At 47.1% G+C, this 71,318-nt stretch overlaps 4 protein-coding genes and 1 pseudogene across 4 annotated transcripts; 2 read left to right on the top strand and 3 right to left on the bottom strand.

Annotated features, from left to right (window-relative positions):
• Positions 1–15,865: 15,865 nt before the first annotated feature.
• On the bottom strand, positions 15,866–16,453 carry LOC139784519 (uncharacterized). Its single transcript, XM_071723704.1, has one exon. The coding sequence runs from the start codon at positions 16,451–16,453 to the stop codon at positions 15,866–15,868; it is 588 nt and encodes a 195-aa protein (XP_071579805.1).
• A 13,012-nt stretch (positions 16,454–29,465) lies between these two features.
• On the top strand, positions 29,466–29,927 carry LOC139784517 (uncharacterized). Its single transcript, XM_071723703.1, has one exon. It carries the CDS (start codon positions 29,466–29,468, stop codon positions 29,925–29,927), a length of 462 nt encoding a protein of 153 aa, XP_071579804.1.
• A 4,064-nt stretch (positions 29,928–33,991) lies between these two features.
• LOC139784516 (uncharacterized) lies at positions 33,992–40,047 on the bottom strand. The gene is made up of 5 exons (XM_071723702.1): positions 39,827–40,047; positions 36,899–36,981; positions 36,646–36,767; positions 36,178–36,552; positions 33,992–34,630 (listed from the first exon to the last, which is right to left on the bottom strand). Exons 1-5 carry the CDS (start codon positions 40,045–40,047, stop codon positions 33,992–33,994), a joined length of 1,440 nt encoding a protein of 479 aa, XP_071579803.1.
• Positions 40,048–40,312: 265 nt separating this feature from the next.
• Positions 40,313–50,431, bottom strand: LOC139784515 (uncharacterized). The gene is made up of 5 exons (XM_071723701.1): positions 50,396–50,431; positions 48,600–48,883; positions 43,630–43,766; positions 41,603–43,567; positions 40,313–41,529 (listed from the first exon to the last, which is right to left on the bottom strand). The coding sequence occupies exons 1-5, from the start codon at positions 50,429–50,431 to the stop codon at positions 40,313–40,315; spliced, it is 3,639 nt and encodes a 1,212-aa protein (XP_071579802.1).
• A 17,813-nt stretch (positions 50,432–68,244) lies between these two features.
• On the top strand, positions 68,245–69,137 carry LOC139784513 (uncharacterized; annotated as a pseudogene).
• The last annotated feature ends 2,181 nt before the right edge of the window (positions 69,138–71,318 follow it).

Here is a 71,318-nt window from a genome sequence, read left to right as displayed (position 1 = left end):
GTAGCATACCCCGTGTATGAAATAATAAGAACGACACCATTACCTGCCTACAACCACGCGAATATCTTTACGTTTTTAAGAATTACTCACAATATTTTAGCGGTAGATAAAGAAAATCATAATTATATAACATTAGAGGAGCGCGATTTAGATAAGTGTAAAAGAAACGGAGTAAAATACGTATGTAACCAGAATTACCCGATATATTTTATAAAAGCCGACGCACCATGCGAGGTGCAAGTCTATGTAAAAACGCCAGGGTACGTAAACACCTGCGAAAAACGCCAGATACTATCTAATGTAACCCTCTGGATAACAGTAAGCGAACCACAAACGTGGCTGTTCTCGACGCCGAAGAAACAAAAGCTAACGATTCAATGTAACGACCAGGCGGAACAGAAAGTAGAAATCGAACGAACAGGAAAACTAAGTATAAACGAAAATTGTAAACTAACCACACCCGACGTTATTATAAAAACAAAAAGACAAACAACTATGAAACAAATAGAAATGCACTTAGCAGATTTTAACCTAACACTAACAAACGAAAATAAAAATACTAACGAACAAGCGAAAAAAGAAATTAGATTAGAACCTGTAATTAGAAATCCGAACGAACTAATGGAATTAAGCCTAGACATAAGCGACATAAATAAAGAGTTGGAAAAATCCCAAGACACCCTAATAAAAAATCCCTACGTCATATTCCCCCGTAGGATCGACCCTCACGATAATAATAATACTAAGCGTAATAGGAACAAGTATCTATGTAACAAAAAGAAACAAGAAACGAGCAAGAGCCCAACCGCACATACAGGGCGACCCAGCGATGTTATACTAGAAAATAGGAAAAATGTAACCCCAGAAAACAATAAAGAAAATAAACCACCCTAATAGAAATAGGAGTAGGATATAAGCAACAAAATATTGCCACGAAAACTACAGACCGTAGTTTCCTTCTCTCAAAGGGGGAGGGATGTTGCGGCCCCAATTAGTATTACGAAATAGATTAAGAAATACTGTTTAAAGAAAAGAATGTAATAATAAAGAAGAAAGACCGAGAATAACAATAAGGAACGCGACCGCGAAAGTCCGATAGAATTACGCAAGCCGAATCAGAACGAGATGAGTTGCGCGATCGGCCCACATACGACCGAGCAACTCAGCGATAACGAAGGACAGAACGAGGATACAAAAGGAAGCGACCAAAGGAGACGAGAGGGCAATGTGAGTCGGGGAGCAGACCAGTAACGGGCAATTTTTGTAATAACGGTCAACCAGAGTTAATTATACGATCAGTTTATTTAAAAGTGTCGTGTGTTGTAATAATTAATAATCCCGCCTCCTCCGTGGACCGAAAGAACCCAGTGCCCCTAGCCACAACGGGGCACAACAGCCTGTTTAAGTCTTATACCTAGCGGTATCTTCATCCAACATCCCACGCGCATGGGATTACACTTGTTCACGTTCACCGTTAGGTTGAGTATTCGCGACAACGCCCATCCGCTGTCGCGTTCCTGAAATTCGTCCAACGCCGCTAGAATCGCGTCGCGCACGTGCTTTTCGTACCACTCGCCCAGATCGGACCCTTGGAGGAGCTGTTCGTTCCGCGTAGCGATACTCTTCACATCGGTCTTAACGTCCGCTACGAATTCCCCATTGAATATGACATTGACCTTCAGACACACGTATCTGTTCAAATTATCCTGCACTTTTTCAAGCACGGTGCCCTTTGCATCCTCGAGAAATCGCGCTGGTTCGATGTACGTAGAGTTCGTCACAACGCCGGTGAGTACGCGACTTTGGAACGCTGTATCGATCTCGACCCACGAAAATCCTCCGCTAACGCCGCTGCTGCTACCGCCGTCCCCACCGTCCAAACCGGCACCTACGACGCGTTCGAATCGTCGGCGCAGATCCTCCCTCGAACCTTCCAATCGCGCTATTCGAGCCACTAGAGCGTTCACGGCTCCCGTGTTTCCTCGCCCCCCAGATTGTCTGACTCGACAACTCTCCCGCAAGAGCCGGAGACACTCGTCGCATCGTCGTCCCCACGCGCGGTACCCGTTCGCGTCGCGGACGTCCGCGGCGAGCAACTCGTCGCACTGTTCCTGCATCCTATCCAGAAGGGCCTTTCACCCTCGGGAACACTGAATTTCACTCGATCGAACAGACGACGAGACCTGTAGGTGTGAATCCTACGTATCTTCTCTCCTTCGTCCACCGTCTGATAATACAGATAATACTCGAGCGGTACGCATATAATCGTTCGCCCTAACGGAGTATGCCATTGTCGTCTCTATCCACGCTCGCTCGCGCGCAGTTCGCGCTCCGATCTCCCTTCGCAGATGATGAGTCGCTAGATTCCATCGCGAGTCCTCCTTCGCCACCGACGCGCATACGTTTGACGATAACGACGTTTCGAGTCTCGCCGATTCGTCGTCCGAATCGGACGAGAACATGGGCATGGGCTCGTAGCAGTGAGGTTCGCCGTCCGATTCCTCGGACGAGGGATAACGGCGATCGTTCATTCGCGAGTTCACAGATATGTTCTTTTCACCCCACTCCTCCAATAATGTTGCAGGAGAAAATAAATACCGCTAGCGCAAAACGCCAAATCTCGCATACCCTCCGTCTCGTAACAGACACTCATAGGTCCACTCTCCGGTGGAACTCTTATACGCGCTCCCTCAAATCGATCTACGGTATTCGCGCCCAATATTACGTTGTAACACCGTCCTCGCAGGTGATACGCCACGTTCGCCTCGAGAAACGTCCGGTGCGATCGGCGATCGGCGATTCCGATTTCGCGACCGATCACATATCCGGTTACGTCGACGCTACACGGATCCAAGTCTTTCGTCAATCTCCTCCCGAGCGGTTCGCTGATTTTTGCGCACACACTTTTTTCAAGTTTTTTCACTTCCTCGCGGCGCATACCGCGTCAAAAATAACGGTGACTTCACCCCATGTAGCATTTATGGTTTTCGCGGACGCCGATTTGTTTTACGATCTACATATGAAGTGGGCGAGGGGGTCGGAAGTGCACTGTAACCACCCAGGGCGCTCCGAGGGGGCTGGGATCGGAGATCGGTTTCGCGGACGCCGATTTGTTTCACGAAATATATAGCGATTGAGAAACTTCCGATGCGATCGGAGATCGGCGATTCCGATTTCGCGACGGATCAGATATCTCGCTACATCGACGCGCCGCGGATCCCACTCCCTCGCGAACGGATCTCCATTCCTTGCGAGCGGTTCGCTGATTTTCACGAGCGGTTTCGGAAATGTAGCATTTCTGATTTTCACCCACACCGGTTTGCAAAGTTCTACGTACTCGCCGCTCATACCACGTTAAAAGAAAAAAACCACATTAACTTATCCCATTCCGATGCGCTTTACGCTGTCGCGCCAATTCAATTTATACTCGTTCGTTATCTCAACGGAGGATGTACCTAGAGGATACACGTTTCCGGGAAGGGGACATCCGCTCGCAGCATCCTGCGAAAAAAACAAAAGGAGGAACTGACAAGAGCGACCTCGAACGAGTTCGAACGCGCGCGATGAAAAAATTATTCGCGATGACGCGCGAATCGGGGCGGATTTCCGCTCGCGGCCGATAACGCGGTCGATAACGCCGATCCGAGCGCCCTCTCGGAGCGCCCGGGAACGACGTTCCCCCCACCCCCCGGTGGCAACCCTGCGGCGCGAAATTCCCCATCACCCGCCTAGGGAATTTACGTCTTTCAGGTTACCGCAAGGTGGCAACACTGCGGCGCGAAATTCCCCATCACCCGCCTAGGGACAGGTGTTCCCACAAAATACTCGCATCTGATTGGACAGCCTCGAGTCTTCGTACCGCGATTTGATTGGACAGCGATACACCTTTGTCCAGTTACAGGGGAATGTTCGTCCGGTTACAGGGGAAATTTCCCCTTGCACCTGTCCCCCTCACCCCCCTTACCCATCCCCACCCCATGCCCCCCCTCGTCCCCCTCGCCCATCTCTTATGGCGTTCCCCCGCGTGCGCGCGGCCCCCCCCGCTTTCCCTCGGCTGCACCCGACCGCGGTGGGTTCTGTTATTGGTCTACTGCAAGGGCGTCGCCCTCAGCCCTTTCCCAAGTTAGGACCAAGATCGCCGCCTGTAGGCGATCCTGGTCCAACTTCTTGAGGGCCTATCTCCGCCGCGTTTTCTCCGCGGCGCGGCGGCGGGACAGCACTGCCGGAGGAGTGGCCCGGACCATCATCTCTATAAACCGATGGTCTGACAAGGACTCTAGGTCCGTGGCCACCCTCCAGCCGTGTATCTCGCGCGCGGCAGGGGGAGTCGCCCAGGTGAGGTCGATCACCGAGGCCCCCTGCCGGCGCACACATGTGCTTACTCGGCCAGTGTTTATAAGACACAGGCCGAGCCCCGCTGCCCACCCCTCCAGGACGCTGCCCCCCGCGTCAGTGCGCGGGGAACCCCAAAGCGTCGACTTCGCATTGAAGTCGTCCCCCGCCACTATGACCCGGCCAGTGCACAGTGGGCCAGAAGTCCACTATGGTTGGCCAAAATTCAATTTTTTGAACTTACATGAAATCAAACATATGTGATATTATGTATTTATATACACTTTCCTACACTAAATGCTAAAATAGTTTTTCTTTATGTTGATTGAAATTGTTTGTGGAAGGACTTGAATGTAAAAAAAAGTGTTTGCAAATCTAAACGTTCTATAACTTTCGTACACACTTTGCTATGAATCTTATCTAATCAGATGTCATAGCAGTATATTTTTATTTTTTTAATTAAACAAATAAAGTTATTTTTATATAATACATGAAGTTCCTTATGCTACATTGACTTTTTTCGTCTGATAAAACTAATTTTTTAGAATCTTATAGTGCACTTGTTCAATTTCAAATGAAACCTTCCCTGAGCTTCCACTCTGAAATCAATCGTATGATACATCAAATTACTCGTAAGGATGTATACTATAACTTGAATATGCGCCTTTTTGCGCCTTTTAATTACAATGACTGAGAAAAATTATATTTGATACTGTAAGTCGCACTGACTGAAATACATGGTAAGCTAAAAGATTCTAAGAACTGTCTTCGAGATTTTTTCAAATTTGTTTCTAAATTAATAAGAATAGTGTTTTAAAGTTGTCGATTTTGAATTCATTCGTGGTGCGATGTCACATCTCAAGATATCTTAAGCTCATATTCTCTTTTACGTGAGTCTTGCAGGGAGAGGATTTCAATAAAACACTTACAACTAACTAATTTATGTTTCATCATTTCCTTTGTGTATTGTGTTACATGTATATGCTAGAGAGCCTCGTAGGGAGAGAGTGGCGAACTCGTCACGTGACCCCCTTTCCTCTGATTGTTTAACGCCCGCGACCAATCAGAGGAAAGGGGGTCACGTGACGAGTTCGCCACTCTCTCCCTACGAGGCTCTCTAATCACAAGGAGCTTTAACGCCCGCGACCAATCAGAGGAAAGGGGGTCACGTGACGAGTTCGCCACTCTCTCCCTACGAGGCTCTCTAGTATATGCGGCAAGCGTAGTGCGAGGCGCCGCCGCTAGGCGGCGAATCTTTCTCGCATGTGAAAATCATCCACGGTCCCTATAACAAGGGGGACCCCCAGCCGAGTTCTTAGACTTTTATGCAGATCAGTGCTGCAGTGTTATAAGCCGTAACTACTGATTGTAAGAAAATGAATTTCAGTAAACGAGAAATTCTTGAGCAGCTTTCAAAATCATCAGACATAGATTTAGTCCTCACGTACATATTATCTAAACTTGGTAAAAATGTTAATAATTTAGATGGTCAAAATCTGGATCGCCTCAAGCTTGCATTATCTACACTCAAAGCAAAGCGCAATATCAGATTTAATGCCGCATGTAGAAAAACTGACAGATTTCTTTTAAAGAATAAAGACTGGCTTGATTCAGAATTCGTTGTACCTGACTTTATCCCTAAAAAAATAAGTACTGGTAGAAGACCTCTTGATTATACAGATAAATCTAATCGATCGAAAAGACGAGAAATTTCTGCGATTAGTTCTAGTAATGCTCATGATCCCCAAAGACTTATTTTAGCAGCACGTCATGCAGCTACTGTGTCTAAAAAGAATGACCTTAGGACAGTACTCGATGATCTTACGAAGAGTCCTTCTCGAGCTACTAAAATAAGAAAATTAATGCATACTAAAGAGACTCCAATCATTATGAAAACTCCGTTAGAGGCTTTAGCTTTCTTATTAGACCAGTCTTTATCAAAAGAAGTATATAACGCTATTCGTCGAGAGTGTCAAATGTCTGGAGCTAATATTTGGCCTGCTTATAATAAGATAACAGAAACTAAGAGCCTTTTAAGGCCATCAAAGGATACAATCGTTATCAATGAACACATAGCACAGGTTTCTCTTCAGTCATTATTAAATCATACAGGCAAGCGAATAGTTGAAATGCAAGAAGAAATCTTATTTCGAATCATGGATACGTGTAAATTAACGGAAGTAGAATTAGTTTTAACATGTTCCTGGGGGTTTGATGGTAGCAGTGGGCACTCAAGGTATAAACAGCGTTTTAAAAACAGTTCAGATGGCAATGATTTCAGAGATGAAAATATTTTTGCTACAGCACTTATACCCTTGCAATTAACAACGGAAAATGGAAAGATAATTTGGTACAATCATTCCTCACAATCTCCAAGATTTTGTCGTCCAGTTAAATTACATTTTATTAAAGAATCAGCGGAAGTTATTCTATCTCAGAAAGCTGAAATTCAAAAGCAAATCGATGAACTAAAAATTTTTGAGATGGTATTAAGTGCGGGTCAGAAGGTGGTAATTCATTTTTCTCTGCATTTAACTTTGATTGATGGGAAAGTACTTAATATTTTAACAAATACCAAGTCCTCACAAAGTTGCCCTATTTGTAAATCAACTCCAAAGAATTTCAATGATTTTCAGAACATCTCTGGACAAACAAACAAGTTTCTTCCTGATCCTAATTCACTTCAGTATGGAGTTAGCCCATTACATGCCTGGATTAGGTATTTTGAGTGCTGTTTGCATATAGCGTATCGAATTAATATAAAAAAATGGCAGGTAAGAACTCCTGAAGAAAAAAAACTGTTGGCAGAACAAAAAGTTCAAGTACAAAAATCTCTGCGTGATAAATTAGGCCTGATAGTTGATAAGCCAAAAACTGGTAGCAGTGGTAATACTAACGACGGCAATACAGCACGCAGAGCATTTAAAAATGCAGATATTTTCGCTGATTGCTTACAAATTGATCACCGCTTGGTACATAATTTCAAGATTATTTTAATTACTCTTTCATGCCAACTACCAATTGATGTAAAAAAATTCGAAGAATTCTGTACAAATACTGCACAGTTATATGTCTCACTTTATCCATGGTTTCCCATGCCATCGACAATTCATAAAATATTGATTCATTCTGGAGATATAATAAGGCACTCTGGCTTACCAGTAGGAATGTTTGGAGAAGAGGCGTCCGAATCTCGTAATAAGGATTACAGACATTTCAGACTTAGTCACAGTAGACATTTCAGCAGGAAAACAAACTTAGAAGATTTATTTTATCGAGTAATGGACACCTCCGATCCAATAGTATCTAGCATGAGTATGACATCTCGAATGAGTAAAAGAAAACGATTACCGTTGTCAACAGAAGTGACGCAATTACTTTTGATCGATGCAGATGAAGAAGAACAGGATAGTGATAATGATGGTAGTACAACAGAAGAGGTCGCTGAAGAAAATACTGGATTTGATACGTTTAATCAACTACTTGATAGCATAGAGTTATCTGATGAAGAAACCTTTTATAATTACTAGTTTGAATATTCACGATAAACTATTTTCATATTAATTTATTTTTAAGTCAACTTATGATTAAGATATAGTAAGAAAAAAACAAACAAAATACAAAAAACAAAAAAAAAACAAAAAACAAAAAACCCCAAAAAATTATTAATAATAATAGTAATAATAATATTAATAATACTAAAAATACTAAATGTTTCATGTTGAATTAAAAAATTTTTAATCCAGCAAAGTCGAAATAATCGTTCGCCATACTGGATTAGCCATTTTAGAATATTTAATACATATTCGTTTTTAGCATCCGCATCCTCGAAAACCCCTATATGCCACGTTTAGAATATATCCAATAATTTAAAAAAAAAATCCTCAGCCATATTAGGTTCGCCATTTTGAAATTTTGACTTCAGAATTGGAATCAGCAATCCAAAAAACTATATATACAGTTATAATTATAATTTTGTACATTTTAAGTGGGTTTGTTACTTTTGGCCACGCACGGAACTGAATCTCCTGGCCCACTGTGCATTGATTTCTGAAGGTGTTTTTAAATAACGTGAGAGGCGAGGGGACTCACTCAGAAAGCACCCCGAATACAGTGAGAGACGAGAGGACTCACTTTAACAAAGCACCTCGAATACAATGAGAGGCGAGGGGACTCATTTTAATAAAGCACCCCGAATTACCGATACGGTAATTAAGGGGTCTGAAATCGCACTGTAACCTCCTCGTGGTAGGCCCCGGAAACTACAGATTTTGTAGGCAAACTGCAGGCGTTTTAATTACATAATCATATCTTTTTATTGTGTAGGTACCATATTGGATCCGCCATTTTGAATTTCTGAATTTTGAGTACGGATTCGAATTCAGCAACCTCAAAAACCTTTTAGTATCAACTTGCTACACAATCGGAGCATTTTTAGCAATTTCGTCCGCCATATTGAATCCGCCATTTTGAATTTCTGAATTTTGAGTACGGATTCGAATTTAGCAACCTCGAAAACCTTTTAGTATCAACTTGCTACACAATCGGAGCATTTTTAGCAATTTCGTCCGCCATATTGGATCCGCCATTTTGAATTTCTGAATTTTGAGTACGGATTCGAATTCAGCAACCTCGAAAACCTTTTAGTATCAACTTGCTACACAATCAGAGCATTTTTAGCAATTTCGTCCGCCATATTGGATCCGCCATTTTGAATTTCTGAATTTTGAGTACGGATTCGAATTCAGCAACCTCGAAAACCTTTTAGTATCAACTTGCTACACAATCGGAGCATTTTTAGCAATTTCGTCCGCCATATTGGATCCGCCATTTTGAATTTCTGAATTTTGAGTACGGATTCGAATTCAGCAACCTCAAAAACCTTGAACTATCATATTTTATAATAATTGGAACATTTTTAGTATTTTGGCCACTTTTTCAGTTTCCTGGCCCACTGTGCAGTGGGGCATCGGCGGACGCATCCCTCCATATCATGGAGCGTCCGCTCGAACCTGGCCAGGTCCCAGCTCGGAGGGGTGTACACTCCCACGACGGAGGTGGACCCCCAATGCACCGCCACAAAACCCACCCCGGCCTTACCACGAGTGCACGGGGGGGGGGGGCCTGTGGCAGTGCCCGCCATGTGATAGCCGCGGAGCCACTGCGGTCTTTGGCCCAGCAGGGGTGGGCTGCTGGGAACCTGTAGGGCTCCGCGACTATCCCCAAGCCACACCCGCGCTCCGCCATTGTCTGGATAAATATATCCTGGGCCGCGCGGGCGTGGTTCAGGTTCGCCTGGAGGACCCTTACGGACATGGATCTTCTGTATAATCCATCGGGTCCTCCGGCGCCTTCCTCACCGTTGCCGCCGAAGCGGTCCCTCCTCCGATATAGCCGGGCAGGGCAGAGGGCTCCCCCTCGTCCCGCGGGTCCACCCAACCCTCGGAACCGTCCCCCGTCGCAACCCGGCAAGCCATCCGAGCGCGGCGTCCGCCACGGCACTCGTGGCCGCGGCCTCCGCTTTCAATTCGGCCGCCGCCGTCTCCGCCCCGCCCATGGCCCCCGCAATCTCCCTCTCCAACGATCTAATGGTTGTGAGGCTGAGGCTTACGGGCTCCACACTCGTTATTCGGGGGACCGTAGGACGGGCCCCCGAACCCGAAGCCCCCGGCCCGGAGTCGCCCGTCGCACCCGCCGACCCCGTCGAGGGGGCCCCGGGCTTCCTGCCCCTCCCCATCTTTTTTGGGGAGGCGGCCGCGCCCTTTCCTCTCCCCCCCTTCCCTCCAGTGCAGGATTTACCCCCGATCCGGTGGTCGGAGGGGCGACCCGCACGCTCGCAGACCGCGCATTTCGGTGCGGCCTGCCGATGCCTGCGGCATTCCACGCAGATGTGACGCTCCCTCGCCACCACCATTGCCGCCGCCAGCGGGCACCTAACGAAAAATGTGTTGACCCCATCGGGAGCCCGTCTCGGCGGCCCCACCGCGATGCTGGAGGGGGCCACCCCGCCCTTGGCGGCTAATGCCTCCTTCAACTCCCCCCCCCTAGCACCGAGTCGTCGAGTCCGCTGAGCCTTAGCTCAGCGGACATCGCCGGACGGCCGACGCGGACGCCCTCCTTGCTGGCAAGCAGCGCCGACATCTTTTCCGTCCGTTCGGTGCCGTTTATCAGTTTAATCATATGCCATTTCGGGAATCTCTTCTTATTGTTCTTCTATCAAAACTCGCTCATGCTGTACTTGACGAAAGCGCTGGGATTTCAATTAACGAAAGGCGGCGCCGCGGCCGGCGCGCCGTGGGGCGCCAGGATGTTATTCGGGTTCTTCTTCAGCTGGGCGGGTGATACCATCAAGAGGAAGCAGCTCATCACCGTTACCCTCTTGCGCAAACTTGCGACTATATTCTCGCATCTTATACCGGGCGTCTTCCTGATATTAGTCCGGCCCCGCCACCTCAATGTTGAGGGCATTTGTGGCCGTTCTCCTCAAATTAAAAGGGGGCTCGATCCCTAGTTCGGGGAGTTTGATGCTCTGCCTCACCAGCAACATCACCTCCCCGTAACTCCCCTCCGGGCAGGTCAGGGTGACCACCGCTGTTTTTGGCACCCTACGTTTCCCCGACCCGCCCGGCTGTGGGATCGTCGTGGCTCCCCCCACCACGGGCCCTCTTCCGGGACGCAACCCCGGCACCCGGCCCGCCGGTCGCTCTCGTCGTGGCGACGGCCCGTCCCGGGGGGGCGGCTTCTGTCTCACCCCCACTCTCATTCCCCCCCCCATACCCGCCGGCGACCGTCGAAGCGTATGATCCGGCGGTGGAGGGGGCATGGCCCGAGGATCTTGGGGGGTGCGGGCCCTTCTTGCCCTTTCCGGCACCCCCGCCTGTCATGCCCCTCGAGGGGGCCGCCCCGACTGGCTCCCCCGCCGGAGGCTTGGCGCCTTTCTTCCCCCTTTTTCTCGCCCTTCTTGAGGGGACGACCGTACAATCGGCCCCGGTCGCGGGGGGATGGGGTATCACCTCCCCTGCCGGCGCCGAGGCCGCAGGACCTGGTGCTGGGACAATCCTCCCCAGCCCCCGGTCATTCTCCTCCAGCATCCTGCCCCTACAGGACGCCATCATACCCTCAACCATCCGGAGCATCTGCCCCCTCAGGTCCTCAACGGCCCGGGGGGGATCCGCTCCGGGTGTTCTGTCACCGCGGTGGAGGTTTCACCGCCTGCAGCCGCGGCCTCCCTCCTGGGGGACACTGCCTCCTCTAACAGGGCCCGCTTCCCCTTAACGGGCGGCCCGTACAAGGGTGGAAGCCCCTCCCTTTCGATCTCCTCCCGGTGGCGCTCGCAGGAGTTTTCCTCCTCGGCGTCCACCTCCATCATTATTGGGGGAGGTTCCGTCGCTTCCCCCACGGAGGGCTGCGCGGACAACATCTTTGAGGGGGGCCGGTCCTCCTCCGACGAGGAGGTGGCCAGTACCCTAACCCTCTTGGCCGCTCTGTCCCGTTAGGCCGACTCCCCGACTTGGGGTCCCTCCTCCCGCATTTGTTGCAGCTGCCGCTGCAGCTCCGCCACTTGGGTTGGCAGCAGCGCATGTTGCGACTGCTGCTCCCTCAATCGCTTGATCTCCTTCTCTTGGGAGGAGATCTTACCGCGCAGCCCATCGAGTTCCGCGTCACTCGTGGTGTCGGAGCCCGAGCCAGCCTGCCTCCGGGCAAGGTGCTCGACCGCGGCTGTGATGTTCGCCGCGGCCTTATTCAGCACCCCCCGCAGGGGTCCCCGGAGATTGCTCGACTTGTTAACAACCAAGTCGATGTGCTTGACACTCTCCAGGATGATCCCCGGCAGGGTCTCCGTCGGTGTCCAGCTGAACTCCTCACTCGCCTCCTTCTCGAGGTTCTTCCGATTTCCCGAGAGGTTAACAGGCGTCGAAGCGTCCATCACACCCCTCAGGTCCTCGAGAATGCCGGCGATCTCCCGCCTTTGCTCCTCGAGCCTCTTGGCACAGACGGCCCCCTCCGAAATGGACTTACGGCCCCGCGTCTCTGTCTTTGCCGTCGGGGGGCCTCCTTGCCTCTCAGCTGGAGGATCATCCTATCCAAGGCCACGATGTCCTCTTCTTCGTCTTCTGATGAAATTCTTGATTGAACTTTCACTTGATTTTTTAATATTGATAAAATATTTTCTACATCCACTGTAAGTTTTAAAATTGATCCTTTAAGAAGAGTTAATTGTTTTTTTAATTCTTTTAATTGTTCTTCCGTTCTTTCGGCAAAAGTTTCTGAAAGTTCTGGAAAAAGCATTTCCCAAATATAAGTAAATTATTAAATTTTTTTTATTAATTATTAATTATTAATTATTTATATTATTTATTTATAATTTATTTATTTATTTTTATTTATAATTTATTTATTCATTTATTATTTATTTGTTAATTATTTTCTATTTATTTATTTATTTATTTAAATAAATAAATAAATAAAAAATAATTAACAAATAAATATATGTTGAGGATAAAGTACACAGGATTTCCGATACTTTTTTACAGAGCTTTTTCCGTTACTTCTCCTTTATCGCCATATTGCTTCACTACTACTACTACTAACTCCGCTCTGGCGGTACAATTGTCAACATTCCGTCCCCCTTGAAAGGCAATCTTTCAACGTTACTTGAAAATTAAATGATAAGAGAATCTGGTACTCTATAAACTTGAGAGGGAAGCGAGCCTGTTTTTTTTTTTGGTAACGGGGGGAAATCCTGCATCGGATACCCCCGCCCTCGGGGTGGGGCGGGCGGTTATGCCGGACTCCTACCGGCCAAAACCCCCCCGGGTGTCCCTCTTGGCACTTATGTGAGGAGGCCCCGGGAATCGCAGAATGCATAACGTCCATGGGCCCCCTCGTGCCTGACCTGTTGGTCAAATCCCTAACTTGTGGCGGATGGGGGGACACCACCCTCATCCGCCACCCCCCCCCCTCCGGAGTTGCTTTCGCACGGGCGTGCGGCTGTCCCCGGCCACACGCCCGCCCCCGGGCAAGAAAGGGGAGGAGTGACCATCCCCAAGGGGATGGGCTCCTCCCCTCCTCGCACCCTCCCGTGGAGGGCAGGCACGGTCGACGCCCGGGTTGCCCCGAGCGTCTCCCCCGACCCCCCGCGACCCGAGGAAGCGCTCGTGACAGAAACCCCGTGGGGAATCCGTCCGAGCCCCCCCCCGGGCCGCGTCGCGACGTCGACTAGGTCGACCCGACGAGCCGTGCCCCGGGGCCGAACCCCGCAGTCCCCGGCCCCGGCCATTTGCGGGAGGACAGGGCTCAGGAGGGACAGTAGCCCCTTCCACCATTCTCCTCCCGCGGGCCGAGAGGCCAGAGAATGCGAGGGCAGGCCCCGACGCACCCCGTCCCGTCCTTCGTGCGGACTATTCCGCACGAGTGGAGGGGGAGGAGGAACCGCCGCATTCGCAGTGGCCCTCGTCCCCCCCACGCGCTTTAACCTTACGTACTGACACCTCCGCAAGGGAGGCCGGAAGGGCGCAGGGAATGACTCACTCGTCGGTGTAAGCCACCCCCGCGCCCACTTCGCCGTTGTCTGCACCCGTACCTTGTGTGGCACTGGGACGCCATCGTTCTAATAGGACCACCGGCTGCATGTGCGGCCCCACTGCCGGCCGCGGTGGTCCTGGCGCCCCGTCTCCCTCTCGCCCTTACTAAGTCGTACATGTTGGCGTACGACTCGGCGATCAGGTTTACCGGGGGGATCCCCACGAGGGTGGTCGCCCCCACGTGGGAGACGGTCCTGTAAGCTCTGGCGGCCCTGTTTACAATATTATTCGTAACGTATTCGTTGGGCCGCCGTCATCCGCTTACTAAGGCGGGCAGATTTGCCCACCTTTTCCCACCAAACCGGTGCTGCGTACAGCAGCACCGAATGGACCGTCGCCACGTAGAGGCGGCGCACGCTGCCGCTGGCCCCTCCGATATTTGGCAAGAGCCTCGCCAAGTTGTTGGCGACCATCTCGGCTCTTGGGGCCACGCGCGCGACGTGCTCGCTGAAGCTCTTTTCCCCGTCCAGCCACATCCCCAGATATCTCTGGTGAGGAGTGGTCGGTATTCTGACTCCATTCGGAGGCTGAGTCCCTTCGGAGGCGGCCCTGACGCTTTGCGATCGTAAAACGCCGTCACTTGCGTCTTCTACGGGGCCACCTCTAGACCCAGCCTCTCGATGGAGCGCACCACACAGGCAGCTGCCGCGTTGGCCAGCCTGGTTAGCTCCTGCCAGCCCTCCCCGCTGACTCCCAGGTATACGTCGTCCGCGTATCCCGAGAGCCAGCAATTTTCGGGGAGAGCAACCCTGAGGACCAGGTCATAGGCTATTAACCACAGTAAGGGCCCCAATACCGATTTCTGTGGGACCCCACAGCCCATGAGCCTGACCCTCAGGACCCCGTCCCGTCCGTGTACGTGAGTCCTCGACTCACGAAGTAGTCTCGGACGACCTCAATCAAGTAGGGAGGGACGTCCAAGTCTTGGAGAGCCCTTCCAATAACAGGCCAGGGGAGGGAGTTAAAGGCGTTTCTAACGGCGAAAGAAACGCCCATCACCACCCTCCCCTCCTCAATGTCGGCCTCCGTGCGAACCAGGACGCGCTTGATCGCGTCGATCGTCGATCGCCGCGCACGAAAGCCGAATTGGTCGTCCGAGAGACCACCTCCCTCCCTCTGTTCGAGGTGCTGGACGAGGCGTTCGGCAATTATACGTTCGAAGATTTTGCCTGCCTCGTCCAGCAAGCACACGGGCCGATAACTGGACGGGAAATCCGCCGGCTTGCCCGGCTTGGGCAGGAGCACCAAGCTGGCATCTTTCCACCTCTGGGGGAACCGGCCGGCGCGCAGACACGCTGTGAACACTTTCGCATCTGCCGGCCAGCCCCCCTGCGGCCAAGGTCCAGACCTTTCCTGGAATACCGTCAGGGCCAGGAGCCTTGTTGCTCCTGACCCTGCCGAGAGCCCTCGCGAGTTCATCCTCTTTGACCCCCAGCTCGTCGTCCCACTCCCAGGGAAGCGTCTCCGGGAATGAGACTTCACTTTGGTCGCCGACGGGGAACAGTGCGTAGACGACCCTTTCTACGAACCGGGGGTCTAGTGACTCCGTTAAGGGGGGCGCCCATGGTCTCAGTTTATCCTGGACTAATTTATAGGGACGCCCCCGCGGATCCTCCTCCACGCTCGCGAGGAGCTCTTTCCAAGCCTTTTCCTTGGCCGCTCGAATCGCGCGGGAAAGGTTCTGACGGGCAGCACGCCAGGCCTCTCCCGTTTCCTCCACATCGAAAGTCCCGCGCCCTGCGCGGGCTCTCTGCCAACATCTTCTTGCGTGGACGGAGGAGCGCCGGAGATTGGCTATCTCTTCCGTCCACCAGTAGGCGGCGCGCTGGGGGGGGGGGAGGAGGCGGCGGAGCCGGGGCATGGCCACGTCACAAGCTTGTGACATGACTCTAATCAATTTCCCCGACTCCGCATCTACGTCCACCTCTATCTCCCCATCTTCCCCGGCGTCACCGCCATCTTCCCATGTCAGTCCTAAGACTGCCGGCCTTCAGGTAGTCCTTTTCTATCTTTTTGAAGGCCCATCTCCGTCTTTTTCTCTCCGTTGTCTGGCGGCGGGCTAGCAATTCCGGAGGGGTGGCGCGGACCACCATCTCGATATACATGTGATTGGATAGAGTCTCCTGGTCCGCAACCACCCTCCAGCCGCTAATTTCGTGGGCGGCAGGGGAATTGGCCCAAGTCAGGTCAATTATCGACGTCCCCTGCCGCCGCACGCACGTGCTGGCTCGGCCCGTATTGATAAGTTCCAGGCCGAGGCCCGCCGCCCATTCCTCTAGAGCACGGCCCCTCTGATCGGTGCGCAGGGAACCCCACAGCAAGGACTTCGCGTTAAAGTCCCCCGCCACCATGACCCGGCCAGGCAAGCATCTGCGAACGCATGCTTCCAAGTCATAGAGCGTGCGCTCGAATTCGGCCAGGTCCCAGCTCGGAGGGGCGTACACTCCTACGACGGAGATGAGCCCCCATTTTGCCGCCACAAACCCGTCCCCGGCCTCAAGCGGAGTGCACGGTGGAATCGTGGCAGTGCCCTCCATGTAAGAACGGCGGAGCCTTTACGATCTACCGCTCAGCAGGGGTGGTCTGCCGGGACTCGGTAGGGCTCCGCCACTATACCCAAACCACACCCGCGCTCGGCCAGGGTGTGGATGAATAAATCCTGTACGGCGCGGGCGTGGTTCAGATTCGCCTGGAGGATTTTTAAGGGCCCGGGGGGCATTTTACATTGCCCTTGCCGAGTCCTCCGTCCTCACCTTCCCTGGTTCGGCGGTCCCTTTAACCGCCGCCGTCTCTATCTCCATTGACTCTGGAGCCTTGGCCAGGGGCCAGGGGGCCACACCCCTCCCACCTTGTTTTCCTCTACTCTGTCAACCTCCATGGCCTCAGTCATCTTCTTCAAGGTCATTGGGTGTTTTAGTACATTGTCGGCTTTCTTATCGGTCGTGTCTCGGCTGCCGTTGTCGCTTTACCCTCTTTAGATACCTGGACGCCGGCCTTTGATCCGCTCGGCGCCCTGGTATCTTTCTTGCTTCCCTTCTGGGGAGCTGTCCCTCCTTTCCCCTTTTTTGTGCCAGCGCAGAGTTTGCTGCCAATTCGGTGATTGCTGGACAGTCCTTTGCTGGCACAAAGGGGGCATTTGATGGGGGCTCCGCACGCCTTTGCCGGATAACCCGCTTCGCCGTACCTGTAACAGGTGCCCGTTCGGTCCACCTCACTCTCGCAAGTGAGCCTCGTGTGGCCGAACTCTAGGCACCTAAAACATTGTAACGGGCGCTTGTCGAGCAACTCGACTTTCGCGCCCGTCCATCCCAATCTTATGCGGCTCTCCTTTGTCAGTGTGTTCGCTGTAGCCAGCGGGCACCTGACAAAGGACGTGCAGAGCCCATTCGGTGCTTTACGCACCGATCCCACTGTTATATTCGAGGGGTAGGTGTTCCCCTTGCTTGCGAGGGTCACCCTCACTTCCTCTTCGGTCACCGACTCGTCGAAGCCGCTAAGTCGCAGTTCTGCGGACATGACGGGCCGTCCCACCCGAACCCCCTCCTTGTCGTCGAGCAGGTCGGCCATCTTGGCCGCCAGGGCATCCGCCTTGGCGGCGTTGTCCTGCCCCGACATTTCTATGGAAATGGCCCCTGTCGCCGTCTTCCTGATGTTTGGGGTTTTGATTATCCCCAAGTCCTCCAGCTTGATGTTCTGCCTCACATACCCCATCCACTCTCCATACTCTTTCTCGGGGCACGTGAGGGTTACGGCAGACGTTCTCGGCACTCTCCTCTTAACCTTTGCCTTGCCCTGCTGCGGGGCGGTGTCCTTTTTCGCCGCTTTCCCGCTGGGTCCTGCCACCTTTCCGGCAGTTTGGCTCGGCGCAGGTTTGGCCTTCTCGGCCCCTCTTTTTTCCTTCCTCCCTATCACCTTCGACCACTGTGTGTCCATGGTCGTGGCGGGGGAGGGAGCAGGCGCGTTTGCAAGAGGTTGAGGCTGAGGGCGGGGTGTTTTCCCGTCCTTCGCCTTTCCTCCCTGGGGAGCTGCTTTCCCCGTTCCGGTTTTTGCCGGGGGTTTTGTATGCTCCTTTGCCTTCTTCCCGGATGTTCCTTCCGGGCGAGTAGTCTTCTTGTCGACGTTCAGAGCCTTGGCCTTTGGCTCGGCCATCGTGGGGCTTTGGGGGACTAACTTTCCCATCTTAGCGAGGAGCCTGTCCTCCATTGCCCCCACCTTTTCATCGACGCAGCGCACCAACATCACCGCCAGGCGCTCCTCCATCGTAGATTCGCTTGTTCCCTCCTGCGCGGGCATCTCCGGATCTATTATTTTCTTCCTTTCCTGTAGTGCCGGCCTGACTGCCGCCGGCATCCCCTCCTTTGCAATTTGCTCCAGGATTTGATTCCTGGAGCGCTCGACTTCGCCCTCTATCTCCATGGAGGTCGAAGGGACATCTTCGACCTCTTCCGGAGGCCGAAGGCTGTTTTCTTGTATGGGGGAGAGGAGTGTGCGTTCGTCCTCGGAGGAAGGTGATGTCGATGGAAGAGGAAGCTTCCTCTTCTTAGCCGCCCTCTCCTGCCCTAGACGTTTGTTTTCCGCGTCTACTCCTATCTGCGACTGCAGGAGCTCCATTCGCCTTTGTTGCTCCTGCATATCGCTCTGTAACTTCGCGTATTGCGTTTGTAGGCATCGGAGGGCCTCGATCTCCCTCTCCTGCGTGGAGATCTTTTCCCGGAGACGCTCTAATTCCGCGTCCTTCTCGATTCCGCCCTCCCTGTCCTCATAACGCTGTATGAGTTGTGACAGTGCGACCTTTATCGTCGCCGCAGATTTATTTAATCTGCCCCTATGTTCCCCTTTCAATTTGCCCGATTTTTGGGCCACTAGGTCCACGCCATTTATCGCCTCCAGAATTATCGCTGGAAGCGTCTCCGTCGGTGTGTAACTTAGTTCCTCCTTGCTTGCAATTCTGCGACCTTTCTACCGTTAGATAATTCGGCAGGTACAGTCGCGTCTCGCAGCACTCGCAATTCTTGGGCCGCCTTGACCAGCTGTTTCTTCGCATCTAGCATGCGTTTAATATAATAATCGCCGGTCTTTGGTTTGCGGCCCTGGCCTCCCTCCTTCGCAATGGGCGGACGGTCCTCCTTGCCCAGTAGATTAGCGACCTGTTCCTCCGCGTCGCCCATGATGCCCCTGATGACCTCTATCCTTTCAGGGTTAAGCTGTGCGTCCTTTGGCTCGCTTGGGTCGTCCACGTGGTCCGATTCGTCTTCGGACTCTGCCGGAGAGTCGTCGTCCGCCGGTGATGACGGAGGATCCTCCTGTCTTCTATTCTTCTTCCTCGACCGATTCTTACTCCTTGATCGGTTTTCGTCTCCCACTGAGTCCGAACTCGTGGACTCTTGGAGCTTGAAAGACGCGGGGCAGGGCTTGCCTTTCGACAATTGCCTGCCTTTGCGTTCCGTCTTCCCATGCGCCTGGCTGGAGGTTTGCGCCCTCTGCGTCTTGTCGACGATGACGCAGTCCTCCTCGTCCTCCGTCTCGTTTTTGTGTTTATGGTTGTTGCGATTCATTTTGGGTTTTATCCCACTCCCCGCTGCGGCTCCACCACCCAGGGCATGCTCCCACCGACCGGCCAGGAAGTTTCCCAACCGACCGGCGCACAGTGGGAAGAAAATTCATGTTTTTGGACAAAAATCTGCCTTCAATACAAAACTTAACCGATTGAAATAAATTTTTTTTTAAAATACTCGTGAATATTTGTACTTTCTCGTGGTACTGCTTAAAATTTAATAATTTCTATTATAACATTAAAAAAAACATGTCAAAGTTAACCTTTTGCTTCCTCGTAAAGGAAGCTTTGTATCTGTGAAAAACAATTAAGTTTTTTATGTTTTAGAAACATGTTTTGAAATCTTACAAGTTGAAACATGTAAAAAAACAACTTTTTTTCATGTCTGTGTGTATACGCGCGCGCGTGTTTGTGTATACACCGATATCTCGAGAAAAGTTTAACCGATTTTGATGATTCAAATAGCATTCTTTTTGTTATTCTTTCAGGAGTAGAATAACAAGTAAAAAAGAACATTTTTTTTATCGGCCGATGCGTTTTTGTTTTATAAAGAAATGTTACTTATTTATAATTAGTTTAATTTTTTTTTAAATGTTAGAGTAAATACCTTGAAAAAAGGATGGCTATGAGAGTCAGACGCGGTTAACAGTGCGTAAGTGATCAAATCACTGATTTATTCCATGTGTATACATTCGTACGTTTCGGTTCGGGATCGAACCATCTTCAGCGAGAAAAATAATTAAATTACTCCCCCTCTCCAATTATGTTGAGCGAGCTTCAGGATTCGAAGGTCCAAAAACAGGCTAAAGTCAAGCTCAACAGGGTCTTCTTTCCCCGCTAATTTTTCCAAGCCCGTTTCCTTTAGAGTAAATATTTTTATAATTCAGAATATGCATTTGAAAGAGCTCAATTTTACCTATTTTCTTGTAAAAGAGTTTTTAATATACCTATTATCGGTTTTTTGTTATTTACGAAAATGTCATTTTTTTCTAGTTATATCAAAAAGTAATTTATGAAACATAATAAAAAATTTTTTTATTATTAAGCTATTCAAGAACACCAACAAGTTAAATTTTCAGGCGTCTTTGAGTATTATTCTGAAAAAAAAAAAACTTTTTTATTTAAAAAATCGATTTTCGTTGGCGAACGATAACGGAAGTAAAAATTTTTCTTTGTAGACAATAAAAAATTTATAACTATATTTTCAAATATGTTGTACAACTAGTATGTAATAATTCAAGAATAATATGCAATAGTTGTAAAGTAACTGCTGTTTTTTTTATGCACAATTATAAATATATATTTGTAAAAGCTTTTTAGGTGATAATTTTAATACAATTTGTTAAAATTTAATACTGTTTTAAAAATACTTATGCATGTAAAATATACAAAAGATGTACGTAAATGTTGTAACCACGTATTACTTAGGAATTAAATTTAATTGAATAAATACCGTCAGATATTGGCGTTATCCGATATGCACCGCGAGGAGGTTGCTCGATCGGATTTTGCACATCATGAGACCCTTAAAAGGGCCGTTTTTCAATCCACATTGCTCATTGGACACTATCATACTCTCAGCTACTTTTGACAATGGTTTTGCTTTCTTAATTTGCTTTATTCTGTAACTACTCACTAAAGGGTCAGAATGAAGCAAAAGGTACTGCATTATATCGATGTTTGTTAATCTTCTATCACACATTCTACTGTTGTTAGCTCTAGCTTTTCGAAAAATTTTATTACTTCCCTCTTGTGACTCTTCTGAGTAAAAACCAATCGGTAGCTCAAACGATTTAATTATTTCGCTCCCATGTATCAGTAGTTTATGCACTGATGGTGGTAATTTATACCATGGGTAAAGATCTATACATAGCTGGGCAGTGTCTAAGCAGTAACTTTTAAATTTTACACAATTAACCATCTTTCCACAAGTTATAACTTGTAGAATATTATGAAATCTTGTAACCAAGGTTTTATCCAAACCCGTTATTTCGGCAACCGATTCAGCTTTTTCCATGAATGAACGAGCAACGTTCCCAGTGTTCGTTGTCCCGTAACCCTGCTTTACGACATCGACTGTTAATGACAGTTTGGACTGAAGGTCTCTTTGAATTTGTCGCTTTCTTAACTTTTTCATTTCTTTTTCATCCTTCGTTCTTGCGTAAAACTTTTTGAAGTCCTGATTGTAAGCAACATGTAACAAATATTCCAAAATGCGGATCCACATATGTAGCGTAGAAAGACCAAATTTATAGTGTGCCTCATTGCATGGCAAACTTGCGACATACGTTAAATTATTAACAAATTTTGGTCCAACTCCACATATATTGCAGCAGAAAGACGCTTTCTAACCTGTTAAAACATTGCATATCTTTCCATCTACCATCGTACATTTTAAGTTGAAACTGATATTAAATATCATTTCATTCACATCAATAGAATAAGTATGAACTTTATTCAACAGATTCGTATAAAATTCGAACTCTTTTCTGACAAGAGAATCAGTTTCTTTAAGAAATTGAAACTTAATTGTCCTACAAAAATGAACAGACGAAGGTGTTTCGTTTGTCCAAATAATATTGTCGTCTGCTTTTAGTTGGAGAGGGACGAAGGAAATCAAGAAAAATGCTTTATCAGAGTCATTGATGTTGTCATAGCTCGTTTTTTCTTTACTTTTAGAAACACTGTTATTAATATTCGCAGAATCTTTTTCACTCGAATCATCTTCATCAGTTAGATTCATTTTTTGCAGCATTGTCGTCCTTACTCAAATCATCGTTAGAAACGTCGATTGTCTGCATTGACCATTTTTGTCTGGTCATTTGATTCGCATGGGCTCCATCCATATCCCACTTTCCGATAAGCACTAACTTTTTACCAGAGACTTTGGCAAGATCATCCTTTTCAAATTGTAATAATATTCGCTTAACTGTATGTCCCAACAAGGATATAAAATGGACGCCTGCTCCTACATCTGACGATTCTATATGTTCACCCTCATATGGATAACAAGTCTTCTTTGCTTCCGTAATCATAGGATATAGAGGATATGAATCATTGCCACTTATTTCTTTATTATATGTTCTTAGCTTCTCATACTTTCTTTTCGTTAAATCTAAATCAATATACATTGCTAAAATTTTATCAAACTTTTTCTTATTATCTTCGTTCGAAACTTCTATTTCAGATTCGCTATCGGAATGACTGACTGTAATCTCAAGTGCTTTGGATAATTCTTCTTTTGTGCAAGTTAAAGCTAGCTCTTGGGTGCGCCTCTTTTTTGTCTTTTCGGATCCATTTTGAAATGATAATCGTGGTCGGCCTCTTTGTGATTGAATAGATGAACAATGAGTATTTTGTAGATTTTCAAAAACATTTACCGTGAACTGCGTTTCTAAGAATTTTTCATATCTCTTTAAAAAAACAGGTTTTACCCTTTTGACACTTTGCCATTTTCTATTATAATTGGGAATAAAAGTATTGAGCAATTTTTTTTTTATAATCTTTATCTAATTTTTATCAAAAGAGGACTTACTTCTTATTTTAACTAAAATAAAATTTACTTTGTCATATATGGACTTTGCATTGCTATTCCACAGCATCTGACATAAATCAAAATTTTTTATTTTGTATTCCATATTAATTACAAAACTATAAATGATATAACACAAATAAATACAAAAATCTCATGGAACTTGTTCGCGAGAGTTTGTTCAATGCAGGAAGTCGAGGCTAGAGTGTAGGGAGTCGAGGCTATAGTGTAGGGAGTCGAGGCTAGAGGATAGGAGAGAAGACAGAATAGTAATAATAGCGCGTCCTGCACTCTGCGCAAATTGAACAAACTCTCGCGAACAAGTTCCATGAGATTTTTGTATTTATTTGTGTTATATCATTTATAGTTTTAACATTTAAAAAAATTAAACTAATTATAAATAACATTTTTTTATAAAACAAAAACGCATCGGCCGATAAAAAAATGTTCTTTTTTACTTGTTATTCTACTCCTGAAAGAATAACAAAAAGAATGCTATTCGAATCATCAAAATCGGTTAAACTTTTCTCGAGATATCGGTGTATACACAAACACGCGCGCGCGTATACACACAGACATGAAAAAAAAGTTGTTTTTTACATGTTTCAACTTGTAAGATTTCAAAACATGTTTCTAAAACATAAAAAACTTAATTGTTTTTCACAGATACAAAGTTTTCTTTACGAGGAAGCAAAAGGTTAACTTTGACATGTTTTTTTTAATGTTATAATAGAAATTATTAAATTTTAAGCAGTACCACGAAAAAGTACAAATATTCACGAGTATTTAAAAAAAAAATTTATTTCAATCGGTTAAGTTTTGTGTTGAAGGCAGATTTTTGTCCAAAAACATGAGTTTTCTTCCCACTGTGCGGCGCCCCCGAGTTCCCCCAGGGGAGGTGGCTATGTCGCGGGCCCCCGGAATTATCATCGGGGGCGCTGGACTCCAGCCCCCTACACACCCGTGAGCGGGCCGAAGCCACTAACTCCCACGGGCTATCAGGGATCCCCGGGCTCCGACCCCCGGGGCACCGCAGCGGGTGCAGCCACGCGGGGGGCCCCACGGACGGTTGGGGCCAAGGAAGTCGCACCCCTTCCAAGGCCTTGCCCGCCGTGGCGACCAGCGTACCGTGTTGGGTCGCCGGCCGAGGTAGCCTCCGCACCGACGACCCATCGACTCCGGTGACCAGGTTCGGGAGGGATGTGATCCCCGACCATCGGAGTCCCCGCGCGCGTTGCCGGCTCTTACGTCCGGCGGCTAGACCCGCCGGCCCCGACCTCGGAAGATGTCCGAGCGGCCCGACGGGTCTCTCCCACCCAGATCGCATGGCCCCGACCTCGGAATACGTCCGAGCGGCCCAGGCGACCTTCCACACCGACGGCACCGTGGGTCCACGACCCTGGTGTGCAAGCCGCCGATAACCCTCTTCTCCATCCGGCCCAGCACCACGTACTGGGCCAGCTGAAAGAGGGTTATCTCCTCTCCCGAAGGAGAGGAGACCTTCCCGTTCCCTCGGTGAGACGGCATCCCTGCCAACCTCGGGAACGGAGACCACCCTCCCTCCCCCCAGGGGGTGGGGGAGGCCACCGGGGACTCTTAGGAGTCCCTAGGAGCCTTCCCCACTACGGGTACTTGCGCACCCGGGGTCCCGAGCACGTCAGACCGTAACCTTCGTCATCCTGAAGGATGGCGGAGGCCGGGGAGTCTTCCTCGGGGGACTTGCGAGGCAGACTACCTCTATAAACAACTGTCCGGCCGGTCGGGGCCGTGAGGGAAGAGCCTTTGCTCTCCTAACCGACCTAAGGGAAGGAAAACCCTGACAGAAAACCGGGGGACCGGCTGCCCTGCTTAGGAGTCTGGGTCGGGGCGGAGCGGGTTGTCCGAGGAAACTCGGACGTAATTCCGAGTCCCGCCCACCTGGATTCCAACGGCCGGTAGGGGATGGCGACCCTGACTACAAACGCCCGGTCGGTCGGGACCGTTAGGGGGGAGTTTCTACTCCTCCCGCCGACCTAGAGGAAGGAAAACCTTGATAAAAAACCACGGGGATTGGGGGTCCCTTCTCGGCCATTGCACGTCGGTGCTCCGGCAGGTTCGAGGAGGGAACAGGTTTCCCTTGGGGAGTGAGGTAGCGGCGGGGGTCGCTCGCCTCGCCCCTGGGCTGATCGCGGATGTCGGATCTCTCGGGCAATGGCCCGGTCCGGCATTCGTTCGGCCCTGGGGTTCGGCGGGCGCACTTCCCGTCCTACGTCGCCCCATCCCGGGGTTGGGCTACTCACTCATTGCACGCCGGTGCTCCGGCAGGGGGGTGGCTCGGGGTATCCCTTTTGCGGGTGGGGGTAGAGTCGGCCGTGGTTCCCTTGGTTGGGGGGTCAAAAGGCCCGCGCTCCGTCTTCGGACGGAGGCGTCGCGACTTAGGTCGCGTGCGCTGCGGGTCTAGATCGCCCTTCCAAGGGTCTGCGAGGATCCCCTCTCTCCTAGGAGGGGAGGGATAACCGCCTCTCATTCGGCTCAGTACGTGGTGCTGGGTTCGGTGGGGGGCAGGCCCGCGCGAGGGGATTGCACACCAGGGACGTGGTCCCACGGTTCCCCGAGCGCGGAGGGTCGTCTCGGGCCGCTCGAAAGTACTTCGAGGTCGGGGCCGGGGCGACCTGGGTGGGAGACCCGTCGGGCCGCTCGGACGTATTCCGAGGTCGGGGCCGGCGGGTCTGGCTTCCGGACGCAGGGGCTGGAAGCGCGAGCGGAGGCTCGCTGACGGACGACCGCGACAACTGGGGGACTTCCTGTGCCCTGGCCTGTCGCGGCCGGCGGACGGGGGTGGGGGCCGGGATCGAGACTCTCGGCCGGATCCGCTCCCCCGTCAGGCTTAGCGCGCGGCAGGTGTATGGTGGGGAGTTCCCCCTACCCTAAGTCCGTCAGCGGGCGTAAAGGATCGCCGGTGCGGAGGTCACCTCGGCCGGTGACCCAGGATTGTAGGCCGGTCCTCCGTCGGGAGGGGTGGTGGAGGGGTTACGGCCTCCTACATCCCAAACGGCGGGGGATCTTCGTTCCCGTGCGTGGCGGCGCCCCCTGCGGTGCCCCCGCTGTCGGAGGCGGGGGACCCCCGAAAGCCCGCGGTGCGTTTGCCCCTTGATGGGCTGCGCCCGCGAGTGAGTAAGGGGCTGGAACCTGCCCCAGATGATCATTCCTGGGGCATAGGTATAGTCTGCCCCCCGGGGGAACTCGGGGCCCGGCCGGTCCTTTCAGGGCCGGACGGTGAGGGCACGCCCTGGCAGACAGAGCCGCGGGGGGTTTAGGGAACCGTAAAGTCATGCATAAATCAACCCCCAAACAAAGATTCACGGAAGGACCACTGGACGGGTCGGCAGCGAGCCCGCTTGGTGGAAATGAAATCGCCGAGAATACGGGATGTGGTGTACCCCAGGACACCACGAAGAGATCGACGAGATCGACGAGCAAGCCCTCTAGGACGACCAAGAGGACTGCGAAGGGGCCCGAGTGAGCGCGACAGGGCAAATAGCGCGCGCGCGCATAGCGCGCCCAGTGCTAATAACGGAAATCAGGGCTCCTCCTCCTCCCTTGCCTCTACTCTGGGAAGGAGGAGGGAGAGGGAGAAAGATATTGATTCTCTGTTAGCTAAATCCAAGGTGACTCTGGATGAGGCCGACAAAGCCCTGACTAGAAGGGATTCCGAGAACTCCTCGGACGAAGTGGTATCCATCGAGTCGGAAGGCCGCACCGACGAGGTTGAGGCGTCAGACTCTGATAAGGACGCAAGAGCAAGGACGGCATCGCCCAGAGGCAGAGGAAGACCTCCTACGACAGGCGATTACTCCAAAATACTGGCTCGCCAAGCTAGGAAGGAAGTCGAGAGGGAAAAGCGGAGACTCCAGGATCTGGATGACCCTTCCGTGTCTGCTAATCTCTCAGCCAATAGAAGGCTGAGAGAGAAACAGAAACTAGACGAGCTGAAGTTCGCCCCGACGAACGACCTGCCCGAGAGAATACTTGAGGCAATTCGCAAGATTGACAAGGTCAATACAACCGCGAGGAACCTCAAGGGAACAGACCAAGGGCACCTAATTGATGCTGCCGCTACCATCACGGCGGCCATCACCCACATGGTCGGACGAATGGGCAATAACGACTGCCAGATGGCCCGAGACGCGGAGATTGAGGAGCTTCGCGCTCAAATCTCCGCTCTAAGGGAGGATAACGCAAGACTCCGCGAGATGGTGGAGAGGGCGTTACCACCCAGGGGGGATGACCAAATGGAGTTTGAGGCGGCGAATAACGCCTCCCCTCCAAGATCTCCGATCGTTACGAGGAAAGCGGAAGGAGGGAATAGGGCAGTGATTCCCCTTTCTTCTGACGAGGAAGTGGAGAGCGCTACCGAAAGAGAGAGGAAGGCCATAGAGGACTCGGAGCGTGAGAGGCTACGAATCCTCAAAGAAATCGCTGAGAAGGGTGCCCCAGCGGTGCACAGGCCTGAAATCGGCGGGAAAAAGGCACTGCTGGAGGACGCTGTCCTACCTGGGCAAACGACTCAGTTAACCCAGGAGGACAGAATGATGAATACCCTCACAATGAAGCTATAGGGTATGTTTGCGAAATTAGCGGCAAACCTGGGGGCGAAGACACAAAACGAGTCTTCGGCAAATCAAGCACCAATGGGGAAGAACAGACCGCCGGCCGCCAAAAGTAACCCATCAGCCCTAAAGGGAGTGACCAAGGCGAAAGGCGGCAAAGGGGGCCAGGCAACGGGAGATATGGGTAAGGGTACTGGGGCAAAACCCAAACCCGAAGTCAAGCCCAAGCCTAAAGCCGCGCCTAAACCGACGTTCGCCGAAAAAGTGAAAGGGAAAGCCATCGGTAACAAAGTCGGGAGTGGGGGAGGGAAAAGCCCCTATCCCGAAAGCAAGAAATCGATGAGCGGAGCCACCTCTGCCCCGGTCAAAGCCACTGGTCCTGCTGGAAAGTCAGAATGGACTACGGCGACTGGGAGGGGCAAGACGGCTAAGAGCGGGACTCAGCCAAAGGCAGGCGGAGCTAAGACCGGAAATGGGACTCTTCCAAAGCCAGCAAATAAACCTGCTGCAGCTGGTAACAAGGCGAAGAAACTGCCGAAGAATGCAGCGGTCATTCTGACAAGCCTCGTGGGAAACTACGAGGACTTGTTACGGGAGGCCCGCACGAAAATAAACCTTGGCGAACTAGGGTTTACGGCGGGCCTCAAACCGAAGAGAGCTCAGACCGGAGCCCTCATTATTGAGGTCCCCGGTCGTGAGAGCGCGGCCATGGCTGACGTCCTGGCGGATAGGTTAGCCAAACTATTCGAGGGCCGTACCGGGATAAGGATCACCAGGCCAACGAAAACTGGCGAAATGAGAGTACTCGACCTCGAGGACTCAATTACGGAGGCCGAATTAGCCGCAGCGGTAGCGGAAAAGGGAGGATGCGCGCCGACACAGGTCCAGGTTGGCCCCATACGCCGGGGAACCAACGGACTGAATACGGCGTGGGTCAAATGCCCACTTGCAGCGTACAACGTTGTCCATCGGGACAACAAGCTGCAAGTGGGCTGGTTCATGGCCAGGGTACAGGCGCTGGAGGCACGCTCCCTCCAGTGCTTCCGTTGCCTGGAGGGAGGCCATGTGCGCGCGCAGTGCGCTAGTGCCGTGGACAGGAGCTCCCAATGCTACCGCTGCGGGAGCACGGATCACCTGGCAAGAAGCTGCGGTGCGGTTCCCAACTGCCCCGTGTGTGCGGACAAAGGAAGACCCGCGGGACATCGCGCGGGAGGAAAATCCTGCACTTCCGCAAGAAAAAAGGTGAAGCCTAAAATGGCAACAGGACCTAAGAGATCCACAACGAGGAGGCAAGAAGAGGAAATGGAAGTGGAGGAAATGCCCGAGTCCTCCCGTCCACTTCCCCAAATCACAAATGTGGCAACGGTGACCTACCCGGTTAGAATTAAGCAACCGGTGAAGAGATCGGCCCCGGTTGCCGATAACAGTGGAGAACTAGAGGATAGGCCACTACCTCAACGGAGGAGGAAGACCAGAGGAAAGGAAGCGGTAAACCAGCAGGCACAGCCACGACTGGCGTTGATGCCGCCACCGCAACCAACCCCTGAGTCAGTACCCGTAGCTGCACTGCAGCCTATCGTTGTCCTGGAACCCATCGTTGTACAGGGGACTGGGACGGCTATGGATACAGAGGAGAACAAGGAACAAACGGAGCTGGGGCAGACGACCCCACTACCAGCTCCCGATCCAATCGCAGAGCCCAAATCAGGGCTGGAAGGGAAAGACACGCGGCCTGCGGATGTTCCCATAGGTGGGACAGTGGACGGTGAAGGGGACGAGGACTCCGATGAGTACTACTGAAAATGCCCCCGATCCGATTCCTACAGGCCAATTTGAATCGCAGCCCTGCTTCGCGGGATGTGTTTGTACACACGATGGCGGAGCGGGGCTGCGGTCTAGGGGTAGCCGCTGAGCCGGGCCGGGTGCCGCCGAACAGCCCATTGTGGACGGTAAGTCGGTGCGGCCTGGCGGCGGTCACATGGAGGCAAACCGAGGACCCCGTCGCCTGTACTCGAGTTGAGGCAGGCGATGGATTTGCCTTGGTGAAATGGGGCCAGACGTACGTCGCGGGGGTCTACATCTCCCCAAGATTGCGTCTGGCTGAATACGAGGAGACCTTAGAGAACCTTAAGGCTACTCTAGAAAGGTTCCTGCCCTGCCAAATTATAGTGGCCGGGGATTTCAATGCCAAATCGGTATTGTGGGGCTCCCCGGCCACGGATGGCAAGGGCAGGATCCTAGAAGAATGGGCGGCGGGCCTGGGACTGGTCGTTTTAAATACCGGAAACGTCCAGACCTGCGTGAGGGCACGGGGGGGGGGTCCATTGTCGACTTGACGTGGGCAGCCCCCTCTGTGGCTCGTAGGGTCAGGGGATGGCGGGTGGTCGAGGAAATCGAGACTCTCTCGGATCACGTGTTTATTGAGATGAGTCTCCCGGCCACCCCCCCGGAGGTCCGGGCCCGCCGCAGGGAAGCAGAACAACGCTTCCCAAGATGGGCCCACAGGAGGATGGACGTCGATATGTTACGGACGTCCATCCATACCTCCCTGTGGGTCGACGACTTCGCCACAATAGTGGCTGAAAATGACGTGGATGAGGCTGCAGAATGGATCGGGGGTGTTATGCACGCGGCGTGCGACGCCAGCATGCCCCGGTCCAGGCCTCATCCGCGCAAAGCGGCGTACTGGTGGACGGAGGAGATTGCCGACTTAAGGCGCTCCTCCGTCCAAGCAAGGCGTCGTTGGCTGCGGGCCCGTAGAGACCGGCAGCAGCGACGACTGGAAGAAGCGGGAGAGGAATACCGCTCCGCCAAGCGGCTCTACTCCAGCGCGATAAAGAGGGCCAAGGACCGGGCGTGGCGAGAGCTCCTAGAGGCCCTGGACGATGATCCGTGGGGGCGTCCATACAAATTAGTTCTCAATAAGCTGGGAGCTTGGGCGCCCCCGGCGACGGAGTCCATGGACCCCGAATTCCTAGAGGAGGTCGTGGGAACTCTGTTTCCAGACGACCCCGAAGAGAGAGAGTTCGGCGGTCCTGCTCCACCTACGGTGGAGTGGGACGAGGAGTTCGGGGTCAATATCGACGACTTGAGAAAAGCAGCCAAACGGATCAAGTCTGGAAAGGCTCCGGGGCCCGATGGAGTTCCCGGAAGAGCCTGGGTCCTGACAACCGAGGAGCTGGCCGAGCGCTTGTGTGAGATTTTCACCAAGTGCCTCAAGCAAGGCCGGTTCCCCAGGCCCTGGAAGGTGGCTCGTCTGGTCCTCGTCCCAAAACCGGACAAGCCCGCCGACCAACCATCGGCATACAGGCCGATATGCCTGTTGAACGATGTCGGGAAGCTATTCGAGAGAATTCTCGCTGACCGCATCGTCCAACACCTGTCCCGGACCGGGCCCAACTTATCGCGGGCCCAGTTTGGCTTCCGGGAGGGCAGGTCGACCGTGGATGCGATCGAACGCATTCGAGCCCTCCTGGAAGCAGCGATGGAGGCTGACAGGGTAGTGCTGGGCATTAGCTTTGACGTGGCTAACGCCTTTAACTCCCTGCCATGGCCGATAATAAGGAGGGGGCTACTGTATCACAGCATCCCTCCTTATTTAATAGCGGTGGTCTACGACTACCTTCGGGACAGGAGGCTACTATACACCGACCGCAATGGTGTAGTGCAGGTCAGGTTGGTCGTGCGGGGGGTTCCACAGGGGTCAGTGCTTGGCCCACTTCTGTGGAACCTGGGGTACGATTACCTCCTCCGGATCGCCCTCCTCCCGGGATGTTGGCTGAATGGATTCGCCGACGACACATTCCTGGGAGTCGAGGGCGATACTTGGGACGAGGCCCTAGCAAAGGCGAGAGTCACAGTGTGGGCAGTGATGGCTGCGATGCGCGAGATGGGCCTAAGGGTGGCCCCCCAAAAGACACAGGCTGTGTTCTTTTACGACAAGTCTGCGGGGAGGCCACCCGAGGCCCAAATAGACGTGGAGGGCGTCCGTATCTCCGTGGGGGCCAGTATGAAAGTACTGGGCCTCTGGCTGGATGGCTCCTGGAGTTTTGGCGAGCACTTCGCTCGCCTTACTCCCAAAGCCATGGGAGTGGCAAACAGCCTGGCAAGGCTGATGCCTAACTTGGGAGGGGCGAGCGGTTATGCTCGCCGCTTATACGCCGCGACCGTGCAGGCCGTGACATTGTACGGCGCCCCTGTTTGGGCGTCGGCAGCGGAGAGGTCGCCGGTGATCCGGATGAAATTACGCCGGATCCAGCGCACGGTGGCCCTCCGGGTGTCACGGTCATATCGCACGGTCTCGCACCCGGCGGCGACGGTCCTGGCAGGACTCCCCCCACTAGTACTTGCAGCTAGACAACATGCAGAGGTGCATAGAAGAGTGAGAGAGCTGCAAGCGGGGGGAGTAAACGTAGACCTGCCCAGGGCACGTCTAGCTATCAAGCTCCAGGAGAAGATGGTCCTGGTGGACAGGTGGAAGGACTACCTGGCAGATCCCACCCTATTTGGAAGGAGGACCATCGACGCCATCCGGCCCTGCTTGGCGGATTGGCTGAGCAGTCGAAGATACGGATTATCGTACCATTCTGTGCAGGTGCTCACCGGACATGGTTGTTTCGGTGTGTACCTGCATAGAATTGGGAAGGAAGCCACCAAGAAATGTCATCACTGCGACGAGGAGGAGGACACGGCGCAGCACACGCTGGAGAGTTGTCCAGCGTGGGCAGCGCAGCGCCGTGTCTTACGGGGAGAGGTCGGAAACGACCTCTCCCTCCCGGCCATAGTGGCGGCTATGGTCGGAGAAGAAACGAAGTGGCAAGCATTCCTGGCCTTCTGCGGCCAGGTGATGTCCGCTAAAGAGAAGGCGGAGAGGATCCGACGGGGGGAGGTAGACCCTCCCCCAGCCGCGGATCTTCTCCCCCAGCCGTGATTATTGCGGGTCTTAGAAGGCCTGCTCTCCCTCCCCGGGGGGGAAGACGCCACGGCTGGAAGGGAACGGGAACGTAACTCGTTCCTAACAGATCACACCGACCGACCGTTTCAGGTTCGGTCGGTCCTCCCAAATAATGGGAAGAACTATCGCGCTCTTAAGCGCAGCGAGAGGAATAGCACCTCCTATCCTCCCCCTCTCCGACGAGAGGGGAGACCAGGAGGAAGGGGGGTTCGTCGTCTCGGTGGGAAAAACGAGGCGTCGAACCATACCTCCCTGAAACAGCATAGGGAAGAGTGGCGGGGTGGGTGGTGTCCACACCCCGCCACATGATAAATTCAACGGCCAAAAAGGCCAAGAGCTTTCGGGCTCAAGAAGGAGCCCAATAGGGCCTGGCGTTGGAGGGCGTTCCGGAAGTAATTGAAACAAGTTCCCGGGCGCCCTCCTTAGACGCACAGCTGGATACCCGTGGGGTTTTAGCCGGTAGGAGTCCGGCACTCCCCTCGCTCCTCCTCCCAGAGGGCGAGGGGGTCCTCCCCCTCCAACACCAGAAGGGGACTACTGGATGAACATACTGACCTTCGGGTCAGGGATTCCGGTAGATGCAGGATTTCCCCACGCTAATAAAAAAAAAAGACCACCCTCCCTCAGACCCCAGCCCCTGGCCTTGCGGCCGAATCCCCCACCCTGTCGGAGCACCGGCGTGCAATGGGTAAGGGATTCAAACCCATTTCAAACATAAAATCCCAGCTCCCCCACTCTGCCTGAGCACCGGCGTGCAATGAGTGAGGGAGCCACCCACCCCAAACCTCATGGTTTTTTATCGAGGTTTTCCTTCCTCTAGGCCGGCGGGAAGAGTAGAAACTCCCCCCTAACGGTCCCGGCTGACCGGGCGTTTGAAGTCAGGGAGTTCGCCGAAGCTAGCCAGTCTCCTAAGCAGGGCAGCCGGACCCCCGGTTTTCTGTCTGGGTTTTCCTTCCCATAGGACGGTTGGGAGAGCAGCGGCTCATCCCTCACGGCCCCGTCCGGGCCGAGCGAACTTATTATAGAGGTCGCCTACCTCGCGAGCCTTTAGCAGGCTCCCCGGCCTCTGCCAGCCCGAAGACTGACGAAGGTTACGGTGCTGATTTGCTCGGGTACCCCGGATGCGCAAAACCCGTATCGAGGAAGGCTCCTAGGGGCCCCTAAGGGCCCCCGGTGGCCTCCCCCGACCCCTGGGGGAAGCAAGCCTAATCTAAAGCATTACAATCTTAATGCAATATTCACTTAGCCGTGATGTAAACAGAAAATTGAACCAAATAACGCTAGTAATATGACAAATTGAATGCAAAGTACATTGCAAGTTATACAAGTGAAATGTTTCTAATCGAAATGCTAATTATAATTTCATATAAAGCTAAATACATATGAAGATAATTGCAAATGAAGTTAGACAGATAACGATAAATTTCAAACGAAACTAAATATAAGTTAACAGTCTTCTTCTGCGGGAAGTGGACAGAGTTTTGTGACGGCTTTTTTAAGCAAGCCAGTGGGAGTTCTGACCGTCGCTACTCTAACCACGTCGTCTTTGCAGGGATGGACCTCCTCTACTTGGCCCAGGACCCACTGTAGCGGGGGTACGTTGTCCTCCTTCAGAATGACTAGGGTGCCGACCTCGAGATCCTTGCCTTTAGTGCGCCACTTATGGCGTCTTTGCAGTTCGTGGAGGTATTCCTCCTGCCAACGCTTCCAGAAGTGCTGGCGTAGTTTTTGAGCATGCTGCCATCGTGACAGCTTGTTATCCGAGACGTTTAGATAGCTATACTCTGGTGGAAACAATAAGGAGTCTTCTGTAAGGAAGTGGGAAGGGGTTAATACTAATAAATTGTTTGGATCGCTGGATAATGAAGTAAGAGGCCTCGAATTGAGGATGGCTTCTATCTCCACGAGCAGTGTATAATATTCCTCAAACGTCCAAACTAGACCTTTCGTGACAGTATGGAGGTGTCGCTTGGTTGCCTTAACAGCTGCCTCCCAAAGGCCTCCGAAATGTGGAGATCGAGGAGGGATAAATCTCCATTCGATTTTCTGACGTGCCAAGTAATTGGCTATCTCTTCATGCTTCTTCTGAAGAAATTGGTATACTTCAGTTAGCTCTCTCGCAGCTCCGACAAAGTTTGTGCCGTTGTCGGACACGATCTTCGAGCAAATTCCTCTTCTCGCAACAAACGTAAAGCAGCCAAAAATGATTTGGTAGTCAACTCCGTCACCAGTTCTACGTGTACGGCTTTAGTTGCGAAACAGGTAAAAATTGCAATCCAGGCTTTCGAGATGTGAATCCTTTCACGCCTGCGGCTATCTCGTACTTGCAATGGTCCGGCGTAGTCTACGCCGGCGCACAGTGGGCCAGGAAACTGAAAAAGTGGCCAAAATACTAGAAATGTTCCAATTATTATAAAATATGATAGTTCAAGGTTTTTGAGGTTGCTGAATTCGAATCCGTACTCAAAATTCAGAAATTCAAAATGGCGGATCCAATATGGCGGACGAAATTGCTAAAAATGCTCCGATTGTGTAGCAAGTTGATACTAAAAGGTTTTCGAGGTTGCTAAATTCGAATCCGTACTCAAAATTCAGAAATTCAAAATGGCGGATTCAATATGGCGGACGAAATTGCTAAAAATGCTCCGATTGTGTAGCAAGTTGATACTAAAAGGTTTTTGAGGTTGCTGAATTCGAATCCGTACTCAAAATTCAGAAATTCAAAATGGCGGATCCAATATGGTACCTACACAATAAAAAGATATGATTATGTAATTAAAACGCCTGCAGTTTGCCTACAAAATCTGTAGTTTCCGGGGCCTACCACGAGGAGGTTACAGTGCGATTTCAGACCCCTTAATTACCGTATCGGTAATTCGGGGTGCTTTATTAAAATGAGTCCCCTCGCCTCTCATTGTATTCGAGGTGCTTTGTTAAAGTGAGTCCTCTCGTCTCTCACTGTATTCGGGGTGCTTTCTGAGTGAGTCCCCTCGCCTCTCACGTTATTTAAAAACACCTTCAGAAATCAATGCACAGTGGGCCAGGAGATTCAGTTCCGTGCGTGGCCAAAAGTAACAAACCCACTTAAAATGTACAAAATTATAATTATAACTGTATATATAGTTTTTTGGATTGCTGATTCCAATTCTGAAGTCAAAATTTCAAAATGGCGAACCTAATATGGCTGAGGATTTTTTTTTTAAATTATTGGATATATTCTAAACGTGGCATATAGGGGTTTTCGAGGATGCGGATGCTAAAAACGAATATGTATTAAATATTCTAAAATGGCTAATCCAGTATGGCGAACGATTATTTCGACTTTGCTGGATTAAAAATTTTTTAATTCAACATGAAACATTTAGTATTTTTAGTATTATTAATATTATTATTACTATTATTATTAATAATTTTTTGGGGTTTTTTGTTTTTTGTTTTTTTTTTGTTTTTTGTATTTTGTTTGTTTTTTTCTTACTATATCTTAATCATAAGTTGACTTAAAAATAAATTAATATGAAAATAGTTTATCGTGAATATTCAAACTAGTAATTATAAAAGGTTTCTTCATCAGATAACTCTATGCTATCAAGTAGTTGATTAAACGTATCAAATCCAGTATTTTCTTCAGCGACCTCTTCTGTTGTACTACCATCATTATCACTATCCTGTTCTTCTTCATCTGCATCGATCAAAAGTAATTGCGTCACTTCTGTTGACAACGGTAATCGTTTTCTTTTACTCATTCGAGATGTCATACTCATGCTAGATACTATTGGATCGGAGGTGTCCATTACTCGATAAAATAAATCTTCTAAGTTTGTTTTCCTGCTGAAATGTCTACTGTGACTAAGTCTGAAATGTCTGTAATCCTTATTACGAGATTCGGACGCCTCTTCTCCAAACATTCCTACTGGTAAGCCAGAGTGCCTTATTATATCTCCAGAATGAATCAATATTTTATGAATTGTCGATGGCATGGGAAACCATGGATAAAGTGAGACATATAACTGTGCAGTATTTGTACAGAATTCTTCGAATTTTTTTACATCAATTGGTAGTTGGCATGAAAGAGTAATTAAAATAATCTTGAAATTATGTACCAAGCGGTGATCAATTTGTAAGCAATCAGCGAAAATATCTGCATTTTTAAATGCTCTGCGTGCTGTATTGCCGTCGTTAGTATTACCACTGCTACCAGTTTTTGGCTTATCAACTATCAGGCCTAATTTATCACGCAGAGATTTTTGTACTTGAACTTTTTGTTCTGCCAACAGTTTTTTTTCTTCAGGAGTTCTTACCTGCCATTTTTTTATATTAATTCGATACGCTATATGCAAACAGCACTCAAAATACCTAATCCAGGCATGTAATGGGCTAACTCCATACTGAAGTGAATTAGGATCAGGAAGAAACTTGTTTGTTTGTCCAGAGATGTTCTGAAAATCATTGAAATTCTTTGGAGTTGATTTACAAATAGGGCAACTTTGTGAGGACTTGGTATTTGTTAAAATATTAAGTACTTTCCCATCAATCAAAGTTAAATGCAGAGAAAAATGAATTACCACCTTCTGACCCGCACTTAATACCATCTCAAAAATTTTTAGTTCATCGATTTGCTTTTGAATTTCAGCTTTCTGAGATAGAATAACTTCCGCTGATTCTTTAATAAAATGTAATTTAACTGGACGACAAAATCTTGGAGATTGTGAGGAATGATTGTACCAAATTATCTTTCCATTTTCCGTTGTTAATTGCAAGGGTATAAGTGTTGTAGCAAAAATATTTTCATCGCTGAAATCATTGCCATCTGAACTGTTTTTAAAACGCTGTTTATACCTTGAGTGCCCACTGCTACCATCAAACCCCCAGGAACATGTTAAAACTAATTCTACTTCCGTTAATTTACACGTATCCATGATTCGAAATAAGATTTCTTCTTGCATTTCAACTATTCGCTTGCCTGTATGATTTAATAATGACTGAAGAGAAACCTGTGCTATGTGTTCATTGATAACGATTGTATCCTTTGATGGCCTTAAAAGGCTCTTAGTTTCTGTTATCTTATTATAAGCAGGCCAAATATTAGCTCCAGACATTTGACACTCTCGACGAATAGCGTTATATACTTCTTTTGATAAAGACTGGTCTAATAAGAAAGCTAAAGCCTCTAACGGAGTTTTCATAATGATTGGAGTCTCTTTAGTATGCATTAATTTTCTTATTTTAGTAGCTCGAGAAGGACTCTTCGTAAGATCATCGAGTACTGTCCTAAGGTCATTCTTTTTAGACACAGTAGCTGCATGACGTGCTGCTAAAATAAGTCTTTGGGGATCATGAGCATTACTAGAACTAATCGCAGAAATTTCTCGTCTTTTCGATCGATTAGATTTATCTGTATAATCAAGAGGTCTTCTACCAGTACTTATTTTTTTAGGGATAAAGTCAGGTACAACGAATTCTGAATCAAGCCAGTCTTTATTCTTTAAAAGAAATCTGTCAGTTTTTCTACATGCGGCATTAAATCTGATATTGCGCTTTGCTTTGAGTGTAGATAATGCAAGCTTGAGGCGATCCAGATTTTGACCATCTAAATTATTAACATTTTTACCAAGTTTAGATAATATGTACGTGAGGACTAAATCTATGTCTGATGATTTTGAAAGCTGCTCAAGAATTTCTCGTTTACTGAAATTCATTTTCTTACAATCAGTAGTTACGGCTTATAACACTGCAGCACTGATCTGCATAAAAGTCTAAGAACTCGGCTGGGGGTCCCCCTTGTTATAGGGACCGTGGATGATTTTCACATGCGAGAAAGATTCGCCGCCTAGCGGCGGCGCCTCGCACTACGCTTGCCGCATATACTAGAGAGCCTCGTAGGGAGAGAGTGGCGAACTCGTCACGTGACCCCCTTTCCTCTGATTGGTCGCGGGCGTTAAAGCTCCTTGTGATTAGAGAGCCTCGTAGGGAGAGAGTGGCGAACTCGTCACGTGACCCCCTTTCCTCTGATTGGTCGCGGGCGTTAAACAATCAGAGGAAAGGGGGTCACGTGACGAGTTCGCCACTCTCTCCCTACGAGGCTCTCTAGCATATACATGTAACACAATACACAAAGGAAATGATGAAACATAAATTAGTTAGTTGTAAGTGTTTTATTGAAATCCTCTCCCTGCAAGACTCACGTAAAAGAGAATATGAGCTTAAGATATCTTGAGATGTGACATCGCACCACGAATGAATTCAAAATCGACAACTTTAAAACACTATTCTTATTAATTTAGAAACAAATTTGAAAAAATCTCGAAGACAGTTCTTAGAATCTTTTAGCTTACCATGTATTTCAGTCAGTGCGACTTACAGTATCAAATATAATTTTTCTCAGTCATTGTAATTAAAAGGCGCAAAAAGGCGCATATTCAAGTTATAGTATACATCCTTACGAGTAATTTGATGTATCATACGATTGATTTCAGAGTGGAAGCTCAGGGAAGGTTTCATTTGAAATTGAACAAGTGCACTATAAGATTCTAAAAAATTAGTTTTATCAGACGAAAAAAGTCAATGTAGCATAAGGAACTTCATGTATTATATAAAAATAACTTTATTTGTTTAATTAAAAAAATAAAAATATACTGCTATGACATCTGATTAGATAAGATTCATAGCAAAGTGTGTACGAAAGTTATAGAACGTTTAGATTTGCAAACACTTTTTTTTACATTCAAGTCCTTCCACAAACAATTTCAATCAACATAAAGAAAAACTATTTTAGCATTTAGTGTAGGAAAGTGTATATAAATACATAATATCACATATGTTTGATTTCATGTAAGTTCAAAAAATTGAATTTTGGCCAACCATAGTGGACTTCTGGCCCACTGTGCGGCGGTTGTGAATGGTCTCAAGGTATGACGGACTCAATCCCCAGGAAGATCTCCCATGAGGACTTCAAGTGGCGTTGGTTTGGCTCTAAAACACTTTATGCAACTTCTCGTGATTTTTCTTGCTTCTCGTCGTCCGCTCAAAGGCCAATATCTTAGATGAGTTGAGTAGAGCAACTGTTCCGGTCCGCAATGGTGAAGCCGAAGATGCTCCTTCCTCATGATGATTGTTGTGATGTGGTGCTTAGCTGGCAACAATACTGAATGCTTCTGAGTTTCAGGGATATCGGCTTGAGATAACTGACCACCTACTCTTATAACTCCCTCCTTATCAAGGATAGAACTGAGGGATGACAACTTGCTACCCTTGGGAATCGATTGCTCCTGCTCGAGAGCCTACATCTCTTTCGGAAACACTTCGCGCTGTGTTATCTTCAATATGTTGGTTTCCGCGAGCTCCAGCTCGTCTGGCGTTAGAGGTCCACTCTTCTTCGCGCCGAACGAGTTAGCCTTGAAGCGCAGCCAATAAGCCATTATGCGTTGAAGCTTTCCATAGTCGGAAAATCTTCGTAGAATGTCGTACTCCATGTTCTTTGTTGCGATTAGCGCCATTGCCTTCATTTCGGACGTATCGCCTTTGATTTCTGGCTACTCCGGCCATTGACCTGTTGTGAGCCACTCAGGCCCGTGCCACCACAACTGACTGGTTTTCCACATCTCCACCGACATACCTCTGGAAAGAAGGTCTGCAGGATTATCCTTGGATGGAACGTGAAGCCATGTCACACCCTGCGAAAGATTTTGAATCTTGGTGATCCTATTTGCTACGTACGTCTTTCTAATGTTTGGGGACTCGGCTATCCAGTCAAGAACGACAGTCGAATCGCTAAGTAAATATATGTTCCGAATCTTGGAACCGTAAGCTTTCCTTGCAAGTTCGGACTGAAGCTGTCGCTAGCAGCAGCGCTGCCTTGAGTTCCAGTCTTGGTAACGAGATCGTTTTCAGGGGCGCGACTCTGCTTTTTGAACAGATCAGATGCGATTGTGTCGTACCTTCTGAAGTTTGTGAAACAGCATACAGAACTGCTTCATATGCCTTTTCGGAGGCATTTCCGAAACCGACGAGATCAAACTGGCCGCTCACATTTTCTGGGTTGACATTCCTCGGAATCTTCACGTCGTTGATTTGCGGCAGCGAACTGTAGTATTCTTTCCATGTTGTCTCTAGCTCCGTGGGGAGAACCTCATCCCATCCGGTTTTAATCTGCCACATAGATTGCATGATACATTTGGCAATGATGACCACGGGTCCCAGCAAGCCAAGGGGGTCATATATCTGAGCTATCTTGGATAGCACCAGACGCTTCGTAACCTTCGAAGTTTCCTCTATTGTCACGCTGTACTGTAGAGCATCCGACTTTGCGTCCCATAGAAGGCCCAACGTTTTCATGGCACCTTCTTTGTCTATCTTCAGAAAGCTGTTACTATCGTCGGAATCTGGTAGACGCTCCAATATTCGTGGATCATTTGAACGCCATTTCCGTAGCTGAAACTGGCCCCGTTGTAGTAATTCAGACAGCTGCTGTTGTAAGGTTATGGCCCCTTCTATTGTCCTTGCACCAGATAAAACATCGTCTATATAAAAGTCTTCTAGCAAGACCAGTATCGCTTGTAGAAACTTCGCCACCCTTTCGTCTGCCGATGCTGCTTCTAGAAATTTCTTCAATTCTTCGATTGTCAATTCGGCTTCTAGAAACTTCTCCATTTTTTTGGCTGTCAATTCAGCTTCTAGAAACTTCTCCATTTCCTCGATCGCCAATCTTTCCAAACAGCTAATGGCCAGATTGGTTGCACATGCGGTGCCAAATGTCACCGTGTTCAGCCTGAAGAGCTGAACTGGCTGCGACGGATCTGCTCTCCACTGGATCTGTTGGAAATCTCGGTCTTCATCGCACACAAGTATCTGTCGGAACATTGCTTTTTTGTCCGCCGTTATTACAAAGGGATGCGATCGGAAACGTAGAACAATGCAAAACAGGCTCTTCTGTTTATTCGGACCGGCCAACAATTTGTCGTTTAAGGCTGTTCCCAGAGTCGTCTTCGCTGAAGCGTTGAAAACGACACGTAACTTAGTCGTTGTGCTATCCGGTTTGATCACCGGGTGATGCGGAATTACGTATGATTGCCCTGGTTTCGCGCGCGTGCCTGGGCTTGGTCCCACGAGCGACATAATGTCCCTGATTCTTATAGTCTTCCATGAACTGAACATACGCATTCTTCAATGCTGGATCTCCCTTAAATCGTCTCTCTAGGGAGTATAACTGTTGTAATGCTTGATTCTCTGAATCGCCGAGCTTGACTTCGAGTTTCTTCGGAACTGATACGATGAACCTGCCGGTTTCGTCTCGCTTAACTGATTCGCGGAACTGCCGTTCGCACTCAGCTTCTTCCTGTGTGAGACTCCGTTTTTCGTGTGTTTCTTCTTGATTCCAAAAACGTTCTAACTGCGCTTGGAGCTGCGCATTTGTTACGAGGCCGCAGAAGCTTCTTGGGGTTACCGATCTTGCGTCGGTGAGCTCCCCTCCTACGATCCATCCTAGCAATGTACATTGCAACCTGGGTATCTCCTTTGGTCGTTGAATATAATCCTTGCAGATTATTTGCCAGAATAGTTCTGCACCTACTAGGATATCCACCGTACCTGGCGTGTGAAAATCTGAGTCTGCCAGACTCAATCCCTCCGGCAAGCAAATTAGCTTCTTGTTGATTTTGACTTGAGGAAGTCTTTCGGTTATGGCAGGCAACACGAAAAATTCGATGGTTACCTCGTAATCCGCGTGCATCGATCGGATTTTCACTTTTGCTGTTTTACCGACATTTGTTTCTGATCGGTTTATTCCACTGATAAGCTCGTTTTGCCTTTTGCATTTCAATCTGAGCCTATTAACGAGTTCCTGCGTTATCAAATTTGATTGAGATCCTGCATCCAAAAGCTCACGGCAATTGTGCTGATTTCCGTCGACGTCACTGACTATGACTCGGGCCGTTGATAGCACTACGCACGACGTGGGTTTTCTTGCGAGGTAGATCACGGAAGATGATTCTTCTGTATCTTGCGGGATGGCTTCCTGAGTTCCGTGCATGACCACCGATTTCTTTGACGCATCCTCGTCTGACTTCGTATCGGTTGTCGGTTTTTCTTCTTGCTCTGAATGCAACAGTGTGTTATGCTTCTTGTGGCACCTCCGGCATGCTGACGATTTACAAGCCGCTGAGAAGTGATCTTTGCCTAAGCAGTTCATGCACATTTTCTTCGCTTTTACCTCTTTCAGTCTATCAGAGCACGATAACTGCAGAAAATCCGGGCATCGGTACACCTGGTGACTCTTGCTGCAGATGACACAACTTTCTTGAGAGGTGGTTGCCAAAGCTACTTTCCTATCTTGTCTTTTCGGCGCCGGAGCCTTCGAAGCATCCGGCTTCCCCTTTGTCTTGTCGATCATCTCAAGCGTTCGTACTCGCTTATTGAGAAACGTCAGAAAGTCCTCCAACGTAGGTTTGCTTTCCTTGTCTCTGTTGGTTTCTTCTTTCCAACTCTTCTGTGTATTGTAATCCATCCTGTTTTTTAACAAATGTATGAGAAGCTCGTTCCACTGATTGACCGGAAGCTCTAGTGTTTCTAAAGCCTTCAAGTGCGTTCTGACATGAACGATCAGTTGCCTTATTGTTGCTGGTTTGTCCTTCGATACGATTGGAAAGTCAAGCAATTGACTTAAATGCGTGTTGATAAGAAGCTTTGTGTTCTCATAATTATCTATAAGAAGATCCCATGCGTTGTCATAATTCGCTGCAGTCGTTGCCAAGCCTCCGATGACCTGCAACGCCTCACCTGTCAACGAACTTCGCAAGTATTGAAATTTCTGTATTTCTGTAAGTGCGGTGTTGTCATGAATCAATGACTTGAACGCATCCTTGAATAGGAGCCATTCGTTGTAATTGCCGCTGAACTCTGGAAGTTTCAACGTTGGGAGCTTGACATCCAATCGTCGGTCGCCCTGTCTGTGATGGCCGTCTTCGTTTTGATGCTCTGCCCGTGCGGCCTGAACCTGTGCTTGGTTAGCGGCCTGTGCTGCTGCTTGTGCTGTATCGAGCACCGTTTAAATCTTCGTTGCTGTTTTGAAATAAATATTCTCGAAGATTTGCCGTTTTGCTTCCTGCTCTGCGGAAGGCAGCACATCTTCGCCTTCGGCGACTTCGGCTTCTCCTCATTTCCCTTTGTCGATCTTCGCTTGTATCTCTTGGAACGCTTCCCAAAGATCTTCAATTCTCTTTGACTTAACCTTTGCTTCGGATACTGACGTATCTTCCTTGATGCTATTGTTGATTCGAGTCACCTGACCCTTTATGGTCGCTCGACTTTGCTTCAATCTTTTTACGTCTGCCATTTCGTTCTCTTTACTCGATTAGGGACGTGTTGATAACTCTCGATGTGTAATCGATGTGCGTATTCGAACCTTGCGATGTATGCGTTTGTGAACACTCGCGACGGACGCGTCTACGTACTCGCAACGTGACTTCTCGGCGTGAGCTTCGATATGTCTCTGAGCACTCGCGAAGTGTTTTCCACGACACTCGCGACGGGCAACTCTCGGCGTGAGCGAGATACGAAATGTGTCTGAGCACCCGCGAAGTGCTTCCACGACACTCGCGACGTGCAACTCTCGGCGTGAGCGAGATACTAAATGGCGATACGAGATATGTCCCGATCACTCGCGACGCGTGTCCACTCGCGACGCGTAAATCTCGGCGTGTGCAAGATGCGAAACTGTAATACGAAGTATGTCTTAAGGTCGAGTGTCAATAGCGCGATTTTTGACGCTCAAGCCGCGCGATTGCAGCCGCGCGTCTTTGATTAATGTCTGCTTTGCATGTAATACAATGGAACTATTGCCAATCCCGCGTTTTTAGTCGTACGACTCTAGCGACTGTGGCGACGCGATTCAGAATCGCGCGACTCAACTGCTCCTGGAGCAGTCTAGCCGCGCGGCTCAGTTCACTCAATTGTATTTGGAGCAGTTTAGTCGCTAATATTTTGGCAAGTTCTACTATTTAAAATAAAATAAGTGCTTTCCTTGGCTGTAAAATGATTATTTTTATGTGTGTAATGTTTGCATTCCTTTAACATTTTGAAACTTCAGTCTTCTGTGAAACATGGAGGAAGAAAGTTTAATAATTCTTCATGCAATTGAAGAAGAAGAAGAAGAAGAAGAAGAAGAAATTGCATTGTTTTGTGAAAGCTATAGGAGTGCTCCAAATAATTTGTTTACTACCAGAGAGACAGAAGGATTCCAAAACATTTTAATCGAAAGACATTTACTTAAAGATGAATTAGTTTTTCGAAAATTTTTTAGAGTAAACATAAATCAATTTAATTATTTGTTGTCTCTAATCGAAAATGATATTAAAGGACAACCATGCGGAAATGTTAAGCACCCTATAAGTCCAGCAGAAAAATTAGGTTTAACATTAAGGTAAGTGAGTATACTTTATTATTATATATAATTTTTTTAAGAGAAGTAGCCTATAAATAATTATGAATGAACTATAAACATATATACTATTGTATAATATACATTATATGATACTATACTATACAATCAAAATAACAAAATTAACAAAAATATCGAACTTAGAAGTTATACAAAAGTATTTCCGAAAGTATTTTGTACAAATGTCTTATCAGATTCAGACGTAGGACATAATTGATGTGATGCGTCTGAAGATAGCCCAGGATAAGGATTATAGTTATGATATGCTGGGTTGGGATCTGATAAATAAGACATACTGGACGATGGACGTGTCGATAATTCTTTTAACTCTAAGTCACCAATAATTTGACAAATTTGCATTTTTGCTTTGATTTGATTTGCTGGCGTTAATTTTTTAACAGACGTGGACATACTTTTAAAAAATAAATCAATAGGATGCTCTTCAACTTCTTTAACACTTTTGTTTTCTATTATTGTTTTCATTAATTGATATCGCTGTTCTGAATTTTTTTTCATAATATCAATTACTTGATCATTCAATTTACGACGTTTTGGAGTAGAACCGATAGGAACACTTTCTAATTCTTTTTCATCTGTGTGACCTCGCTTTGTATTTTGAGTTTCATCATCAATATTTATGGGCTCAGATTCCTGTTCATTATCGACTGTCATATCTTTATTATTAATTTCTTCTGTCCGTGAAAAATTTTCATTTTCGTCGTTTTCATCTATGTAACTTCTAATTTCATTGTCCTCTTGAATATTGGAAATACTTCTACAAAATCATAAACAATATTATTTTCTATCAAAAAATATTTCACGAGATTTCAAAATTAACTATTAGAATTTAAATTTGAATAATTAATTAATTAATTATTTTAAATAATTGAAACATTTACATTTATATAATACTCACTTTCGTTCATTATTTACTATCATTAAAAATGAAACGGCATCTTCAAAATACCACTTCGACGAACTTTTATTTCTAGCTGACCCTGTAGTTTTTTTACCCACTTTTTTGCGTCTAATATACGTATCACGTATATTTTTCCATCGTTTTTTACATTCTTCAACTGCAACAAATTAATCACAAAATAATTAAAATTATTTCTTAATTTCAGATTCTTAGCAACTGGAGAATCATTGACTTCATTGTCTTTTGCTTTTCGGATCTCACCAGGGTACATTAGTAGAATTGTCAAAAAAGTACTTCAACTGTGTGGTGAAAAACTACCACCTATTTTTTTGCCAACGCCTTCAAAAAGTGATCTTCAATTGATATCTAAAGGATTTTTTGAAAAGTGGAATTTCCCTAACTGCATCTCAGCAATAGATGGAAAACATATACGTATATTTTGCCCCGGAAGAAGTGGATCGTTATTTTTTAATTATAAGGACTATTTTTCTATCGTATTGCTAGCAATGGTTGATGCGAATTATAAATTTCTTATGGTCGATATTGGATCATATGGAAAAGAAGGTGATTTTAGAAAAATCAAATATTGGAAAATTAATTGAAAAGAATGAATTCTACCTTTCTCCAACAAAATTACCTAATACTCGGACTGTTTTACCATATGTCATCGTTGGTGATGGAGCTTTTCGTTTATCAACACACATGATGAAACCATTTACGAGAACTGATGTTCATTCAGATGTAAAAAAAGCTATATTTAATTATCGACTTTCCCGTGCGAGAAGAGTATCTGAGAATGCTTTCGGGTTATTAAGTCAAGTATTTAGAATATTTTATACACCAATAGCACTTAAACCGGAAGTTACAGACAATTTAATTATGACGACTTGTTGTATTCGCAATATGCTTCGAGATGGATTTTTAGAAGAGAAAAATGCCAATTTTTTTCAATTTAATTCTTCAGAACAATTACCTACTCAAAATATGATCTCCCTTCGTGCTACTGGTGGTTTCGCTGGCTGCGTAACAATTGATCTCCGACTAAATATCTTCGACAAAATATCTTGGTCAAAATATCTCACCGACAAAGTATCTCGCGACTAAATATCTCGCCGACAGATAATTTCACAAATATCAACAATATAGCTGAACATAAGGCGTTTATTGCAAATCCACTTGGAAAGTTGTGAACCCATGTGGCACCTCGTTTCGCGTGGACAATGTATGCGTGGGGGCAGTAGGTTCCGTCCCCCTGCGGGGGGCTCCACTATTATTAAACTAGACACATAGTGTGCCTTCAAAGTACATGCGTTGGCTTTCCACGCGTGGAAAGTCGTAAACCCTTGTGGCATCTCGTTTCGCGCGAAAAGTGTATGCGTGGAAGCAGTAGGTTCCGCCCCCCTGTTTTTCTGAGATATTGTGTCGAAAATATTGTGTCGGAGAAATATTTCGACGTGAGATATTTTTCCCGAGTTATTTTGTCGAAGATATTTAGTCGTAAATATTTAGTCGTGCTACCCGGTATACCCCCCCCCGCCCCTCATCCCGCGGTACCCCCCCCCAACCCCCCCGCAAAATCCGATACCCTTGTGTAACCCGATACCCCCGCGGTGGGTTAGAACATATATTGTTTACCTACTGCGTGAGAAGGAGTTGGCCCATGGATTATGTAATCGCAAAAGGGTAGAAAGGAAGGAGATACTTTTTTATTATAACAATGAATATATTTACATATGTACATGTGTTAGTTGTGTCTGTGTAAATAATTGCATTTATCCGACGTTGATTAATTTTGACTCGGAGGATGAACGTCAGTGATGAAGAGGCGTTGTGTCCGGTGTTGGCGTTTAGGTCCGGGGTGCCAAGTTTCGGTGAGTCGGCTGGCGTCTGTGCGCCACTGCCGAGGGCATCTGTGCGCCGAGGAAGTCGGCGGGCGTCTGTGCGCCACTGCCGAGGGCGTCTGCGCGCCTAGGTTGTCGGCAGGCGACTGTGCGCCACTGCCGAGGGCGTCTGTGCGCCAAGGTTGTCGGCAGGCGACTGTGCGCCACTGCCGAGGGCGTCCACGCGCTTCTGCCGGAGGCGTTTAAGCGCCCAATAGTCGGCGAGCGTCCACGCGCTACTGCCGGAGGCGTCTAAGCGCCCGAGGAGATCTGGTTTGGCCTCGTAGGGGGTCTCCTTATATACAGGTCGTAGTTGAATTTGAAGTACGCGAAACGGTACAGGCGATACGGCGTCTAGCGGCGTTGATGCAAAGTATCCGCCGGTAATACAGATACCGTAGCGTTACCGCGCGGGCGTGTACCATAAGTGGCGTAGATCGCCACACACAACTAAGCTAATTGTGCTAGTTTTTCCGACGTCGAAATAAAGTAGAAATACTTTTCACGAAACATATTGGGTGTACAACTTAATTCGGTCCGTTTTTTGCTTGAAAAACGCATTTATTTGAACGATAAAATGAATTAATACCTTATTCAAAGTACTGTCCATCGCTAGCCACTACTTTTTCCCATCTTTCTGGCAATTTATGGATTCCGTCGCGGAAGAAGCGTTCATCTTTTGAAGCCAAGAATGAATCGAGCCAATTTTTGATACCCTGTTTTGAAGTGAAGCGTATTCCAGTCAAAGCGTTCTGCATCGATCGAAACAAATGGTAGTCGGAAGGGGCAAGGTCTGGGCTATAAGGCGGGTGAGCCAGAACTTACCATCCGATATTTTCCAAATAATTTTTAACCGGAACAGCAACATGAGGCCGAGCGTTGTCATGGTGAAAGATTATGGATTCGTGTCTGGTCACATATTCTGGACGTTTTTCGGCTATAGCTTGCTTTAAACGGATCAATTGTTGCCTGTAGAAGTCTCCCGTGATGGTTTGACCAGGTTTTAGCAGCTCATAGTGGATCACACCCTTCTGATCCCACCAAATACAGAGCATTACCTTGGCACCATGGATATTCGGCTTCGGCGTTGATGTTCCCGGTTGGCCGGGCTTTACATACGATTTTTTGCGTTTCGGGTTGTCGTAGTGAATCCATTTTTCGTCCCCGGTAATGATTTGATGCAGAAAAGACTTCTTTTTGTACCGTTCAAGCAACATTTCGGACATGCAAAATCGTCGTTCGATATCTCTCGGTTTCAATTCATATGGGACCCAATTTCCTTGCTTTTGGATGTATCCCGCGGCTTTGAGTCGTTTCGAAATAGCTTGTTGAGTAACTTCCAATGTTTTTGCGAGCTCTTCTTGCGTTTGACACGAATCTTGATCGAGTAATGTTTTTAATTCTTTGTCTTCAACACTAAAATCACCACTTTTAAATCGTCGAAACCATTCTCTGCAAGATTTATCCGATGGTGCAGATTCACCATATCAAAACTTCCCGCAAATGGTGCTTATTTGGAACGAAACTCGACATTTTCAACGCAGTAAAAATTAAACTTGTTGTGCAAAACTCAAAGGCTTGTAAACAATATTTGGTTGACAGATGTTGACACTTCACGATACAGCAAAAATCAGCTGACGCCGTCAACCATTTATAGCACCTAGAGCCATCTTTTGAAAACGGACCGAACTAAGTTCTACACCCAATAGAAAGGGTTACTTTAACCAAATTCCGATTAAAGTAATCCACAATTTATTTTTAGGGTTACTAATTGCATTTCTGCCGATAAAAGAAATCATTTTCTCTCTCCCTCTCCCTCTCCCTCTCCCTCTCCCTCTCCCTCTCCCTCTCCCTCTCCCTCTCCCTCCCTCTCTCCCTCTCCCTCTCCCTCTCCCTCCCTCCCTCCCTTCCTCCCTCCCTCCCTCCCTCCCTTGAAATTCAAGGTCAAATTTTTTTATTAGCTTAAAAAATTCTGCTCATTAAGAGGAACAAAAGTCTTAAAGAGACCATAAGTCGCAAACGAACCCTTCAACCCAAAAGAAAATCATAAAGTTGAAAAAATTGGGATATGCAATTTTGTCGCGAATATTGATACAAAAAGTTCTATCTTTCTCTATCGACAAACTGACAAATCAATTCATGCTTTTCTTTTCCCTCGGGAGTAGAGAAAACTTGTGTCCCGCTACCGACATGAGCAGTCTACACTGTTAAAGGTTAGAGGATGAAATTTAAACCAATACCATGAGTTAGATTTATTTTTTTATTTTTAACTACCATGTGCGTCAAAATTTATTAGTTTGAAACAAAATAGGATTATTTTAACTCCATTGGTTTAGTCAAATTAACATTGTTTTAGTTAAATTAACTACATATTGAGTAGGAGCAGTGGCGACCTATGGAATAGTTAAAAATTACTCAAAATTGAGTATAATTTAATCCTATAAATTTAACAGTGTATGTTAATATGCGTGTGTGTGTGTGTGTGTGTGTGTGTGTGTGTGTGTGTGTGTGTGTGTGTGTGTGTGTGTCGCGAATCTAGTCATGTGCTGCATTTTGACGACGTCTTCTATGTCTGGGTACCCAGAGAACCGTTCCATTCACACCGATGGCTCTCAGCATACGTGCTTGTTCTCCGGCTTCCACGTGACGCCCTCCATTTCGCAAGCAACTATTCTCTCATCAATGCGCTGTCTTAAATTTTCAGCTGTTCTGACAGCTATGCCCGACCTATAAACAAATGCTTTCAGAGCTCCCCAAAAGAAAAAATCTAGAGGATTTAGGTCGGGAGAGCGAGGTGGCCACAAATGTGGTGCAGGTCTGCATCCTATCCACCGGGTTTCGAAATTTAATAAAGAAAAGCACGAACTTGCCTACCAAAATGCGGTGGTGCGCCATCATGCATGAAATAAACACGGTTGCGACGCTCACGAGGAATAATTTGTCGCATTCTACGCACTAAGTCATGTTGCAAAAATGTAAGATAATGTGCGCTTGTCAGTCGCAATGGCAGGTAAACGGGACCAATATACTAGGTGCGCAACTAAGTTTCCGGGTTTTTTTGATCAATAAAAAATGGAAAATTTCAAGAGAAATACAAAAAATGGTTTATTCAAAGTATCGTCCCTCGCTAGCTATACATTTTCGCCATCTCTCTGGCAATACATGAATACCGCGACAATAAAACGCCGCGTCTTTGGACCGAAACCATTCATCCAACCAATTTTGCACTTCTTCGAAATTGGTCAAGTGTAGCCCAGCCAAGCCATGCGCCATCGACCGGAACAAGTGATAATCGGAAGGCGCCAGGTCTGGCGAATACGGCGGGTGCGGTAGCAGATCCCATTTCAGCGTTTTGATGGTGTCCTGGACGATGGAACTGCGATGGCACGGAGCGTTGTCGTGCTGCAATATCACTCGTTCGTGTCTCGTGTCCCATTCTGGCCGTTTTTTCGAGCAATGTATGGTTTAAATTGATCAGTTGTTGTCGGGAGCGATGCCCATTGACAGTTTCGCCCGGTTTCAGCAGCTCATAGTACACGATTCCTTTCTGGTCCCACCAAAGCGCTCCTTGTCCTCAGTGTCGAAATCGCCACTTCTGAAGCGTTTAAACCAATCTTCACAGGTAGTTTTTGATGGTGCATGTTCGCCGTAGGCCTCCTCAAGCAAACGACGTGCTTCAGCTGCATTTTTTTTCAAGTTAAAGCAGAAAAACAAAGCTTCCCGCAAATGCTGTTTATTTGGCACAAAACTCGACATCTCCGTTGTTAGAAAAAATATTTTTGCGTTGCGATATGTGTTTATATAACGACTGGTTATTGTTAACAGATGTCCAAGCTATAACTTCAGACAACTTCAGACATGTAAGTCGAGTACATGTGTTATTGGTGCCATTTATGTGTGAAACCCGGAAACTTAGTTGCGCACCTAGTAACTATTATTAATAAATCCTGCCCAGACATTAATCGCGAAACGCCCCTGTTGAACACGCTGTAGCATGGCGTGAGGATTCCGATAAGCCCAAATACGGACATTCTGCCTGTTCAAAATGCTCGTGCTAGAAAAACTAGCCTCATCCGTGAACAGCACGTTTTCTAAAAAGTTGGGATCATTACGGAGTTTTTGTAACATCCACCGACAGAACTCTTTGCGAGCATAACGGTCTCTAGGCCGCAATTCCTGCACTATTTGCACCCAGTAAAGCCGCAAGCCCTCCTCGCGTATTATGCGAAGCACTGTCGGGTGCGATATGCCTACGCCTGCCGCTATACGCCGTAAACCCATGACGGGAAAAGCTCGTGCCAATGCAATGACCCGCTCTTCGGTTTGCCAATGAATTCGAGGTCGTCCTGCTCTATGATAACCAGCGGCCCGCATTTCAAATCGCTCTTGGTCCTCAAAACGCTCTTCAAGACGTTGGAATTCTCGACGATCTGGAATTTCACCAGGGCGTACCCGTCGTCCGTTAGCGCGATTTTGTAGAAAATTGGCATAAATTTCGCGTGCTCGTGCATAATTTCCAAGGGCTTGGTCAATTGCTCGGAGCATTAGACGTTGGTCACGACCATCTCTATGCCTACGTTGATGTCGCCTACGTTGATGTCGCAAACGACGTTCCATCGTAAGTAAACTTCTAAGATATCCAGAATGAAGGTATGGAATCAAGTGGAAAGATCCGAAATCAAGATAGTCGGAGAAATATTTCAAGTCGAATCATAGCGGCCTGCGTTACCTGCATTTGCAAACCAAAGGCAGAGTGGGATATCGACGATATCTTATAATTAGGCCGTAAGGTTCTCTGGGCCGCGTACCGTGGTAAAAGAACAAGTGTCTAGTTGGCTCTCATGGCCTCTTTATATGCAAGTTAAATTCGCGCCTGACGCCGCCTATGGAGCGCCGTGGGAGGCTTCCGTGCGCGCCGGCGCCACCCAGCGCTACCCAGCGTTTGCGAGTAGTAGTGGCCGGGCCGCCGTGCTTTAGGCGCGATAGGGCCAGCCGTCACATATATTAATATAATTGATATAAATGATAAATCGATATAAACCATAGACATATTAACATAGACTGCTCATATCGGTAGCGGGACATGAGTTTTCTCTACTCCTGAGGGAAAAGAAAAGCATGAATTGATTTGTCAGTTTGTCAATAGAGAAAGACAGAACTTCTTGTATCAATATTCGCGACAAAATTGCATAGGGGAGACCGGGGCTAACTCGACACAATTTTTTCAAAGGCAATTTTCAACAATTAATTAAAATTTTCAAGCAAATTTAATGGTACACATTTAAAGAGCGTTCCTTCAGGTACAAAATTGCTTAAGGAAATTTTGCTGTACGTTGCTTAGTTTTGCCCCCAGGAAAGGAAAAGTGACGCGAAGACAAATTTTCAAATTGAAAAATGCCGGAATAAACTCGACACTTTGCCTGATCGACACAATTTGATCTGGAACTTATTTTTTATTGTCTGAAACTAAATATACATTGTTTATCGTGTATTTAAAAAGTACAAAAATTCGGAATTAAGTAAAACAATCATTGGAAATAATGAGAACAGAAATTTTAAACATTCAATTATTTTCATCTAAACTCATGTCTAAAAAACAATTTATGCAAATAAATTCGCGATTAGACGTGCACACACATTTGTCATGGGCTATATAGCTGCATGATAAGCATCGTTTGTTATTGGGAGCTGATAAAACGGCGTGGTGTCGACTTTGCCCCGAACGTCGTTTTTCACTTTTGTTACTCCAAAAATATAAAAATTTTGAAAATATGCAAAAACTATTATCGGATTCGTATAAAGCATCGAATTTCCTATCAAAATCACTTACCGGTAGATTCGCAAGAGTAAAGCTTGATAAAAGAGTAGAACTTTTCGAGAGATCAGAAAAATTACTTTTCACCATCAAAAACGCTTATGTCGCGCTAAAAATTACACCATAACTCAGAATGTCACCAAATTCCGTTGATAATACTGGCACATAAAGACGCATTTACAGTAGGAAAGGCAAGTTTCTACGATAGATTTAAATTGGCAAAAAGCCTAGTGTCAAGTTTGCCCCAATGTCGAGTTTGCCCCGGTCTCCCCTATCCCAATTTTTTCAACTTTATGATTTTCTTTTAGTTTGAAGGGCTCATTTGCGACCTATGGTCTCTTTAAGACTTTTGTTCCTCTTGATGAGCAGAATTTTTGAAGCCAATAAAAAAATTTGACCTTGAATTTCAAGGTCAAGATTAATTTTGCGGATGCAACTTTCTTCAGATCTTTACCGATCTCAATCTGGAGAATCACCTGTCAAAGCCATGACATATCATTTTTTACCACCCGGTACAAAGGAATCCACCGATCCCAATCCTTTCCTCCGCAAATAAACTTTGCCAAATAATCTAAGATAGTGCGGTGCTGACGCTCGACCTGCCCGTCTGATTGTGGGTGAAGAGGGGTCGTACGAGTTTTTTTAATCCCCATCAGGGAAGTCATTTCCTGGAAAAGCCGGGACTCAAAGTTCCTTCCTTGGTCCGTATGCAATTCCAAAGAAACTCCATGCCGAGAAAATACTTGATCTACCAGGGATTTTGCTACCGTACTGGCTCTTTTATTTTTTAGAGGCAAAGCCTCTGGCCATTTAGTAAAGCTGTCGACTACCACCAGAAGATATTTATTTCCGTCTGAAAAACTAGGCAAGGGACCTAAAATGTCTACCTGTCTTTTCGAAGGGAGCTCCCACATTATAGATCTGTAAGGAAGATTTTCCCTTACCAATAGGACCTTTCCTAGCGACGCAAATCTTGCAGGTAGCGCACCAACTCTCTACGTCCTTCTTACAAGTGGCTCAATAAAATCGTTTTCGAATCTTCTGTAACGTTTTATTTATACCAAAATGTCCCCCAGAAGGTGAATTATGGGCCTCGCTCAAAATTTCTTGTGTTTTTTGCTGTGGCGCGACGATCTGATAAATGTTCTTCCGTAAATTTGGAAAGAACCATTTTTTATACAAAACGCCATTAACAATCGTCAACATTCCCCAATGGGTCCAATAGATTTTTAAAGAAGGCTCTCCAGGAGAAATTTCCTGCCAATCAGGTCGTCTTCCAGCCTCTTTGGCTTGAATAATTTTAGAGATAATTGGATCCTGAAGCTGAGCGGAACGCCATTCCTGAAGATTTTCCTCAGCGAAGACTATACGACCACAAGTTTCTTCCTTATATTCCTCGTTGAGCTCTATCTTAGAACAGTAACGACAGGACGTCTCCAAACACGGACGTCTAGACAATCCATCCGCATTGCCATGAGCTTTTCCGCTCCGATAACAGACGTCAAAGTTGTATTGCTTCAGACGCTCCAACCATCTTGCCAATTGCCCTTCTAGATTCCGGAAAGACATTAACCATCGCAAAGAAACGTGATCCGTTCTCACTAGAAACTTCCTTCCATACAAATTGTGATGAAATGATTTCACCGAGTCTACTACTGCCAATAACTCACGTCGGGTGACACAATAATTTCGTTCAGATTTATTTAACACCCGACTAAAATAACCGATCACCTTTTCTTTTTTTCCCTGAAACTGAGAAAGCACTGCTCCGATCCCATGATTCGAGGCATTGGTATCTAAAATAAATTATCCTTCTCCTGAAGGAAAAGCCAAAATAGGAGAAGTTAAAACGCGTTTCAAATTCTCAAACGCCTCTTGGCATTCAGAAGACCAGACGAATTTATTATTTTCTTTAGTCAATTTGTACAAAGGTTTACCCAAAATAGAAAAACCTTTGACAAATCTCCTATAATACGAGCAAAAACCAAGGAAGCGGCCAATGTTTGACAGAAGAAATCTTATCTGGGTCTGTTGCAACCCCTTTAGCAGATATAACATGTCCAAGGTATTTTACTTCTCTTTTTAGAAATACACACTTTTTAGGGTTGACTTTTAAATTAGCGTTTCGTAAACGGAGAAAAATTTCCTTTAAATTACACATCATTTCTTCAAAATTCTTTCCAAAAACAATGACATCATCTAAATACACAAAACAAATCTTAGAAATTAATCCTTTCAAAACTTTCTCCATAAGACATTCAAAAGTAGCAGGGGCGTTGCAAAGACCAAAAGGCATAACTGTAAATTTCCGCAAGAAAAAGCAGTCTTTCCACGATCAGTAGGATCTAATCTTACCTGCCAATATCCACTCTTTAAATCAAGAGTACAGAATCACGAATTCCCCGCTAAACAATCTAAAATATTGTCAATCCTTGGAAGAGAGAAGGAATCTTTCTTTGTTACAGCATTTACTCCTCGGTAATCCACACAAAACCGTATAGAGCCGTCCTTCTTTTTAACTAAAACAACAGGAGAAACCCAAGGGTTGCTTGATTCCTCGATTACGTTTTGGGCTTTCATCTCTTCCAATATTTTATTTACTTCCGCTTGAAGCTGAAGGGGAATTCGGCGAGGTACCTGCTTAATAGAGCGAGAATCACACAATTTTATGCTATGACATAAAACATCACAATTCCCGGCAATGATATTTTCAGAGAAGACATGACAAAATTCCTTCAAGAAATCAGAAAGGCAAGTTTCTGAAAAGGATCTAAATGTGAGGATCCTTGTTCAAATATCGGAAAAAGAGCAGGACAGTCCTCTATTTGAGAACAAATTAGTCCGTGCTCACCCTCTACACTCTTCGTCAAACCGAGAGTGTTCTCGAGAAAATCGTCTAAAATTTCCGCTTTAGCAAAAAAATCTATTCCAAGAATACATTCGTCGTTAATATCCGCGACATAAAAAGTCATCTCAAAATTAAATCTGCCCAAAGAAATCGTGGCTAATACGCGAGAAATTACCGGCACTCTCTCACCGGTAGGATATCTAAGATTACAAAAATCAAGTCGTTCCTGCTTCAAATTAACCGCCAATCTCGCATTTAAAACAGACACATCCGAGCCCGTATCAATTCTAAAAGTACAAGATTTATTATTCAATAATCCTTCAACACAACAACGTCCGCACGGGTCCGCGCCCACGCCTCCGAGACCGCGCACAACATTAGCTCTGCCACGCGCACAAACCGGGGCCCGGGCTTCGCCTATCAAGCCAGCCCCAATCAACCCGACAGAGGTTAGTTTTCCTGCTTCTGCGCGAGACACTCTGAGCGGAAGTGCCCGGTTGCCCCACATCCCCAACACTCCTTTGTTTTCCGGCGTTCACTTCCCTTTTGTCCCTTTAAAGTTTTCTTTGTTTCCGGAACTTCTTTCTGGCCGGAACGGAAATCTCCCGGCGTAGCGTCTCTTTTTCCCGAGAAACTATTTTGATTAATAAATCTGAGCGTCTTCGAACTCTCGATCGCTATTCTAAGCGACGTTACTCCCTCAACTTGAAGGGAGCGCTTCACAAAGCCATCGGTCAACGCGGCGACGAATTGAGAGCTCGCAATTTTATCGCGAACTTTATGTGAGCATTCAGGATACGCCTTCTGCGATAATCTCTTTAAGTCCGCGCCGAACGCTGCGAAATCCTCGCCCGGGCGCTGTTTCCGGTTAGTAAATTGTAAATACTAATTCTAAGCAAGTTCGCTTTTCCCGAAACGCAGCTCCCAACTGGGAGCGTCCCGTTTGACCACGTTAATATTGACCACGGTCCCGATTGACCACGTTGATATTGAGCACGTTGCGATTGACCACGTTGCGATTGACCACGTTGTAATTGACCACGGTCCCGATTGACCACCGTCCCGATTGACCAAGGTCCCGATTGACCACCGTCCCGATTGACCACGGTCACGATTGACCACCATCCCCATTGACCACCGTCCCGATTGACCACGGTCACGATTGACCACCATCCCCATTGACCACCGTCCCGATTGACCACGGTCTCGATTGACCACGGTCCCGATTGACCACCGTCTCGATTGACCACGGTCCCTATTGACCACGTTGAGATTGACCACCGTCCCGATTGACCACGGTCCCTATTGACCACGTTGAGATTGACCACGTTGCGTTTGACCACGTTAATATTGATCACGTTGCGATTGACCACGGTCCCGATTGACCACGGTCCCTATTAATCACGGTCCCGATTGACCACGTTGATATTGACCACGGTCCCGATTAACCACGTTGATATTGGCCACGATCCCGATTGACCACAGTCCCGATAGGCCACTGTCCCGATTGACCACGGTCCCGATTGACCACCGTCCCGATAGGCCACTGTCCCGATTGACCACGGTCCCGATTGACCACCGTCCCGATTGACCACGGTCACGATTGACCACCGTCCCGATTGACCACGGTCACGATAGGCCACTGTCCCGATTGACCACGGTCCCGATTGACCACCGTCCCGATTGACCACGGTCACGATTGACCACCGTCCCGATTGACCACGGTCACGATTGACCACGTTGATATCGACCACGTTCCCGATTGACCACGGTCCCGATTGATTCTATATAATATATCAAAGTACATGTGTGGGCGAGGGGCTCTGCCCCCCCCCCGCACCCCCCGTGCACTGGGCGGTGTGGATTGGGTTGATGGGTGGACAGGGGGGCTTCGCCCCCCCCGCACCTCCCATGCACGTGAGCCTCACTTTATAAATTATTCGAGACCGTGGTCAATCGGGTCGGTGGTCAATTGGGACCGTGGTCAATCGCAACGTGGTCAATATTAACGTGGTCAAACGCAACGTGGTCAATCTCAACGTGGCCAATCTCAATGTGGTCAATCAGGACTGTGGTCAATCGGAACGGTGATCAATCGAGACCGTGGTCAATCGGGACGGTGGTCAATCGGGACCGTGGTCAATTGAGACCGTGGTCAATCGGGACCGTGGTCAATTGGGACGGTGGCCAATCGGGACCGTGGTCAATCGGGACGGTGGTCAATAGGGACCGTGGTCAATCGAGACCGTGATCAATCGGGACGGTGGTCAATCGGGACCGTGGTCAATCGGGACAGTGGTCAATCGCAACGTGGTCAATATCAACGTGGTCAATCGCAACGTGGTCAATTTCAACGTGGTCAATCGGGACCGTGGTCAATATTAACGTGGTCAAACGGGTGCCACTCCTCCAACTTCGCTTTCGACTCCGCGAAAGAGAGGAACTCGATCCTGTCGGCGTACGAATCGAGCAATGAACGCGCTTTCCCCCGTAAGCACGACGCCAAAACGACCGCCTTTTCCGCCTCGCCCCATTTATTCGCAACTGCTATTAGCGTAAACTGCGAAAGAAATTTGCGTAACGGCGCCGTCCTGTCGTACGTATCGGGCTTCAATTTAATCCCGTGAGAAATTCCATCTCCGGACGCGTCTACACTCGCGCCCGTTATTCGCACCGCGCGCTCGCGTTTTCGCTCGAAAGAGAATTATTGGAGGGACTTAGCTGTGGGAGTTCCCGATGCTGTAGCTCCGCTTCCTGCTGCCGCAACAACGCCGCGTGCTCCTGACGCATCAGCCGCATCTCCTGCAGCATGGCTCGCAAAATTTCTGCCCTGCCGTGAGCTGTGGAGCACTCGGGCCAGCTCGGGGAATCTCCGCCTCCGTCGACCGTGGGACGCTCGGTCCCGGCGTCTCCGTCCGCGCTCTCTTTCTCGTCGACGGAGCTGTCGTAGGCTCGGTGCTCGTCATTGCGTCTTCGCTCGTCCGCTTTCCGCAGATCCGTCCGATCTGTACGATCCGTGCGATCCGTGCGATCCCGGACGAGCCCCCAAAAATGTTACGCCCAGGCCGACGTTGAGTCCGTGACTCCTCGGATGGCTTTCACGCACTCACTCGCACTCGCGCTCCCGCGGGAATAATGACACGTTTATTAACGATCGAATCTCTTTATTAAAAAGGAACACCCGAGAACACGTCAGAACAGTTTGAAAGCCGAGATTTTTCTAAAAAAGCTTAGTTGTTAAACAGCAGCCCGTTGTCAAGGGGACGCTTCGCGACTTCTCGGTATGACTGCTCGCTTCAGCTCGGAGTTATCGAAAGGCGTACCGGGCGGTACGCACGCAACAATATATAGATATGCAGATATGCCTCTATTTTTTTGCCCAATATATGTCATTCAGATACGTCGTCGTCGTCGGTCCCGACAATGTTCACACCGAGGGTGCGGAACGACCCTATCGCCTCCACGGGGTATTCGATATACCGATCGACGTGGCCACGGCCCGTCCAGCCTGGCAGTCGATCCCGATCAAGTCGCGGCCTGGACAGTCGGACTACCAGCAGCTTTTGAATGTACCGCCGGCAGGCGAGGCTGACGCGAGGGGCGCCGACAGGAACGGAAGGCGTTCGGATCGGACGCGGCGCTCGCGTAGGGCCGATTGGCAAGGAGGGCTTGCAAGCACGGCGCGCAGGCGCGCTGGTCCAGCGTGATCCCGCCGGGCCACAGGAGCGGCACTATCGTGCGAGCTTTCATCTCGAGGTGACATCCTGAGGAGCACCGGCTGCCGAAGACAAATTGTAAGGCCACCACTTGAGTACCACCAAGCAAGTAAGATTCCTCTCGAGGCCGAGACCCTTCCGAGTGTCGCGTAGTGTCGCGTAAAGCATGTAATATCGTTAATCTTACCATAAAAGCACCATCGGAGGGGCCGGCCGAGAGGGGAACGGTATCGCCCATCTCGGGAATTTGCACGCGGCCGACAGTCACTCGCGTAATTAATCTTCGAGTTTTTATGTTTACCGTCCCGTGATGCGGGATCGAATCATTGAGGCGTAGCGTTTTGCGTATTACCGTCCCGCGAGGCGGGATGTAATCGGTTATGTAATGAAATGATTATTGTGAAATTCGGTTGTGTCCTGAGGATTGTCGTGAAATTGTGAAATACGTTTCGCGTAATCGTGGGATATTGGCGAGGTGTCGTTCGCGTAATATGCGAGGCATCTTTCGCGTTATTAGATTGGGAACTTCGCGAGGTATCGTCGCGTGATTGCGGAGTATCATTCGCGTAGTTATTGTGGGACTATTGACAGGATATCGTCGCGTATTCGTGAGGTATTCTTCGCGTAGTCATTATTGTTGACGAGGTATCGTCGCGTAATTGCGAGATATCATTCGTATTAATTGTAGTAGTATATAGTATTAGACGGTATTCGTTGCGACCTTCATTCATTGCGGGATTCGCTGCGGTATTGTTGTCATTACGGGATTTGCTGCGATATTATTAATATCGAAGAGACGATACTTGTAATTATCCAATAAAAAAATAAATATGATGTGTGACATGACAAGGTCACGTCGCCTGTCCGGATGGTAGCTCGGCCGAGGGAAGCGTCAGGGGTGGCGCCTCTACCCGAGGGGGGCGAGGCGGTTGCGTCTTTAGAATTAGATCTTAATTATTTTTGCGAGACTTACAGGTTGCGTGAGGTGGTGCTGAGCAGATGGCCAATGGGATTTTGTAACGACTTAGGTTGCACCGCGGGATTTGCAGGTGTGAAGACTGGAGGCTTTCTGCGGAAGGATGGCTGACGGGCGAGTCACGCTCGGGCCCACAACCGGTACAGCAGAGTGTCTCGCAGGGAGAGCGCTCAGCCCCATGACGCCGAATGACAGCCCGTTCACGGGAGATCCAGGCAAGGGGACGCCCCGACGAGATCCCCACCGAGGAGTAGATCGGCCATCGCCCACGGGATTCTGCCACCGGTCGACGAGCCACGGCCCGTCCAGCCTGGCCGTCGAATTAGCGGTCCCGGAGTCGCGGCCTGGACAGCCGGACTCAGAGCAGCGTTCAAATCTACCGCCGGCGGGCGAGGCATACGCGAGGGGCGCCGACAGGAGCGGAAGGGGCTCAGATCGGGCGCAGCGCTCGCGAAGGGCTGATCAGCAAGCAGGGCTTGCAACCCCGGCGCGCAGGCGTGGTCCCGCCGGGCCAGGAGAGCGGCACCGTCGAGCGAGCTTGCGACGAGAAAAGTGCCATCCCTGAACGCCGGCTGCCGAAACGTGCGAGATATCATTTGTAAGGGAGAGGTTCAGTTGCGCACAGTACAATTGCGCACGTTGCAATTGCACACAATGCTATTGGACACATAAAGTTGCGCATGGTTCGATTGGACACGTTTCAATTGCGCACAGTTCGTTTGGACACATTTCTTTTGCGCACAGTTCAATTGCGCACCGTTTTTTCGCGCACCGTTCAATCGCGCACAGTTCTTTTGCGCACAGTTTTTTGCGCACAGTTCAATTGCGCACCGTTCTTTCGCGCACAGTTCTTTTGTGCACAGTTCAATTGCGCACCGTTTAATTGCGCACCGTTCAATTGCGCACAGTTCAATTACACAGTTTAATTGCGCATTGTTCTTTAGCGCACTGTTCAATCACGCACCGTTCAATCGCGCACCGTTCAATCGCGCACAGTTCTTTCGCGCACAGTTAGATCAAGCGTACATGCTAAGTTGTGAAAGAGGTCCACCCTGCCTACCGGCAGAGGTGGGTGCGGGAGGGGGGCCGAAAGGCCCCCCTTGCACCCCTTGCGCGCGCGCGCGCGCGCGTGTGCGTGTGCGTGAGCGTGTGCGTGTGCGTGTGTGTGTGTGTGTGGTAATTTTTAAATATGCTCGATCGAACTGTGTGCAAACGAACGGTGCGCGATAGAACGGTGCGCGATTGAACGGTGCGCGATTGAACTGTGCGCAAAAGAACTGTGCGCAAAAGAACTGTGCGCGATTGAACTGTGCGCAAAAGAAATGTGTCCAAACGAACTGTGCGCAATTGCAACGTGTCCAATCGAACGGTGCGCAATTTTATGTGTCCAATAGCACTTTGTGCAATTGCAACGTGCGCCATTGTACTGTGCGCCAGTGAAGGCTTCTCCATTTGTAAGGCCACTGCTCAGGCACCGTTAAGCAAGTAAGATCGTCTCGAGATCGAGGCCCTCCTGGGAGTCGCGTTGTGCCGCGCTATACTTGCTTACCGTTAATTAGTTACCGAGAGAAATGCCCACGGGGGGGCCCGGCCGAGAGAGTGAAACGTAAGTGCCCGTCTCGGGAACTCGCGCGCGGCCGCCGACAGTCAACGCGTAATTAGAGCCACGTGGGCGTTTACCGTCCCGTAGTGCGGGATCGGATAAGAGTAATCTTTGTGTATTGGTAAAGTAATGTTAACATTCGATTCGGACTTGAGATTATTGTGAAACGGCGCTTTGCGCTTGCGTAATCGAGTCTTTCTTAGCGGGGTGTCCTTCGCACGGGCCGGACATAGTATTATCGCGGAGCCGTAAAATGCGTTTCGCGTGATCGCGTCTTGGCTTGCCGGGCACCTTTTGCGTTAGTGTGGCGGACCTCGCGAAGTATCGTGCGTGATTGCAGATGTCATTCGCGGGGTCATTTCGGGACTTGCGGGGTATCTTAGCGTATTCGTGGAATATTCGCATAGTTATTTGTGAGCGAGGTAGCTTCGCGTAAAGGCGAAATATCATTCGCATATTAGTCGCAGTCCGACGTTTTTCCGTTACCGTGAGATTCGTGGCGGGATGTGTTACGAGACTGTAATCTTCGGGATATATTATTTACTGTGGTCGTTACGGTATCATTGTTACCCGCGAAACGACCCGTTACTTACTTTTCCTTATGAAATATATTATCTCTTTTGTTCATCTACTTTTGTGTGCTAATTGCGCTGCGCTCCCTCTCCTCTCCGAGATTCAACAACGATCTGAATGGCCTAGAATTCACACCTGAGATAATTAGCTGGCTTAGATTTCGTGTACCGTGGTGCGAGAAGTCGCACCTGGCGCCCTTACCGAGTTTCAGAGAATATACCTGGTCGAGCTACCATACGTTATTAATACCTTTTACCGATTTCAGCATACATATCTAGTGAATTTGACAGCGCGCTCCTCCTCGGCAGGCGAGACCGAGGGAATACGCGTCGCAGATGGCATGAAAAAGAAGTGAAATCAAAGTATTATTCCAAGTATATTTATTAGAGCAAGTAATATTATTTGAAAAACACAAAAAAATAAATATATTGGGATAAAAAAGAAGTGAAATCAAAATATTATTCCAAGTATATCAAGAGACGCGGTAGCGTCTCACGCCAAGTATATAATTTTTTAACAAGAAACAGGAGCGATACATCCTCCTTTTACATATCCTCTTTTCATAAGCGAGACGTTACAGCGTATCTTTTACAGAAATAAACCACTGAATTTTTTTATTAAGTTAATATTATCAAAAGATTTAAATATCGGAGAAGAATATAGATTTTTCTGATTATAACGATATAACATTGATGCACAGATATGCGCTTGACGCATAGATGTGCATATATGCCTCTATTTTTCTGCCCAATTTATATTATTCAGATACGTCGTCGTCTTCGTCGTCGTCGTCGTCGTCGTCTTCTTCGCAAAATCTTAAAAAGTGTTGTCGGTTTGGCCTATCGTGCCGCTAGATGGCACTCGTCACAAACAAGTGATAGAGCTCTAGATTATACTCTTATAATCTAGAGCTCTAGTAAGTGAGAGCCGTGTTAGGCGGCAAAGTTTACTGGATTCAAATTTTCGATTATGAGTTATTATCAGATTTGTATGTACGTGGGGTGGCATGACTCGTATTTTGGTACAATTCCGGAGTTGAACAGCCACCCCTATGTGGTCTATGTAGGGTTCAAAGGGGTAAAAACAGTTTTCTAACGAAAGAAGAGGAAGGAGTAGTGGGCGGTGGTTGGTGTCTGAGGACGGATTGTAGTTCTCGTGAGGGTGGTTCCACAGGGGTTGGTGACAACCCCCCACCCCTCCTTCCTTTTTTCAAAAAAAAGTTTAAAAATTTCAAATTTTAAATAAGGCTTAATTATACTTAGTTTGTCAGAAATCGGATTTTAGTTTACGTCTAGGGTGGTTCACTCCAGTATGCAATATTCAACGCTTGAGCTTGTTACAAACTAAGGAGTGGTCGGGGAGGATTGGCACCTGAGAACGAATGGTAGCCCTCATAAAGCCAGAGCCAATGCCGTTGGGCTCATTCCTCTAGCCCTCTTCTTTTGGAAGTTATTAATTTTTTAAGTTAAAGGTTGAAGAGGGTTGAAAATAAATAGTGCTCCGATTTAAATGAGATAAAATTCTGTGGATAGGGCTCCATGTGGCTGACAAAAAAGGTCCTATAGATCTCATCTTCTAAAATTAATAGTTAAAAAGTTATAGAATTTTAAAGAAAAATAAAAAAGGACCCCGCACAAAACCACGTGAAAAAGCCTTTCGGTCAAATTAGCTAAAACTTTGGGAACTTTGCAGTTTTCGAGATACGAGGGGTCAAAAGTTGGGAATATGTCCAACAGGTTCTAGCTTACATGGGCTATCTACGCACGCATCAACGGCACCTATTGAGACGGAACTTGTTCCGCATTGAGATGGGACTTGTCCAGAGGATGTGTGAATACTGTCAGGATGAGCAATAGCTACGCAACATTCGTGCAGCTAATATGGCCAAGTTACTGATACGGCCAGATTGAGTATACGGCTCTTGGCTTGCGCTACCCGTTCTCAGCGCTACCCAGGATCAACGGCGTGGACGTGACGGGTGTTTGATCCCTTGCGTGCGTGCGTGCGTGCGTGCGTGTGTTAGTTGCATGATGAAATGTGTGTGATGCAACTATGGACATTGACCAGATTGAGATAATTAACCTTTTCCTTGCAAACGATTGAGAATATTTCAATACCATATGTATAAAGCGTCGTCTACAATACACGGAGTAAGCGTGGAGTAAGGAGTAAGAGTAGGCGTAAAAGTAAAGGAGTAAGGAGCTTACGCCAGTCCTATCTACAATACAGTAAAGTAAGCGTAGAAATCGTGATAGAGGTGGCGTTGTCGTCGTTCGAGAAAGAGGTGGACAACCGACAAACAGCGATTGTTTGTGTATTGAAGTGTTTGTGAAAACAGAAGTTATTGCTGCTGTAATGGAATTAAATCAATTGATCTTAATGAGTTTGTTCGTCATTGTGTCACACCATCAATTGACACTACAGTGGAAATGACGAAAGCAAAGAGGACGAGGCCATGGAGGAAGAAGGTGGTGGGTCCGTCCCGTAAATCAGTATAAAGATGAACACGGTTACCGTTCTAATCTGATCAGGGAATTGGAAACCCAGGATCACGAGAAATTTAATTATAATTTTCAAATGTGGCCCGAGTATTTTAATTGGCTGGTTGATCAAGTAAAAAGTAAACTACAGAAGCGAAGTAAGAGGACTCCATTAGATTCTAAGCTGCGCTTACAGGTGACACTCTTGTAAGTATGCAAGAAATCAGTTTATGCTGGGACATAAACTGAGCGTTTGATAGAATTCTATTATTTTTATAGATATCTGGCGCAAGGGGATTCTATCCTGAGCAAGCATACAGAGTCCCGTATAGGAAAATTAACAGCGCACGCGATCATTCCTGAGACTTGCCGAGCGATTTGGGAGGTATTACAACCCATTTTCCTTCCACCCATGAATCAGAATTCATGGAGCAAAGTAGCGGAAGGATTTGTGGAGAAATAGCAATTTCCTAATTGTCTTGGTGCCATCGACGGCAAGCATATTCGCATCAAAGCCCTTCCTATGTCGGGATCTCAGTTTTACAATTATAAGGGATTTTTTAGCATTGTGCTTCTAGGTGCTTGTGATGCAGATTATAAGTTCACATGGGTAGATATTGGACAATATGGTATGTACATAGCAGTATACCTGATTATCTAAAAATGTACCTGTATTACATAAGTGTGTAATCTATGTTGTGTTTCTATTAAAAAAGAAGAAGTTGAATTGCCGCCACCTACTCCACTCCCTGGTGCAAATGTTCCATTTCCCTACGTCTTCGTTGCAGATGAAGCCTTTCCGTTGAGAAACTACATGATAAGGCCTTTCCCAAAGAAAAATAAGAGAATGCCTGACGATGAACGTATCTTTAATTATCGATTGTCCAGAGCTAGGAGGGTAATCGAGAATACGTTCGGTATTATGACAGCAAAATGACAAAACCTAAGTTCATGCATAAACTGTTTCCCAGAACATGCTGAAAATATTATACAAGCCCTAGTATGTTTACATAATTTTTTTATTACATGTAGTCGTGCTGAATATTGCCCTATAGGGTATGTGGATACCCTATAGGGCAATAATGGCGATATTGAAAGAGGAAGATGGAGAGTAGAAGCTGGTCAGACATTGTTCCACCATCTTGGTAAAGTAAGTACAAATAGAAGTACTCGCATTACCTATGGAATAAGAAATTACTTAAGGGGTAACACCACTGTAGAATTGTCAAAAAATCGATTTTTTTATTGGCTTAAAAGATGCTTTGAACCTTCTAGAATAAGGGGAAAAAAGTTTTATACCTGTACAAAATTTTTTTCTTTGAAATTCCGAGCTTTTTCCCAAGCGCGTCGGACTGCTCCGAAACGACTACCTGCGGCACGTAGATACCTGCTGGAAGGGTACAGCCTAATGACTTTCCTTTTGATTTCTAACTTCTCTAATACACTAACAGATGTCGTTAGAAAGAGTTTGTGTTCAGTTGAAGCATTTTGAAACAAAAGTACGTTAGTATAGCGTCAGTCAGCGTCAGTACATGTACAGAAAGGGCATCATTTCCTCGCTTGAAATCACGATTTTTGTGTATAGTGCTGATTTTTGACAGTATTTGTGGCCTTAGAGTTACAATGAGTGACAAAAAAGTGTTCACGGGCAAGAAAGGTACGAAAATATCGTATCCAACGCGGCGTCGGAGCAATGTATTAGCGAGACGACCGTTGAATAGATTTGAGGCTGAGAGCGATTCGGCAGGAGTCAGTGCTTCTGCCAAGAAATTAAAAGTTGGTGATGAAGATTTCGATGTAAAATATGAATTTGGCTATAGAATCATAAACTTTTTTGCCGTTTTCTCTGCCATTTCGCAACACGTGAAGTGTAAAACGTGCGATTCAGACATACAGTTTCATGAAACAAGTCCTCGAGGTTTAGGCTTCAAAATAGTTATCTCTTGCCCGAATTGCCCAAGAGTTGACATTCCAAGTAGTAAATTCATACGAAATGGATATGAAATTAACCGTCGAATCGTGCTAGCAATGCGACTACTAGGAGTGGGACTACATGGAATAATCAAGTTTTGTGCATTCATGGAATTGCCACGACCGATATTTCAATCTTTTTACGACAGATTAGTGGATATGATTTCGATCGAACGGCAACCATACGAGACGCTAGTATGAAGAAAGCAGCGGAAGAAGAGAAAAAGAAAAGTGAAGAATATGGACTATTTACAGGGATAACTGTTTCCGGTGATGGTTCGTGGAGGAAACGTGGATTTTCGTCGCTTTTCGGAATCACGTCATTGATTGGATGGTTCACAGGCAAAATCGTCGACGTTGAAGTGAAGTCGAAGTACTGTAAGTCTTGCGAGCACTGGAAGAGTAAATCAGGAACAGCTGAGTATGAAGAATGACTCAAAACACACACCGATCAATGTCAATCGAACCATGAAGGTTCATCTGGTAAGATGGAGGTAGACGCTGTCGTCGAGATGTTTGAACGCTCCGAAACTTTGCACGGCATCAAATACGCAAACTACATCGGTGATGGTAACAGCAAAACCTTCAAGGGCATAATGGAGAAAAATCCGTACGAAAATTTTGAGGTGCAAAAGAATGAGTGTATTGACCACGTACAAAAGAGAATGGGCACTCGATTGAGAAATCTGAAAAAAAAGTGAAAGGCCTCGGAGGAAAAGGTAAATTAACTGCCAAATTAATTGACCAATTAACAATTTATTATGGTTTGGCAATACGGCGGAATCCAAACTCCTTGGAAAAAATGAAAAATAAAATCTGGGCGACCTTATTTCATAAGATGTCAACCGACGAAAAACCGCAGCACGAGAAGTGCTCAGAGTCTTGGTGTGACTGGAAGAAGGCGCAAGTAGCGGATTCCTTAGACACCTTCTATCATAAGCCGCCGCTATCGGAGGAAGTTTTTCAAGCCATCAAACCGATTTATGAGGAGCTGAGCCGTGACAAGTTGCTAAATCGTTGCTTGGGAGCCTACACGCAAAACTGCAACAAAAGTTTCAATGCAACTGTTTGGAACTTGGCTCCTAAGTCCTACTCAAGTGGCAAAAAAGTATTGCAAGTAGCGACTCATATTGCTGTGTGTAATTTTAACGACGGTTTGACTAACATTCTGCGAATTATGAAAGTTTTGGAGATAGATATTGGCCTCCAAGCATACAATTTTTGCTTTGAAGCCGATGCTATGCGGATCAAGCACGCCGAGCAGTCTTTGACAGATGCGGCAAAACAGGCACGCACCAGCATAAAATCGACGAGGAAAGAAAATGAGGAAGAATATTTAAGCAGGAAAGGGCAGCTTTATGGTCCAGGGATAGCAGATTAATGGTAAAAATTTTTAAACAGTCAAATTTTTCATTTTTTCCCGTACATAACACATCTCAAAACTTTAAAGGCGTTTTTCTCGAAACACGATTTTTTAAAACGGCACGCAGCATAAGTCCAACAATTTTCATTCTATTCACTCCAAATTTTGACCATATCTTTAAAATAACATTCCGAAGAGAAATACGTACGGGATTTTCGATAAGTTGATTCTAACATTATTTATTAACAAATGATTGCCCCTTTTTTTTGTCAAAAATTGAACTGTTTACTTCAAATGCTCGCCAATCACACAAAAATTAATATTTTTGAAATTCCCTACGTATTTCTCTAGCTATACTCATGTAGATTAAGAGAACATTTTTTGTTTTTTTCTAGATTCAAATTTGCGTCAGTTATACTGCGTGCCGCAGAGCGCGTCAAATTAAACATGCCTCGCGAGAATGGCTGCAGCTTCGCTATTTTGTACTATTATTGAATAAATATTTTTTTTGAACAATTAAAAACATGATTAATTACATCCTTCAATATTATTATCCTCTTACTTTTCTTTCCATCCAAAAAAAATCGCAAAAAACGCTTTATTTTAGACTTCTACAGTGGTGTAACCCCTTAAAGCAGTACTTTGTTTCACAAGTTGGTCAGGAGCTGGCACCTTGGCAATATGAAAGAGCATTCCGCGGTCACATCATAAATATGCCAAATTGATTAAGATTTATTTGAATTTGTTTTGATTAAATTTGTTCTACTAATCGTCTTTTGATAAATGTACATTGTCGAAGGCTCTTAATGCCTCTGTTAGTCATCCAATGCCTTGTCCAGAACAAACAGACCATTTATTGTGCGAGTACTTACCGGGAATCTTGTTCGAATCCATTTTTTTTTATATATAGGTATTTGTCTTCGATTTATTAGTTTTCCATGTTATTTTTGTCTTAATTATTAACAAATTGCTTAATGTTTTATCTGATATCGTGCATTTAAGGGTCTGTTCCGAGTTACGCATGAAGCGCGTAGAATGCAGAAAGTCGTTCCGATTTAATCAATGCGCGCATTGGAAGCGCTTTGGTAGCGCAGAGAATTCCCTAGATTGTACTAACCGTACTGAATTCTTAGCACGCCTCCCAGGGCATTGACTGCTTCTATTTCGACTTGAGGCAGTTGATGCGTCTGATGCGTTTATGCGGTCTATGCGCTTCTTGCGTAATTCGGAACGAACAACGGACCGTATTGACCTCTGACAAGAGGCAGGAATTTGTAATGATATTAGCCGACTGACACTTTTTTTTAAATTAGGTGTGAAATCGATTGTATTTTGTTTGTAGATTATTGTAGTGCATTTATTTTCGTTTGTTAGTTCATAATTAATTTTTATTAAATATTTAAAGTGTCAGTCGTCGGCTAACATCATATGATACATCAACATATTATAAAATAAAAGAAGTTCGTTTGTAGTTAATTGTATTTTGTTTGTAGAGTTTTGTAGTCTCTTTAAATTGTTTATAATTAATAAATACATTTGTTGAACTATGTAGCAGAGGGCAACAGCTATCGTTAATTGATTGTCGGATAGCTACACAGTTCGACAAATGTATTTATTAATTATAAACAATTTAAAGAGACTACAAAACTTTTTAACTTTACTACAAAGCTCTACAAACAAAATACAATTAACTACAAACGAGCTTTTTTTATTTTATAATATGTTGATGTATCATATGATGTTAGCCGACGCGCGACTGACACTTTAAATATTTAATTAAAATATAATTATGGACTAACAAACGAAAATAAATGCACTACAATAATCTACAAATGAAATACAATCGATTCCACATCTATTTTTTTGTACACGCATCTACTTCTACAATTTTTTAGATACCGGGTTGAAATTTTGCACACAAATAGAGTATCATAGAAAGTATATTCTCCTCTAATTTTATTAAAATCCGTCGACCGGTATAGATTTTAAGGGGGGTTTTATTTTTCAGAAAAGCGTGTTTTACGCTGTAGTTTTCTCAATATTTGAGATATCGATCTATTTCTAATTCTATTATATTTTTCAGTTTTTTTAACTCCTATTTCATATATAATTCTTTAAGATTTGATTGATTAGATCCATTTTTATACGCGATCAAAGGTCCATAATTTTTTTAGAAATATGTGTAGCAAATGTTGAAAT

This window comes from Temnothorax nylanderi, unplaced genomic scaffold (assembly GCF_030848795.1).
Source record: "Temnothorax nylanderi isolate EJ_2023f unplaced genomic scaffold, tnyl_v1.0 TNYL_tig0639_pilon, whole genome shotgun sequence".
In the NCBI taxonomy this organism is placed as follows: domain Eukaryota; kingdom Metazoa; phylum Arthropoda; class Insecta; order Hymenoptera; family Formicidae; genus Temnothorax; species Temnothorax nylanderi.
The sequence above is the reverse complement of the archived record's forward strand: the minus strand, read 5'-3'. Positions and strand labels throughout refer to the sequence as shown.

What these genes read in the sequence shown, in the direction of transcription:
- LOC139784517 (XM_071723703.1), top strand. Translation starts at nt 29,466, where the DNA reads ATGGCGGAGCGGGGCTGCGGTCTAGGGGTAGCCGCTGAGCCGGGCCGG.
- LOC139784519 (XM_071723704.1), bottom strand. Translation starts at nt 16,453, where the DNA reads ATGGAGGGCACTGCCACGATTCCACCGTGCACTCCGCTTGAGGCCGGG.
- LOC139784516 (XM_071723702.1), bottom strand. Translation starts at nt 40,047, where the DNA reads ATGAAGGCAATGGCGCTAATCGCAACAAAGAACATGGAGTACGACATT. An exon ending in GAAGTGTTTCCGAAAGAGAT is followed by an intron (nt 36,982 to 39,826) that starts GTAGGCTCTCGA and finishes AATGATTTTCAG; the next exon opens with AACATCTCTGGACAAACAAA. An exon ending in ATGGTAGTACAACAGAAGAG is followed by an intron (nt 34,631 to 36,177) that starts GTCGCTGAAGAA and finishes CAATTTCTTCAG; the next exon opens with AAGAAGCATGAAGAGATAGC.
- LOC139784515 (XM_071723701.1), bottom strand. Translation starts at nt 50,431, where the DNA reads ATGGAGGGCGTCACGTGGAAGCCGGAGAACAAGCAC. An exon ending in GGAAGCCGGAGAACAAGCAC is followed by an intron (nt 48,884 to 50,395) that starts GTATGCTGAGAG and finishes TCGTATGTAAAG; the next exon opens with CCCGGCCAACCGGGAACATC. An exon ending in CGAAACCAGGGCAATCATAC is followed by an intron (nt 41,530 to 41,602) that starts GTAATTCCGCAT and finishes TCAACGCTTCAG; the next exon opens with CGAAGACGACTCTGGGAACA.